This window comes from Peromyscus leucopus, chromosome 7 (assembly GCF_004664715.2).
Source record: "Peromyscus leucopus breed LL Stock chromosome 7, UCI_PerLeu_2.1, whole genome shotgun sequence".
NCBI classification, from domain to species: domain Eukaryota; kingdom Metazoa; phylum Chordata; class Mammalia; order Rodentia; family Cricetidae; genus Peromyscus; species Peromyscus leucopus.
This window is the reverse complement of record NC_051069.1, coordinates 116,973,025-117,044,325: the sequence shown is the minus strand read 5'-3', so window position 1 is coordinate 117,044,325 and position 71,301 is coordinate 116,973,025. Positions and strand designations below refer to the sequence as shown.

The 71,301-nt window shown below is 47.1% G+C and overlaps 1 protein-coding gene and 1 pseudogene across 4 annotated transcripts; one reads left to right on the top strand and one right to left on the bottom strand.

Moving 5' to 3' along the window:
• Window positions 1–9,342: 9,342 nt before the first annotated feature.
• On the bottom strand, window positions 9,343–9,571 carry LOC114694106 (annotated as a pseudogene).
• Window positions 9,572–42,649: 33,078 nt separating this feature from the next.
• Window positions 42,650–68,106, top strand: Ctbp1 (C-terminal binding protein 1). Of its 4 annotated transcripts, none has more exons than XM_028870742.2 (10): window positions 42,650–42,874; window positions 47,998–48,190; window positions 50,661–50,815; window positions 56,189–56,333; window positions 57,996–58,202; window positions 64,794–65,008; window positions 65,306–65,436; window positions 66,081–66,208; window positions 66,571–66,688; window positions 67,146–68,106. In XM_028870742.2, exons 2-10 carry the CDS (start codon window positions 48,184–48,186, stop codon window positions 67,327–67,329), a joined length of 1,290 nt encoding a protein of 429 aa, XP_028726575.1. In that variant the 5' UTR covers window positions 42,650–42,874; window positions 47,998–48,183; the 3' UTR covers window positions 67,330–68,106. The 4 variants fall into 4 exon arrangements, with proteins under 4 accessions (XP_028726575.1, XP_028726574.1, XP_028726573.1 ...); XM_028870741.2 differs by having other exon boundaries at window positions 67,143–68,106; XM_028870740.2 differs by lacking the exon at window positions 47,998–48,190 and having other exon boundaries at window positions 42,655–42,874.
• The last annotated feature ends 3,195 nt before the right edge of the window (window positions 68,107–71,301 follow it).

Below are 71,301 nucleotides of genomic sequence, written 5' to 3'. Positions count from 1 at the left end.
AAAACAAACAAAATCCAAAGTCTTTTTTAGAATTGTCTCTCAACTGTGGACTCCTGTAAAATAAAAAATAAGCTACATACTTTATTTAAAGAGGGAAAAACCAGGGCACAGTCACAGTCATGTCAAAGTAAAACCAAACTCCAACAGTATAAATCACTCAATGTCCAATATCTGGGATTCACTCATGTCTTCTGGGTTCCTCCAAAGGGCCCGAGTCACTTCTCCAGCTTCTAGCTCTGCAACACACTCAGATTATCTTCCAGGCTCAGGCTAGCTTCACTCCATGGCTGCTGCTGTTCTTGGTGGTCATCCCATGGTCCTGGCATCTCTAAAATCCTGGGGTCTCTGCTGCAACTGGGCTGCACTTTCATCAATAGCCTCTCCTGGGCTCTCTTCATAGTACCAAGCCTCAACTTCTCTCTATGAATCCTTTAATCCTGAGGCTTCAACTGCTACTGAGCCTGTACCATCTTCAATGGCCTCCTTCAGTGCCAAAACTCAGTTGCTTTTCATGACCCCTTCATGCTTTCAAAACCAGTGCCACTTGGGTGACTCTTACACATGCCCAAGTTCAGCCAACAGTGTGAGGTACAACCTCGGCCACCTTTGGAACACAGCTGGAACTGACGAGGATGGGTTTGTATCTTAGTGAGTACAGAGCCAGAATAAGCACAGTCATGATATGAAAGAGCAGGGAAGGATTTAACATCTGCAGCAGACAAGGAGAGCACAGGGTCATTTCCAAAGCAATGTTCTTCCTCAGCAAAGGAAACATGGGATTTTATTTAGGGAGTCTAGACATACTCATATGGTGGTTGGACTACTTCTAATCAATCTCAGGTTAAGAAGCTCATCCCTAAGCATGCTCAGTCAAGGAGCACGTGTCTACGGGATTCAGGAGAAGTTGGAGGAGGAGGGGAATGGGGAATGGATAAAGTGAAACACATTGTATACATACATGTATGAAATTCTCAAAGAGCACATAAAAATATATTCCAAAAAAAAATGTAAGATTGTTGGGTGGTAATGGCACACACCTTTAATCCCAGCACTCTAGAGGCAGAAGCAGGTGGATCTCTATGAATTCCAGGTCAGCCTTGTCTACAAATCTAGTTCCAGGACAGCCAGAACTGTTACACAGAGAAACCCTGTTTCAGGAAAAAAATGTAAGGGGCTGGAGAGATAGCTCAGCAGTTAAGAGCACTGGCTGCTCTTTCAGAGGACCAAGGTTCAGTTTCCAGTACCCTCATGGCAGTTTGCAACTGTTACTCCAGTCCCAGGGGATCTGATGCCTGTTGTAAAATATTTGCAAAGATGTGTTACATTTGTTTATGCTGCATTAGTTTAACTATGTAAAGATGTGTTATATTTGCATTAATTAAATAAAATTAACTTGGCTCAGAGAGGCAGAGTTAGCAACTAGTTGACAGGAAGTAGCAGGGAGGAGTGTAGCCTGAGCTTTTTAAGTTGGGGCAGTGTGAAAGAAGCTTCCAGGGACGCCAGCAAAGAGAGAAAGTTAGCCATTTGCTACTCTAACTCTCTGAGCTGGCAGGTTTTCATCCTAGCCTTTGAGTTTTATTAGAACAATAGAGATTTAGTTAGAAGTACCTCATTGTCTGGGGAAACAGAATTCCTCCGGGCTACAGCCCGAGTGGCAGAGCCACTAGTAATTTGTGGGAGGCCAGCTCCCACCTTTTCAAGGGTTCTTATGAGGAGGAGAGAGGGATAAGAAAATATTAGAGGGGGTTGGGGATTTAGCTCAGTGGTAGAGCACTTGCCTAGCAAGTGCAAGGCCCTGGGTTCGATCCTCAGCTCCCCCCTCCCAAAAAAAAAATTAAATAGAAAGAAAGCGAAGAGGAGAAAGACAGACACACAGGATAGCTTTGGGAGGACCTGGGTCAATACCCAATGGCCTTTTCCATTTATTCAAAAGGGTTTTTTTTTTTTAAACAATGCCAAAAGGGCAGGGCAAAAAGCCTCCCTCTTGCTAGACCAAAGCACAACGCACAGCCAAGTGTAGACCCTTCTAAACACCTGGTAACCACGCCTGTGGTCAAATCATCGCCTTATGCAGTCCTGCTGGGTAAAGCAAGCTCAGCTTCTCAGGCCCTGACTAAGTTCTCACTAAGAAACCTCTGTGGGTCTCCACAGTAGTTTAAAGCTCAGCCACTGTGATGAAGGTAAACAGCATTTTGGTCCTCCAGCAAGAGGCATGTCTATACCAATAGAGGGGTCACACCAGCCAGCTCTGCTGAAGTTGCCCTCTGTGCCTCTCTGCACAAGCATTCACAGCAGCTGGCTGCTGCTTGCCAGGACTCCGAAAAGTGGGCTTGAATTTGGAAAGTGTGGGAGGGGCTTGACTTTTCCACCAACACAGTGGACAGGAGAAGTTAGCAGACTTGAGATACTTGGGAAATTCTTCAGGAGAGATCTTTCCCACGTTAAGAATGGGAAACATCACAATGCAGGGTGCTAGCACCCTGTATAATGCTACTATGGATAGTTTGATGAAAAAATGTAAATGAGGGGGAAAATGACCTAGCTGGGATTGGTATAATGTCAATTGTAATTACTATCAGTTTGGTAATTAATATTTTCTCCTTTAAAAAGTGGTTTGATAATTGTGCCAAATATGGTAATTTGATAAGATAGAAGCTTTAGAGAGACTTACTACTGATAAGATAAAAGCCTTAGAATGAGCTACAAATGAAAATAAGAAAAATATTCACATACAGACAGGAATTCAGAGCAGAACCTACTGCACTATTGCATTATAAAACTGAAGAGGAGCAGCCTAAGGTTAGAAAACAAATCTTAACTTATCCAGTTACCATACAAGAATGACCACCAGATGTTAGGCACCCCCAAGGCTATTAAGAAGTTAGCTGGAATCCTATAGAAATGTTATATTTGAGAAGATTTAAGGAAGCAGTCATTTTATATGGTATGCATTCATCCTTTGTGAAGCAGATGTTACCTTTATGAGCAACTAGGAACAGAATTATTCCTCAAGACTGGAAGCATTTAGTTACAGCAATATTGGAAGCTGGTCCTCAGTTACAATGGAAAACACGGTGGAGAGAGGAAGAGAAAGAGGTCATAGAACAACAAACTAGGGCTAGAGGTAATGAAATTTCCCAAGACCAGCTTCTCGGTGAGGGCCAGTTTTCTGATTTGCAAAGATAGTCTATATTAGATGATAGCATCTTGGTTCTATGCTGTATAGCAGCTTTGGATGCTTGGGACAACATTGAAGAATCAGGAAAGAGGACTGAGTCATTTACTAAAATTATATGAGGCCCAAAGAAGACTTCATTGATTTTTTTTACAAAGATTGATTTCAGCTATTAATAGAATTCTATCAGATCCAGAAGTTAGACAAATATTAATTAAATCTTTTGCTTTTGAAATGCTAATTCAGAATGTAAAGGTGTGATTAGGCCTTTAAGGCAAGGTCAGCACCCATAGAAGAATGAATCTGAAATACAGTTGATATTGGGCCCCACACTTCTAACGATACTTGGATAGGAGCACTGCTTTCTAAAAATATCAAGAAAAATAAAAATGTTAGATGTTTTAATTGTGGTAGACAAGGTCATCTGAAAAGGGACTATAGGCAAGGTGATTCTAGAAACAATGTTTATTCTAGAAATAATCCAAACAGAAGGCCCCAACCTTCCGGAATATGCAGAAGGTGTGGAAAAGGTGGCATTGGACTAATAAATGCAGATAAACAAGCGACAGGCAAGGTAACTTTTTGCCATTAGGAAACAACCTAAGGGACCTCCTGCAGGTCCCAATATCAAATTTAGTTCAATCATTTCCCACTAGCATTGGAAAAATCCCTCCACAGAGCAATTAAAAGATTTAATGCCTGTTATTAAAAACCACACTGCTCTGGGTGCCAGAACAGCATCAGTAGATAAAACAAAACAGGAGAAACCATAAAGCAAGTATTTTGGTAAACTTCTATAAATGATCAAAGATCAAAGCTAAAAAAGTATGAATAAATGGAATAGAAATTGAGAGTTTGATAGACATAGGTACAGATGTAACAATAATTTTCACCAAAATCTTGGCATCCAGGTTGGCCTCTTCAGTAGGTAAATGTTCAACTTCTAGGGATTGGAGCTATATTTCCAAACAAAGTACAGGATTGGTCAAGTGAATATGGCCAGAAGGACAGATAGGAAAATTAAAACCATATGTAGTTAACATAGCAATGAATTTATGGGGATGTGATTTGTTGCAACAATGGAAAACACAGATTAACATCCCCCCAGTCTCAGAAACAAACTATAAAATAAGGAATGCTTCTGAAAAGGTATAATCAAGGATGGTCACAGACTGTTCAAGTTGGACATAAGCAGGGCATAACAGCTGCTGGTCTTTCAAAGGTGCCAACAGCCCTACCTTTAAAATGGTAACTGACTAACCTGTGTGGGTGGAACAATGACCTTTGGCATCAGAAAAACCACAGGCACTAGAACAGCTAGTACAGGAACAGTTAAATGCACAACATATTGAAATATCAGCTAATCCTTGGAATTCTGTATTTTTCATTAGAGTAAATCTGGAAAATGGAGAATGTTAACAGATTTAAGAGCCATAAGTAAGGTGATTTAGCCAATGGACTCCTTATAGCTTGGAATTCCCTTGATTTCTTTATTGCCTAAAGGATGGTCTATTATAGCAATTGTTTTCAAAGACTGCTTTTTTACTGCACCTTCACAAGAACAGGATAGAGAAAAATGTGCTTTCACAGTGCCTACTTATAATAATTCCCAACCTGTTAAAAGATACCATTGGAAGATTCTTCCACAAAGAATTAAACAACCCCACCTTAAGCCAATATTTTGTATGACAGCCACTAAAACTAATTCATAAACAGTTTCATCAATCTAATTTACCATTATATGAATGATATCTTATTGGCTGATTCAGGCACAGATACATTAGAAAAAATGTTTGATGAAGTAAAGGGGATTTTGCCTTGTTGGGGATTACAAATTGCTCCTGAAAAAACACAAAGAGGAGATTCTATTGATTGTTTGGGATATAAAATAGGTTTACAGAAAATTCAACTACAGAAAGTTTAAACCAGGAGAGATCAGTTACGAACTCTTAATGATTTTCAAAACTTGCTGAGAGATATTAACTGACTATAGCCTACAACTGGATTAAAAACTTAAAAACTAAGTAATATATTTCAAACCCTACAAGGTGATAAGGATTTAAATAGTTCAAGAAAATTATCAGATGAGGCTGAGAGGGAATTGGCTCTAGGAGAAAAGAAATTACAGGAAGAACATGTGGATTACTTGGATCCAAAGCTTGATTGTATTTTAGTCATTTTGCCTTCTACTTTTTTTCCCATAGGAATTCTTATACAGAACAAAAATAATATCTTAGAATGGATATATATATATATATATAACCACACAGAGTAAAAAAAAATTAAAGACCTATGTAGAAAAGCTGTCTGAATTGATTCTGAAAGGAAAATTAGGACTTTGTCAGTTAGCAAGAATAGACCCAGGAGAAATTGTGGTGTGTTTCAAGTCTTCCTCTGTCCCACCAGCTACCACCTCCCATCATGACATGGAGACTTATTATCAATTATGAAAGCTCAGCCAATAGCTTAGGTTTGTTTCTAACTAGCTCTTATAACTTAAATTAACCCATTTCTATTAATTTACTTTCTGTCTCAAGGCTTTAGTACCTCATCTCCATATTGCCCATCCTGATTGCTCTGTGTCTTTTGGCATCTCCCCCTTCTCCCCAGAATCTTCTCTGCCCCCCAAATCCTGCCTAGCTATTGGCTATTCAGCTTTTTATTAAGCTAATCCAAGTAACACATCTTCACAGTGTACAAAAATGTTATTCCACAACAGTGGTAACTTTTGCTAATGATGAAATTGCCTCATTATGGGCAGAACATGAAAACTGGCAAAGTGCTTACAGCTATTTTCTGGGAGAGATTTTAGTAACTAATGTCCTAAAAGCAAGAGACTTCAGTTTATAAAAAGAAATGTAATTTCTTTTTATATTCTCTTTCATATAATAAAAGGTACTCCAATTTCTGGAGCCCCTACATTCTATACTGATGCAAATAAACTAGAAAAGGCAGGTTATTATTATTATTATTATTATTATTATTATTATTATTATTTTGGTTTTTCGAGACAGGGTTTCTCTGTGTAGCTTTGCGCCTTTCCTGGAAATTACTTGGTAGCCCAGGCTGGCCTCGAACTCACAGAGATCTACCTGGCTCTGCCTCCTGAGTGCTGGGATTAAAGGCATGCGCCACCACTGCCTGGAGAAAAGGCAGGTTATAAACCCGGAAAAATAAGTAATGTGGCTCAAAGCCTTTATGATTCAGTTCATAAATCAGAATTATATTCTATCTCATGGTATTATTAGAATTTTCAAAACCTCTTAATACAGTTTCTCTCAATATGCAGAAAGAGTTGTTTTACATATTGAAACTGCTAAATTTATTCCAGATGATTCAGAATTAACTTTGTTATCTATTCAACTACAACAAATAATCAAATAGAAATCTTCCCTTGTATACAACGCATACCAGATCTCATATGAGTCTACCAGGCTCTCTAGTACAAGGTAATGATGAAGTTGATCAGATATTGGTAAGAAATGTGCTAGAAGCCTCAGAATTTCATAAGAAACACCACATTAATAGCAAACATCTGAAAAAAGATTTTTCTATCACTTGGCAACAAGCCAAAGTAATTATCCTACTTGTTCTTTGTATAATCAAATCCCACCACCTGCAGGAACTAACCCAAAAGGTACTCAAAGAAATGAAATTTGGCAAATGGATGTGTTTCATTTTGCAGAGTTTGGAAAATTAAATTATGTGCACTATACCATAAATACATATTCAGGATTTCAATGGGCCACTGCTTTAAGTTCTGAAAAGGCTGATTCTGTAATTACACATTTATTAGAAGTCATGGCTGTTATGGTGATACCTGTATAAATTAAGACTAATAATGCTCTAACATATGTCTCCGGTAAAATGAAACATACTTTTTTTGCATATTACAACATAAAGCATATTATGGGTATACCACACAATCCTATAGGACAAGCAATTATAGAAAGATCTAATCACACTTTAAAAGATATGCTTAATAAACACAAAGGGGCAATAAAGACCCCCAGATATAGATTGTATAATGCCTTATTAACTTTAAATTTTCTAAATGCTAATGAGACAGAAACAGTGGCTGCAGAGAGATGTTGAATAATAGAAAAAAAAAAACCTCCTGAATTAAATCAGCCTATATATTTTGAAGATGTGTTGACCTCAGAATGGAAACTAGCATATGAATTATGTTGGGGAAGAAGTTTTGCTTTTGTTTCCAAAAGAGAAGAGAAGGTATGTATACCATCAAGATTGATAAAGATTAGATTCAAACATGAGAGACCTCTTGACTAGGAGAGGCAATAGTTCATCAAATGGCTTGGTCATTCAATATAAACTAACTTATAAGACTAACAAATGCCTTCCATTTAATATGCCAAAATTTTTTATTAGTAAAAGATAATGCTTTTTCTGTTGTCACAAAAGATTTTGTCTTAACAAAGATATAATCTGACAGAAAAGGAATTCCCCAAAGCTAGGGTGGGGGCAGGGTTTTCTTTTTGTTTACCAGGAAAATGAAAGCATTCAATTAAGGAATCTGAAGACCACTGGACAAATGAGACATCTGAAGAGGATGAATTATCCTGACAAAACTGTCTCAAGAAAAAGAGTAAAATTGGCCTAATGATATATTACATTTCCAACAGAATAAAATTTCATAAGTCTTCCCAAATTGTTATTTCTGTTGCTCTTTACAAATATAAAAGGCAAATGGTCTTTTTGTGGTCCCAATTCAATTAAAAATCAAAGTTGACTTTAGAGTTGGAGTGTACTTGTTCAAAGAAAATCCAAAATCTCTGTCTCATGTCAGAAGAGCCACCTGGTATGGGACAGAAGAAACCCAAAATTAGGGACTATTCTATTGCCACTAATCTCTAAGTTATAAATTTTAGCTTTAAAATTGTAAGAACATGTATATTTAAACTTCCTATTGTGATATTAGTGGTCATACTAACTAATTCTAGGAATAGGCTTCACCTAGCTTCTTGTACATTATTTTGGACTTGAGCTTGAAGCAGGTAATTAGGAATTAAATTTGTGCACCTTGGATATGCTTAATAGATTGTGATCTTTTAACCTCTATGAGATCTGCTACATGTGACATATTACAATGTTTGAGTTTCCTGCAGTGAATGGTAACCATTTCTAACAGTGACTTTTGAAGTCTCTAAAGGATGATAGGGCCCCTCAACGACCACTCTACCTGGATTGTAGTAATACCATTAAACTGACAAACACCACCCAAAGCCCAGTTTTGGACTACAAACTGCTCAGGACAACTTTAAAGATGCTAGCTGAGAGAGTCCAGCCTTACAAACCAATCTAGCTAGGAACTTCAGATAAGCTTTGCATTTTCCCATTATGTAGAGACTGGACAATAAATGTTACGGCTAGTTTTCCCAGGACTTGACCATTATTCCAATTTTCTCAGGTTTCCCCTAAAGATACCATTACCCCCAGACAACAGAAAAGAATTTTAAGAACATGATGTTCACATTCCCAAGAGGTGGGGTGGGTGGTTTGTCATTTGGTGGGTTATGGACGTTTGCTATCATTTAGGGGTGTTGGTTGCAAATTGTAATTGACCATGGTAAGGGGAGAAACTAAGCAAGGGAGGTTAGATTTGAGGATCTTTTTCTGAAAAAAAAAAAAAATAGGGGGATATAGGAATGATAGAATAAAAGGGTAGATTAATGAATCTACTTTAAAAAGCTACTGTTAATCTCAAATATTTTACATTGGTATGGATTTTTGTATATTGATGCAAATTTAAGGTTATTATTTGGTTATAAAATACTATATGTGTGTTTATACTCTTGTTTAAGGAATTTTTGTATATTGATACAAATTTAATGTTATTTTTGTTATACCATACTGTATATATGTCTCCACTCTTGTTTAGGGATTTTCATATATTCATACAAATTTAAGTTTATTTTTGTTATAACATATTGTATATATGTCTCTATCCTTGTTTGTTTAAGGGATTTTTGTATATTCATACAAATTTAAGATTATTTTTGTTACAACATACTGTATAATGTTTCTACTCTTTTTTTTCAGCATTGAAGTTTTTATTCATGTGAATCATTAAAAATGGGCATCTATACCAGTGTCAACAAGGGTGGGAGAGGAAGGCAGGGTAGACGAGGAGAAGGAATTCCCGTCTATTAGTAATAAAGCTCCAGGTTCATCCCATCATGGATTTTATAATCTGCCAGAGACATGTGGTCCTTAAAAATTGTGGACCACTTTTTAAGAACAATCTTATTCCAACAGGTGCCAGTTTGGACCTCTACCAGTTTCTTCAAGTCCCTGATGGTGTCAAATGGTGTCATCGGTGTTGCACTTGACATGGACTTTCTTTCCTAGACGGTCGTTGCAAATCACTTCAATCATTGTGGCTGGAGCTCTAATCCCCTTGAACTTATTGATGACACAATTCTCATGTTTCTACTCCTGTTTAAGGTATTGTGCCTATGCAGTTCACTTGAAAATGTAAGGTAAAGTTCTAGTCCTTGAAAACTATTATTATAAACCTTTTAAGATAATTAATAAATGCAGGTTAGTAGTTAGTCATCTCTAACAATCAAACTTGTAGTTATGTCAGGTATGTTTTCAAGATCATATAGAAATATATTTTAGATAGATAGGTAGATGGTCCTTAAACACTTCAAAGACCTACAGAATATGGCATTTAAAATGTTGTGTTAACATAGGGCTTTTCATGACAGACTTCTTCAAAATTCCTGCTTCATAGAAAAATCTGTCAGATACTCTAGGCCTGTAGGCTAAAGATGGATGTGCCATTGTTGCAGAGGAACCTTAGATAACTGTTCAGACAGCAGATGTCTCTGCCATTTCTATAGTTTTGGAAGTTGATTGCTCTGCACTTCCTGTTTACTCAGGTAATATTATATACTTTGGGGGTCTTTGATGGAGTTGAACACTAGTTAGTTATAGTTACAGTTCTTTCTTAGTTATGAGAGAAGGTAAATTAAGTACAGAGCTTTGGACTCATCAAGATCAGATAGGTAATAGAGTAATTTCTCTGAATTTGCCAAATGCAATGAACTAGATATTGTAAATAGTTACTTGATAACTGTTCTTATTTTATATAGTTTTACTACGTTAAAGTTAAAACCTTTCTTTTTATTTACACTAAAAGGGGGAATGTGAAGTATTTTTTTTTTAAGAGGCAAAGATGTGTTACATTTGTTCATGCTGCATTTGTTTAACTACGTAAAGATGTGTTTCATTTCATACAAATGTGTTTTATTCATTCAAATTTAAGTTTAGCCGGGCGGTGGTGGCACACGCCTTTAATCCCAGCACTTGGGAGGCAGAGGCAAGCAGATCTTTGTGAGTTCAAGGCCAGCCTGGTCTACAGAGCGAGATCCAGGAAAGGCGCAAAACTACACAGAAAACTCTGTCTCGAAAAACCAAAAAAAAAAAAAATTAAGTTTATTTTTGCTATAACATACTGTATATATGTCTCTACTCTTGTTTGTTTAAGGGATTTTTGTATTTTAAGGGATTTTGTATATTCATACAGATTTAAGGTTATTTTTGTTACTAGTTGGCAGGAAGTAGCGGGGAGGAGCTTAACATGGGCTTTTTTAGTTGGGGTGGTGTAGAAGGGAGGCTTCCGGGAATGCCAGCAAAGAGAGAAAGTCAGCCATTTGCTACTCCAACTCTGTGAGCTCACAGGTTTTCACTCTAGCCTTTGAATCTCGAGTTTTATTAGAACAATAGAGATTTAGTTAAAACTACCTTTAGCTGCAGCAGCAGAGCCATTGTCTGGGGGAACAGAATTCCCCCCAGGCTACAGCCCGAGAGGCAGAGCCACTGGAAGTTTAAAGCTCAGCTGCTATGACAAAGGTAACACAGCAGACACCTTCTTCTGTAATAGGGTCCTTTGGTGCCAGTCCCTAAGGCCCCTTTCAGGGTTCAGAAAAGACGCTACAACAAGCAAGGGAAATCTAAGAATTTGAAGCCGAAAAAATCAGTCCACACAGTTCTTTGCATGTCTTTTTATTGTTTTGTCTTAGTTCTAATTCTCTTATCTTAATTGTCTATAATTTCTTAGCCCTAATTCTCTGTTCCTATTATAATCCTAACCCCTAATTGCATCTTCATCTAACCTAAAAATTCTTTTTCTTTAGGAGGCTTGAAGCAATGGAAAAAATTACAAGAGTTACCTTTCATTGGTCAAAAGCACGTTCCTAGGGTAAATGATAAAGGCAGAGCCATTTACCATGGTAAAACAAAGTTCCAAGGCCTCAGGACCAGAGGGAGGGGGTGCAGTGCCCAGTGCGACAAACTCTGAGTCATAGGTCTTATCAGCAGACTTGGCAAGCAAAGAACTGGTATGCTTTTCTTAGGGTGCTTTGTGTAGATAACCTTGGTTGGACACCTGCAACTCTGACCTTGTGCATAATTGTAAAATTTTAAATTTATGATCCATTCACAAAGACCTTTTGTCTAGTTTGAATTTGCTCTGAGGTAAAAATGAGCTAACTGTGTATAGTTAGTCCGAACAAAAGAAGACTTTTAAGGGTCTACAGTCTTTGTGGAACAATAGATCTAGTTATGAAGCATATCCTAGTATATTTTCTATATATCAAAATTGTACAGCTTAAAGAGAGGTCATCTTCCTGACCATCCACAGACATATGTGTGCCCATAAGATTGAGATGCAATCATGAGATTACATATACACATTTCATGAAAATGTATGGTAATGGGGAGATATCATAGCTATTATTGCACAAGAAATTACAGATGGAAGCAACAGTATTCAGTCAGTGGCCTGCAAGCCTTGTTTGACAGGATATCCCATCTGAGAATCATTCCTCTGGTGGGTTGACATCTGAATTATCAATTGCTGCAAGCTGTATTTGTGTCCTGGTCCACAATAACTTGTGATAATGGCTCCTGACAATTCTGTTTCAAAACAAAATAAAATAAAACAAAGAAGCAAAACAAACCAAAACAAAAAACAAAACAAAAACCCACCCAAGAGATTTATAAAACAGAATGCCTCTAACTTGTAAGCCCTACTTTCCCAAAGACAGATAACTTCCCCAAATTCTGGGAGCTGTTCTTGTAATTGCCTAGTTTTTTAAAATTTTAATGAAACTGTTCATGTGATAACAAACTGTGAGTGTTAGCTTTTGCATGTTTTTTTGTTTGGTTTTCGTTTTGTTTATCAAGACAGGGTTTCTCTGTGTAGCTTTGCGCCTTTCATGGAACTCGCTTTGGAGACCAGGCTGGCCTTGAACTCACAGAGATCCACCTGCCTCTGCCTCCCTAGTGGTGGGATTAAAGGCGTGTGCCACCACTGCCTGGCTATGTGTTAGCTTCTGTAAACAAGCTTTCTTACCCCTAATTGCATGTAGACAGAAAGTGTGCTTGATTACATGTAAGCAAAAAGTGCATCAGAATGTATGCTTGCTCCTGATTGTACGAAGGCAGGAAATATCTAGCCTTGTGAATTTTGCCTTAATAAGCCCCTAACTAATGTAGTTCAGTGATACACCCTGGGAATCCCAAATCTGGTGCCAGTACCTGTATATAAAGCCTCTTCTTTGTTTGAAATTTACTCATGATGAAACCCCGAATGACCTCAGACCCATAACAAGCTCAAAGCCAGCCTGGTCTATATAGTTAATTCCTGGCCAGCCACAGATACATAGTGAAACCCTGTCTCAAAAAATATTTTTGGGGGGACAAGAATGTCTCTGGGCATGCTAAGTTCCCACTATACTGTTTTAGCTCAAAATAAAGGCATTATGAAGGGGCATTGATAGAACAGTCAGCCTTGTTTAGCAGCTAACAGGATTTTTTCTTTTGTTATTATGTGGGGAGTGTATGATGTGTGCATTGAGGGGAGCATAGTATGCATGTGGAGATCAGAAGACAACTTTTTGGATTTGGTTTTCTCCTCCCACCATTATGTGGGTTCTGGGGATCGAACTCAAGTTGCCAGGCTTGTTTGGCAAATGCCTTTATCCAGTGAATCATTTTGCCAGCTTCAGAATGACTTTCTCAGTTCCAAACTGGTTGCCCTTGTGGTTATATTGAACCACACATCTTACCAGAGGTAGTGAACACCTGCTGATTCTGCTTTAAAACTAAATTCTTGAATAATATATACACTTCACCTCAAATGGTAAGACAGCAGAACTGAGTGGTTTATTGGCAAGAAAGTAACATGACTTGATTTTCCCTTGAAACTGCTTAGTAATATAACCTATAATTATTTTCTATTATTACCTTGAATCTGCCCAAACCACATAATTGTTATTTTCACATCTGCTTATAAATGTCTCCTAGGAAATGGCTCTGGTTGCCTTCAGGCTGGAGATCCAGAAGCTGTTCCTAGGACAACCATGCCCAGAGGTGGGCAAAGGGGTCTTGGTGGACTCCACCAGGGGTGGGTGCTTAGATAGATCTGAACTTGCTTGGTTGCACCTGATGTGGTGGTAGGTACCAGACCTAAAATTACAAAGCTTGGTAAGGACAAAACTTAGTGTCTTGGATTCAGAAAGGCATGTCTTATGTTCAGTGTCCCTAGCAGAGGTCAGTCCAGCTAGCTCTAGTGACCAAGAAGAGCTACAGTGAGATGCACCTCATGATGCGTTTCTGTAGTCTCGCTACATGTTAATAGAACTAGCCCAGTTTCCCTCACTCTGAGCTGTAGATGTAATTCTAAACAGTCATATTAAGGTCACTCCACATAGTTAAAAGGGAGATTTATTTAATGGCGTAACCTACAAATGAAGGGTTAGGTAGGTTGCGGGTTCTGTGAAAGATGCAGCGCAGTCCAGCAGTGTTCTCTGGAGAACTCTCCTCAGTCTACCTCTAGCGTCCACAGTCCAAGAAGGAAGGGAGCATGGCACATCCCGATCTCAGGTCTTCAGGGCCCTCCCTTTGCTCCACCTTGTAGGCATCATAGTTTCTGAAGCCTCAGTGGGGGTTGGAACTTCCAGACCAAAGCTGGAAAGGCTACCCACTACATCTCCCCCTTTTTGTCTAAATAAGAAGGTTCTAACTTAATACAAGACTATATACAAAGGAATGGTTATCAAATATTGTCCAGGAGTAATGAGGGATAATGATCTAGATAAGATGGAACTACAATCAATGTGAACAATATCAAGCAAGAAACATACTAAAATCCAGAGAAGTCTAGAGCGTAGGTAAATGGTATGTTACAAAGATCATTCCAAACAGTGTCCTATCCTAAAGAACCTGAATCTAATACTTAATATGTTCTATCTAAGATATTATATATATCTACCAAAATAATCTAAGGACTAAGGCTTCATGTAAACAAGGTAAACAGTCTATAAGCAAATGTATGGTAAAGAATGATGACTTCAAAATTGTGACAATACACAAGATATTTATAACAGAGGTAGGAATATATAGTTCAATATACAATATGACAATAATCTTAAATATATATCAATATACAGAATATCCTAAACAGAAGTAGAACATACATAAACTATGACAGATATAAACTTACATTTGTATCAATATACAAATATTTCAAATAAGAGTAGAAATATATGTACATTAGAACAAATATAGTTCTGTATTTGTATCAATATACAAATTATCTTAAACAGGAATATAAAAATAGTTTACATTTGTATCAACATATAAGAATCCATAACAGTGCAAGAGAGGTGGTCCTTTAACCATGCTGGCAGAATTGAAGATATTCTAAGAGAGACACTGACACTGTCCTTCCCTTTGGCGATCACACTACTGAAATGATGGTCCCCCAGAAATTGGAATTTCCCCAGGAATTTCAAGCTGGAGGAAGAAAATGGCTGAAACACACTAGCTAGAAGAGGAACTTGTTCCCAGAAAGATTATTTTACAGAGTCCAGACAATTGATCTAACTGCCATACAGGATAAGTTAATGATGGGTCAGTGGTGGGCAGGGCCACAGTGGACCAGGCCTTCTGCTTAGTTATACATAGCTTCTGTTCTCTGTTTAAACCTACACTTCATGCTAGGACACTAAAGATGGACTTAGACATCACTGAACCTCTTTAGTCATTCCTCCCAGTATGGCTATATTGAATGAATCTACTTTCTCTTCTTTTCACAGGTATCTGTCTCTTTAATTGACTTTATGAAGATGGGTGGTTAAGTCTAGATTAATTGGCTTCTGGGGTCCAGGCTTTGATCCTAAAACTGCCAGTAAAACCAGAAACACCAAGTCCTCCCCAGGGCCATGGGGGAGGCAGGCATTGATGGCTGCTGCTAGAAGCAAAGAATGGCACTTTTCTGGGTCTCAAGGAAAGCTTTAGCTTTTAAGACCTGCATTAGTTACAAAGAGAGAAATAAAAATGCAGAGTGTATGCTACTAAGAAATGTGGGCTAGACTGTGGTAAAGTGGTAGAGCATTTGCACAGCACAGGCAAGGTCCCAGGTTCAATCCTCAGCATCATTTTTTTTTTTTTTTAAAAAGTAGAGACTGGAGCAATGTCTCAGTGGCTAAAAATACTTGCTGCTCTTCTCGGTGACTCAAGATCAGATTGTAACACCCACATCAGGTGGCTTGCAACTCCCCATAACTTCAGCTCCAGGGGATCTGACACCCTCTTCTGACTTCTGTGGGCATCAGGACACACACACACACACACACACACACACACACACACATACACACACATACACACGTAAAAATAAAAAAAAAAACTTTTAAAAAAGCAAGCAGTAATAAAAGAGCAAAGACAAAATTAGAAATAATGAGGTTAGACATTTTAAAGATGATACAACAAGCCGATGGTAATGGCACACGCCTTTAATCCCAGAACTTGGGAGGCAGAGGCAGGTAGATCTCTGAGTTTGAAGACAGCCTGGTCTATAGAGTGAGTTCCAGGACAGCCAGGGTGACACAGAGAAACCCTATCTCAAAAAAAAAAAAAAAAAAAAAAAAAAAAGATGGTAGAACCATATAGAAAATGTGGAATATGATTGTCCTACTCTCTGACCTGATTAAAAACAAGATGTCATGAATATGGAAAGTCAGAAACAGCAAAGGGAACCTGCCACAAGCATAAAAGGAATGAAAAGAATCAAGATCTCTCTGTTCCTGTTCAAGCCTGAAGAAAGCTCCTGGGATCCATGCTCTGCATGGCTGCCAGCTAGAGTGACTGAAATGGGCAGTGGGTTCTGCAGGCGGCAACTCACGACCAGGCTTTTCTGGAATGTAGATGGAGGGTAGTGAAGACTGATCCGTGGCTGGCCAGAGTGGCAGCACCATTTGCTTCCTTCCCCTACTTAAAGCACGACATTTAGCTGTCCACAGTGGTGTATGCACCTGTGCCCCTAGCACTGCCCATGCAGAGGCAGGAGGATCGCTTGAGTCTAGGAGGATGAACTCCAGCTTGTACCAGTGGGCTGAGGAGGGGGTAGGAACTAGAGGTCCAAAGGAGACCCACAGTGTTGTGAGATAAGCCCACCAGAGTGCACACACACACACACACACACACACACACACACACACACACACACATACGCTCTTAAAGCCGAATAAAAAGTGTGTATTGCAGTGCTTGCCCAAATCATGCAGCCCTGAGCCTCATCATTTCTTGGCTTTCGTGCACAAAAACCACATCCTGGTTGACACATTCAGTTAGAACAGTTAGTGAGAAGCAAAAGTACAGAAAGCCGAAAGCAAAGTTAGCACATTAGGGGCTTTCCCAGATCCTGAAACTGTGGACCAGGTCTTGGTTCCCGTTTGGCAGGTGTTGGGGCCTGTGTTCTATGGTGTCGGTTGTGCTAAGACCTCAGGGCCTGTCCCAACAGGAGAGTCTTGGAGTTGGCTCCTGGAGGCTGTAGTTTGCAAGTCAATTCTCTTGCACTTGGTGGGACTGGTTCATATCAGCTTTCAGCAAGTTCGGGGATCGATTGTTCCACAGGAGCACCTGGTGCTATCGTGATGAGCCATTTTGGAGCAGTTGTGGGGTCACAGGTGATTCCTGGATGGTGTCTGCTAGCTGGGTGGATATCTGCTGAGACAGATATAGATTAGTAACAGATGATAAAGTTGTGCAACTTAAGGGGATCTTTACTGGCTACTTCCAGGTCTGTCTCTTTGCCTAAGAAGACTGGAAGACAAAGAGAACACTTACCCAACAGGAGGGGGGAAAAGGGGTCAATTTGACCTGGGACAGATGGATCCAAATCACTGTAGAGGGCTACTGAACTAAATTCCTAGAGTAAACTGGTCTCTGAATCAGCCATAAATTTCTATACAATGTGTCCCTGACCTAAAGGTTATGAGAACCACCTGATCACTTAACTGCTCTCTCTCTGCTTCTGTAAATAATTGCTTGCTGCAGATGTCCAGCACTGCCCTTCTGAATGCATCACAACTACAGTTTTTTTTTTTTTTTTTTTTTTACTCTAAAACTCAAACAAATTGGACATAGTGAGCCGGGTGGTAGTGGCGCACACCATTAATCCCAGCACTTGGGAGGCAGAGGCAGGCGAATCTCTGTGAGTTCAAGGCCAGCCTGGGCTACAGAGTGAGTTCCAGGACAGGCTCCAAAGCTACACAGAGAAACTCTGTCTCAAAAAAACAAAACAAAAACAAACAAACAAACAAAAAACCCCACAACAACAACAAAAAAAATTGGACGTAGTAGGCTGCTTCCCACAACTCTGCCTGAGACAGCCCCTCTGGTGATAAACAAAGCCTCCATATGACTTAATTAGTCATCTCAGGAGTTTTTCTCTTCAGGAACCCCATAACAGTCTTGACTCCTTACATGATCCTTTAAAATTGACAAAAGAGATAAAAGTTTTAGATATATTAGCATGACCACTGTCTGTAATCTGAAATGAAATCCTCACTGCAGTAAAAAAGCAGTTAATAAGTGTCTGTAAATAGCTAGAGCAGATTCATGCCTTTGATCCATAGCAAAACAAAGCCAGAAAAGTTAACATAAGAGGAGCATGAATATTCATTTGTAACAGGACAGAAATTTCTTGGCAGGAAAGAGAATAAAGGGTAAGAAGAGCTTAAGGAACTCAAAAAGATAGCTCTGTGATAAAAGTGAACACTTTCCCCTCTGTCCAGAGGGCTGAATATATATGTGTATACACACACACACACACACACACACACACACACATATATGACAGAGAAGTTTTCAGTACAATAAGATGTGCCTTTAAGTCTATATTTAGAATATAATCAAAAGCAATTTAAAATTTGAACCCATGACTATGATAATATAACTATTACCAAGACTAGATTAATAACTTATCAGAATTCTATTGAACTTTGAAGTCAACATCCTATGTATCATCTTTAAGTCTCATTTTTCACACACCTTAAATTACTTCCTCAGACCTTATATAAACTTTAAACTTTTTTTGGAAACATTTAGTCATACACCATGAGACATAGGTGTCTGGTTCCTGAGAGCAGTCATTAAAAAGCAAGTTCTTTTAAATAAAGGAATAGTAAAAAGTAATTTTTTAGTCAATAACAATAGCATGGTAGCTTGAGTTTGATTTTACATTAAAATCTGTCTGAGTCTGTCTTTCTCAGTGGGAACCTAGTAACTCTAGGAAAAGCAAGGCCATATTTTCATATATGTAACTAATTCAGGCTGGCAGATAATTGTGCCTTAGCCTCAAAGCCTTTTTATTTAAGATGATTAGGTAATTTAAACTCTTTAGAAAGGTTTTTAAATTTGTATCACCAGCAAGTATCAGTTTCATCTTTTGTGCCAAAGTTACCTTGTACCTAAAGCTACTGTGAAGCCAAGATGCTTTAAGGTGAACTCTTGTACCTAAAGTTACTGTAAAGCCCAAAAGCTTTATGTTGAAAGCGACCTCTCTAGCTGTGAATGGACCGACCTGGCACCCGCAGCCTAGTAGGAGGAACTGGCTGATTTGGCTTGCAGCTGCTAAATTGTCTGAGAAAGTCAGGGCCCACCATCAATGCCATCACAGGGGACTGAGAAGAATAAATCTGAGCAGTCAGTATAACCCAAGTGGCCTTTGTATCAATTAAAAATGACAGAGACTGTAACAGCCTTAGCACAGCTGGCCATGTTAGGGGTAGCATTCTGACCTTAGAATCCTAACATACTAACTTTGTTTGTTTGTTTGTTTTGTTTAATCCTCACTAACTGTTCCTTCTAGCTGAAGTGTGTCAACTAGATGTGATTTTCATGCATAGACGGCAGAGAATGGTGAGACTCAGGGCTGCATGATTTGGACAAGCTCCCCATGCATCATGTATCCACTGGCCCCAGTTGGGGGCCCCTCAGCAGATATCCATATGGACTCTTGCCATGGGGAGGTGGGGAGGCAGTCTCTTCTACTTCTGGCCTCCTCTTCCCTCCACCCACAAGGAGTGGCTCTGGTTATGGGATCTCTCGGAGGAATTTCCCTGGAGAGAGGTAGCCCCCATCCTCCCCTTAAAGGAGGTGCCTCCAGCAGGCACATGATCCAAATGTTCCCTCCTCCCCTTTCATGGTTTATGTATCCTTTTCAACCAATGATCTGATAACTGGAAAACTCAGAACCCACAATTTCACCGCAAACTCCCAGGCTTTCGTTAGTCTCCTTGAGACTGTCTTCTACACCCACAAGCCAACAGGGATGACGGGCCAACAGCTCCTGGCCACCCTCTTCATGGCTAAGGAACAGGACATAATCTGGTTTAGGAATAGGAAAACCACCCTGGGGCCAGGTGGGAGGGGGTTGCTGTTGGACAGTGCAGCCCAGATAAAGTGGATTCCCCACTTCCTGACCTGACTGAGACCCCAATACTACTAACCAAGGTAAGGAGGTTCTAGATAATTTTTGCCAGGCCCTTTTAGCAAGACTGACAGAGCTGCTAGAAAGTCTACCAATCTGTCTAATACAAGAGGCCCCTTCAAATTTCCCACTAGATTCCTGGAGCGCCTTTGCAAGGCTTACTGGGTATTTACCTCTATAGACCCAGATGCACCAGGAAACCAGTGAGCAACCTATGTTGCTTTTGTTATGCAGTTAGCCCTAGATACTAGAAAGAAACTTCAGAGCCAGGCAGTGGTGGTGAGCACCTTTAATCCCAACACTTGGTAGACAGAGGTGGGTGGATCTCTGAGTTTGAGGCCAGCCTGGTCTACAGAGCTAGTTCCAGGGCATCCAGGGTTACATAGTGAAACCCTGTCTCCAAAACAAACAAAACAAAGTAACAAAACAAAACAAAAACAAAGAAACTTCAGAAGTTAGAAGTATTTGAGAGTACAAAGGGTCGCAATTATTGCACAATTAGAGATTGCTCTAAAGGTTTACAGTAACTGTAACTCTTTAGGAGAAAAGCAGAAACAGATTGATCTGAGTAATAGTGGCAATTCTCAGGGAGACTGATAAAGGGGATCCCAGAGGGGGAAGTCAGATACACAGGGAGAGGAAGAGGTTAGAGAAGGACCAGTGTACTTACTGTAAACAAAAATGACACTGGAAGAATGAATGCCTAATCAAAAGAGGGAAGAAGAATGCTCAGTTCTTCATTTGAGTGAGGACCAACAGGGCTGAGACTCCATTCCACCTAGCCCCTAGGAGCCCCGGGGTAACATTGAAGGTAGGTGGGAAAACTGCTAAATTCTTAGTCGATGCCAGGCTGCCCCATCCTTTAATTGGTAGATCCCAGACACTGGGCCCTGTGTAAGAGGCCAATGTCCCACCGATCCAAAAGACTTGATCCTGTTTCTGCCGGTTGGGCAGCTTGTTTGTGAGCGGTTGCCACTACAGCTGTGAGAGTAAAAGAAGCTGACAAGCTGACCTTGGGCCAAGAATTAACCGTTCCTAATCATCCTGCACTCTGTAGAGGGCCCCCTGAGGGAGACCCCAGAGAGGTGGATATCCAAAGTCCAAAGAAAGCATTACCAAGCACTTTTCCTGGACCACCCTGTATCCAATTCTGTAAAACTTCAGCCATCAACCCAGCCAGCCTGCTGCCAGATGATAACCCAGCTGAGTCTCTCCATGATTGCCTGGAGGTGACTGATGTGGTCCAGTCCACCAGAGTGGAGCGAACAGATGTCCTGCTACAGGAAGTGGAAGAGGTGGTGTACACTGATGGGAGAAGTTTTGTTCAAGATGGAATCAGGTGTGCTGGGGCTGCCACTGTCACCTTGGACAGTGTGGGCCTGGTCCCTCAGCTGAGGGACTTCCGCACAAAGGGCTGAGCTCCTAGCATTAACTCAGGTGCTTCACTGGGGGAAGGGCAAAGACATCATTATGTACACAGATAGTTGGTATGCATTTGTCATGTCCCCTGTCCATGGGCCTTCTGGAGAGAGAGAGAGAGAGAGAGAGAGAGAGAGAGAGAGAGAGAGAGAGAGAGAGAGAGAGAGATCCTTATCTTAGCCAAAAAGAAAAACAGGAACATAAAAGAAATCCTGGCCCTGCTAGGGGCAATATTGCTGCCAAAAGAGGTAGCCATTGTCCACTGCAAAGGGCATCAAAAAGGAGATTCCCCAGAGGCCAAGGAAACAGGGCAGCAGACTTGGCCACTGTCTTAGAGTTACTATTGCTGTGATGAAACACCATGACCAAAAGCAACTTGGGGAGAAAAGGGTTTATTTTGCCTGTAGCTGGAAGTTTTCTTGTGTCCTGGCCTGCCAGCAGTTGGGACAAATTTCTCCCACTCGTGTCCCCCAAGTAAACACACAGAGGCTTATATTAATTACAAACTGTATGGCCATTACATTAGCTCAGGCTTATTACTGACTAGCTCTTACACTTAAATTAACCCATAATTCTTATCTATGTTTAACCACGTGGCTTGGTACCTTTTCTCAGTTCTGCCTTGACAGAACTTGCTTCCTCTGTGTCTGGCTGGTGACTCCTGACTCTGTCCTTCCTCTTCCCAGAATTCTCCTCGTCTACTTACCCTGCCTATACTTCCTGCCTGGCTACTGGCCAATCAGCATTTTATTTATCAACCTATCAGAGCAACACACATTCACAGCATACAGAACGACATCACCCATCATTTGCCTTACATTTCTACATTGTAGTCCATCATTGAAGGGAGCCAGGACAGAAACTCAAACAGGGCATAAACCTGGAGGTAGGAACTGATGCAGAGGCCATGGAAAGGTGCTGCTTACTGGCTTGCTTCTCATGGCTTGCTCAACTTGCTTTCTTGTAGAACCCAGGATCACCTGCCCAGGGATGGCACTACTCACGATGGTCTGGGCTCTCCTCCATCAATCACTAATTAAGAAAATGCCCTACAAGCTTGCCTTATCTTATGGAGGCATTTTCTCAACTGAGGTTTTCTCCTCTCAGATGACTCTAGTATGTGTCAAGTTGGCATAAAACTATCCAGTACAGCCACCCAGAACTGGGAACCAGTGGGGCCTCTCCAGGCTTTGGTTACCCTGCCCAAACTCCAATTGCAACAGTACCCAAACCACACACAGGAAGAAATCAAGTGGGAAACATACACACACACACACACACACACACACACACACACACACACACACACACACACGAAGACACCAAGTGGCTAAACAGGAGACAAATGTATGGTAGCTCTTGCTGGAAAGGAGACCCGTACTCCTTGCTGCTAAACAATCTTGTCAAAGATATTTCTTTTCAAGGTGTACCACTTGTACAGAAGTGAAACCCAGGGCTGGAGAGATGGCTCAGAGGTTAAACACTGACTGTTTTTCCAGAGGTCCTGAGTTCAATTCCCAGCAACCACATGGTGGCTCACAACCACCTGTAATGAGATCTGGCACTTTCTTCTGTATACATAATAAATAAATAAATCTTAAAAAAAAGAGAAGTGAACCCCAAAGGAGGAAGAAAAGCCCCAGAAGGAATTTGTGTTCAAGGGAGCACCCCCAGGGAATATTGGCAAGTGGACTTTACAGAAGTAAAACCCACAGTTCTTGGCTATAAGTATTTGTTAATTCTCATAAATACCTTCTCTGGATGGATAGAAGCCTCTCCAACCTGTCTTAGTTACTGTTCTATTATTATGAGTAAACACCATGGCCAAAGAAACTCTTATAAAGGAAAGCATTTAATTAAAGACTTGCTTACAGGTTTTGAGACTTAGGCTGTTATCATCATGGCAGGAAGCATGGTGGCATGGAACACACAGCACTGGAGCAGTAGCTGAAAGCTACATCTTGATCTGTAGGCAGAGAGAGAAACTAGGCCTAGTGTTGGCTTTTGAAAATCAAAGCCTGCTCCCTTCAACAGTGACAAACTCCCTCTAACAAGGCCACATCTACTCCAACAAGGCCACACCTCTTAATCCTTCTCAAATAGTGCCACTCCCTGATGAAACTCAAACATATGAGCCTATGGGGGTCATTCTCATTCAAAGCACCACACCACCAGAATGGAGACAGCCTCAGTGGTCACCAAGAAACTCCTCTAAGAGTTAATTCCTAGATTTGGATTGCCTTTCTCCTTGGGGTCCAACAATGGCCTGGCCTTCATAGCCAATGTTTCCCCCAATCTGGCAAAGGTCCTAAATATTGATTGGAAATCACATTGTGTCAATAGGCCTGACAGCTCAGGGCAGATAGAAAAGATGACTAGGACCTTAAAGGAAGTTTTAACTAAATATGTCCTTGAGATTGGCAAAAATTGGGTCAACTTCCTTTTTTTCCTCCTAAAAGCTAGATGTACCCCATATCAAGAAGATTTCACCCCATTTGAAATCACTTCCCCCACTCCTACCTAAGGTAAGAGATGTTCATAAAGCAGAAATTATTAACCATTCCTGTGGTGGTATTCTAATTGTACTGAAATGTGATTTTGACTGTATGTTAATAAATAAAGTTGCCCGGGGGTCAGAGCTATTAGAGCCATAGAAAGAGTGTGGCAGTGGTGGCACACGCCTTTAATCCCATAGATCTCTGTGTGTTCAGGGATACAGCCAGCACTGGAAACATATGCCTTTAAGACCTGGGGGCCTGTACATACAGACAGTGACGAGGCAGTCACGTGTTTGGGTTTACAACCAATGAGAAGGCAGAACAAAAGACTATGAAATGACTTACACACAGGGAAATAGCTCTCTTTTGGGAAGCTAGAACCACCGCAGGAGGAAGGGTGAGATTTTATCTCTGAGCTCTAACCTCTCGGATTTCTCTTTTACATTGGTTCTGTGTTTCTTATTTAATAAGACGGTTGGTTACATCTACACATTCCCTCCTCAGTTCCTTACAGGCCCTTCAACAAACCCACAGGACTGACTATTCATCAGATGGCTTGAGAGGATGCGCTCTTGCTTCTATCTGAGATTACCCACAAGTTCCAGCCAGTCAACCTTGTATGGTGTGGTGGTTTAAATGAAAATGGATAGGTCATAGGGAGTGGCACTGTTAGGAAGTATGGCTTTGTTGGAATAGATGTGGCTTTGTTGGAGGAGGTATATCACTAGGGGGCAGGCTTTGAGGTCTCAGATGCTCAAGCCAGAGGCCTAGTGTGGCATTCTCTTCCTGCTACCTGTGGATCTAGGTGTAGAACTCTCAGCTCCTTCTTCAGCACCATGTCTTCCTGCCATGATGATAATTGACTAAACCCCTGAAACTATAAGCAAGCCCCAATTAAATGCTTCCTTTATAAGAGTTGCTGTGGTCCTGGTGTCTCTTCACAGCAATAAAACCCTAACTAAGACATATGAGTAATGATGATCACAACCCAGAGGCTGAAACCAATGTGGAAAGTTCCATACCCCATGACCCTCATTATCTCCACAGCAGTGGAAATTGCCAGTGTCATCCCATGGAGTCACACCCAGCTGAAGGGGGCTACAAAAGATGACAGATGAGTCATCACCAGGTCCTTCAAACCAATAAAGATAGGAGTAAGATGGACTCTTTGGTTATGATTGTCTTACTTTTGTCTACTTTGTCTCTCTGTGGGAAAGGCCCACTCTGGGTATGGAAATTTAAAAAGACTGCTGGTTATGGCGGACCTCAAATCCCCATATTATGTTAACATAGAAGTTAATCAAACAATAAGCTCCACTTCCAATCCTAACAACAACTATAAATGGGACCAACTCAAGCTCAACCTGGGGGACCTCCAAGGAAAGGGTCTCTCTTAATATCACTAAACTATCCCCTAGAAACTTCCCTCATGCAGATTCCTGTAGCCATACACAACAGGTTAACGCCAGGAATGGCAGTTGAGTATATTTCCAGGCCACAGAGACTACCTGACTTGCTTGCACTAATGGCCTAACCAAGTGTGCATCTTCTGAATTGTTTGCACTGGAGGAGACCCCATTCCTTTGCACCCTCATGTATATCACAGCACAGGTGTTTATCTATAATGGAGAAGAGGGCCCACCTAAATCTGGATTCTGAGATCCCTCATGCACGGCAAGCTGTCGTCATTCTCATTCCCTGGTTGGTGGGAAAGGTGTGGCAGGCTCCATTGCAGTTGGAACCTCAACCCTTGTTGTGGGAGATAGAAACTTTAAAGAACTCAGTGCTCAAGGAGACCTAGGCCTAGGCCATTTAGAAAATTCTATTTCCATCTTTCCGGAAGCCTGGGTAGACTTCCTAGTGGAGATTGTTCTTCAGAACCACAGAAGACCGGACCTCCTCTTCATTAAATAGGGGAGGTCTCTGCATGGCACTAGGAGAAACCTGTTGGTTCTAAGCCAGTAAGTCAGGGGTAATTAAAGAAAGATTAGCCATGTCTTAGGGTTTCTATTGCTCTGAGAGATGCCATGACCACAATAACTCTTATAAAGAAAAACATTTAACGGGGTGGCTTACAGTTTCAGAGGTTTAGTCCATTATCATCATGGTGGCGTTCAGGCAGACATGGTGCTGGAGCTGAGAGCCCTAAGCTTTGATTGCAGGCAAGAGGAAGTGAACTGCAATACTGGGCATAGTTTGAGCATATGTGAGACCTCAAAGCCCACCTCCACAGTGACACACTTCCTCCAAGAAGGGCATACCTACTCCAACTGTCACACCTCCCAATAGTGCCATTCCCTATGAGCTTGTGGTGGCCAATTACATTCAAACTACCACATTCTACTCCCCGGCTTCCATAAGCCTGTAACAATATCATAGTGCAAGATGCTTTTAGTCCAGCTTCAAAGGTCCCCATAGTCCATGATATTCTCAACAATGTTTAAAAGTCCAAAGTTCAAAGTCTCTTCTGAGATTTAGTTTCTTAACTGTAATTCCTTATAAATTAAAAAAAAAAAAAATAAAAAAACAGATCACACACTTCCAACATATAATGGCACAGGCTATCCATTACAGTTCCAAAATGTAGGGAAGGGAGCATAGTGAGGAAATACTGGACCAAAGCAAGACTGAAAACCAGCTGGGCAAACTCCAGACTTTGCATGTCTGATGTCAAAGCACTCCAGATCTCCAACTCCTTTTAGCTTTGTTGACTGCAACATACTTCTTTCTCTTGGGCTGGTTCCACTCCCTGTTAGCAGCTTTCTTCAGCAGGTATCCCATGGCTCTGGCATCTCTAACATCTTGGGTTCTCCAATGCAATCTAGGCTTCAACTTCACAGCTTCACGCAATGATCTTTCTACTAGGCCTCCATTCAGGGACACCCTGGCACATGCCTGGCCTCAGCAGCTTTCTTTAGGGGCAGAGACAGATTCCATAAATCCTTTTTTCTATCCTTAACTCTAAAGCCAGAACCATGTGGCCGAAGCTGCCAAGTTCTGCTGCTTGCTGGGGCTGGAACATGACCCCCTTATCCAACTACATCTTCACTAGCTTTCTGTTTTCCTTCATCAACTAAGTTTGACTATCCTGGAACTTGTTCTGTAGACCAGGCTGGCCTCAGACTCAGAGATCTGCTTGCCTCTGCTTCCTGAGTGCTGGGATTAAAGGCATGTGCCACCACCACAGTGGCTCGAAAGTTTTCTTTAATTCCTTTTCACAAATTGGAAACTTAGCTGGGTAGGATCTTGCCCTGAGGTCACCACTCCCCATTCCATTTCTTTTTTGTTTGTTTGCTTTATTTTTTTGAGACAGGGCTTTACTGTGTAGCCCTAGCTGTCCTGGAACTCACTCTATAGACCAGGCTGGCATTGAACTCATAGAGATCCACCTGCTTTTGCCTCCCAAGTGCTGGGATTAAAGGCATGTGCCCCCATTACCCTGCTTTATTCCATTTCTTAATCTGTTTATCTCCTTGAACACAGGGCTTAGCTTATTCTACTTCCTGGTGCTCCTTTTCTCCTCAAATTTTACATTTTGTATTTTTATTTGTTCCTTTTCATTATAAATCATTAGTTAACACTAATAACTACACAACAGAATCTATACTAGGAAAATACAATCGAATTATTTAAACAAAACAAAATAAAACAGCAATGTTGAGATTAAGATGTATGTAGGAAGAGATGACCCAAACAAGCGCATGAAGGTCTTGGGAGGAATGATGCCTCCCTTTAAGGGCAGTTTTCTGGGTGGAGGTATTAAGGTTTTGGTGAAGGGAAAGCAGATTTATGCTCTCTGATTAATCCAGGCCTCAACAGGGGGCAGGGACATAGGCAGCCAGTTTCCCTGGGTGGGGGATGGGCTGTCTGGCCCAGACCATGACCAGGCTGTGTCCTCTCAGACCATGACCACAAGCAGCATGGAAAGGCTAAGGAAGACCCTGTGCTCCAGAGGCTGAGGCTTCCTGTGCCGGCATGCAGACTTCCCAAAGATGTCTTCAGTTCATGCTGCCCTGGATCCTGGCACAACCTCCTTCCCTGGACCAAATGCTTAAAGAGGTAAACACAGCAGGAACCAACAGCTGTTTGCAGAGGAACTGAGACAGTGTCTCTCAGACAATGCCCAAGTCGTGAGCATCCAGGTTGGGGAGGGGCAGGGAGGTGAAGAAATGGCTTTCCCCTCCTCTGAGGGCCAGTGGGAGATGGAGGAGCAGATGATTGACAGTACCGCAGAGAATAGCTAGTACTCAAATTCTTACAAAAGCTGGAAGGACTGCACATTCTGAGCCAGCTCTGTTGGCAAATAACTACCAACATGAGCGCCAGCCGTGATAGGCTGGAGGAAAATAGCTTCAGTAGCACAGAGGATGCAGAAGGTGGTTAGCCCTGTGATCTTGACTTCAGGAAGTCAAAGTAGGAATTTAATCTCTAGTGTAATAATTCCGCTTGATAGGGACAGCAGTGAAAATGATGTAGCTTTAACGTTAAGCACGGAGGTGTTAGTGAGAATGATTTCTTGCGGAAGACTGCGTTAGACAAGTCGTTATTCTGGGCAGCGCCCCGGATCCCAGCAGCCGCTGTGTCGTCGTCGTCATGCTGTGTCGTCAGCTGCTTTGCAAAGCATGTTTATAGACACTGTCCACTGCCCTCGCCGGCTGCTGGAGAAAGGCAGATTTCGAGGTGTATCACAAAATGCCAGATTTTCTCAGCATGTAATTTAGTCTCTTGCTTGGAGGCCTCCATATTACGTGGTTATCACAAAATTATCCTTTCATAAGAATGCATGATTTGTGGTCCCTATTTTATTAATTTGGCATGTCATTTCATCTGTCACCATAGATGCCAGGGATTCCATTTGTCACAGTTACTGGCTGGTTAGCAGCGCGTGCACATGCTGCGTCATACCTCCCCACTCCCAGGCTTCGTGGAAATGCGTGTCTTGATCTACAAAGGACAGTGCTGGAACAGCGGCTGTTAGCGATCCTGCCACTGCGGCAGTTTCATTGTCAAATCATCAGAATGGGTTTTCTTTTTGTTTTCTTACAGAAACATTTTCTGTCCTGGAAAGAGGATGCCTAGTACAGTTATATCATATCATGTCATGTCATGTCATGTCATGTCATGTCATGTCATGTCATGCTATGTCATATCTATCTATCTATCTATCATCATCATCATCTATCTATCATCTATCTATGATATATACTTGTTGAAGGTACAACAGCAAGTCCTATGAGCAAAGAACCACCTCCCAGTGGGAGCCCAGGCCCCTCTGGTGACACCAGAACTTCCAGGAGGGCAAGCTGGAGACTGGAGGAGCCGCCGCTGGCAGCTTGCAGAGCTGCCCTAATTGCTGTCAGTCAAAACAGAAGGTGGATTTGACAGTGCAACTCTGTGCTAGCATTTCTCACTTTATCTACTTAAATGTGATAAATGAGAGAGCCATGATTTATTGCATCAGCAAGGTGATTCTTTTATTATTCATTTGGTGATGCTGGAGACCTAATATCTGGGCCTCCCAGATATAGATGAGCGTTCCTCCACTGAGCTGCATGCAGCCTACCCAATGGCACGATTCTCAGCTAGCCACATGCATTGGAGTGTCTGCCTCTCCCATCTTCCCTGAAACAAGGTTCCCCTCCTTCAGATTATGGAGGACCTAAGTTCCAGATCCCAGTATCCTGGGAAGTCTATGATGAGTGGGCTTATGGTGAGAGGATGTGGTGGTTGGAAAGAAAATGGCCCCCAAAGGGAGTAGCACTATTAGGAGGTGTGGTCTTGTTGGAGGAAGTGTGTTACTGTGGAGGCAGGCTTGAGGTCTCATATATGCTCAAGATACTGCCCAAAGTCTTAGACCACTTCCTGTTGCCTGCGCAAGATGTAGAACTCTCAGCTACTTCTCCAGCATCATGTCTGCCTGCACACTGCCGTGTCCCATGATAATGAACTAAACCTCTGAAACTGTAAGCCTTTTCCTTTTTAAGAGTCGCCATGGTCATGGTGTCTCTTTACAGCAATGGAAACCCTCACTAAGACAGAGGCAGAGCTGGGGTCTTGGGGATGGGGAGCATAGGGTCTCTATGCCCTCATCTCCTTCCAGAAGCAGGGCCAGGCCAGAGCACTGCCCCTCCCTTCCCTACACCCCTTCAGATGGAGTGTGGGGCTCAGGACACAGAATGGCACCCAAAAGGTGGTAGGCAGTGAGAAGGGGCGGAACTGCGGCCCTCACTGTGCCTCTCAAATGGACCTGCTGCGCCCATGTGGGAGTCTCACGACTGTCTTCCACCAACCCCAAAGTGAATCTCTGCAACATCAGGCAAGACGGCAAAACAGAAAACAAAGCCTTTATTAGAGAGATTAAGTGAGACCCAAATAAGGGGAGACCGAGGCCTGGTCAGGTGCTTGCGTTTGGATTTTAGTGTCTCTTGTGTCTCTTCTGACACAGGTCAGTAGGACCCTCCATGCCGATTTTGAGGTATGGCTCTAGAGATTCATGATTTGCTCATATGCTGCATCCATAAAATGAGACCGTCATCAGTGTGGTTTTACTTGACGTCCTTCCTCCTTGGTGCGCCTGTGTTCTGGTGGTTTTGCTTCTGTCGTACTATAACCCCAACAGAGTGCCGATGCTTTTGCAGTCAACAGTTTAGAGAAAGAATCTCTTTCCAAATAGATGGTAAACAGACCCTCTCCGTTTGCTTTTTCCCTTCCTAACATGTATGTGCATCATAAGTGTGTGAAGTGTTGCTCATTCACTTACATATCTAGTCTCTTGCTTCTCTCATCTCTTCATGCAAATTCAGTTTCTAACAACGCCATTCATTCACCCTCCAGAGCTCTGCTTGTACCTACTGTGCAGGCCTTCCAGAAATGAGCCTTCTCAGCTTTGTTCACCTTTAGTCTTGTTCTGTGAAGATTAGGTCACACCCTGCCCAAAGACACTCCACATTGTTTGGAACAGTGGCTTTCAGGCTGTGCCTTACCCGAGGTGACTCCATTTTATTCATAGCACTCAGCTCTGTTTTGAGAGTAAATGCAGAGGCAGGATGATTCTGCACCTTGTTCCTGGATGTAGAAGACACCACATGCCCTGCACTAACCATGAGGCATGGACTGATTATACAAGTGAAAAGCTACCACCTAGAAACTTATCAAAGTAGATCAGAAAAATAGGAGCGCATGGAGATATTAAAGCCATATCAGAGGGGCTGGAAAGATGGCCCAGCAGTAAAGAGTGCTTGCTGCTCTTACAGAGGACCCACGTTCAGTTCTCAGCATCCACATTAGGTGGCTCACAACAGGCTATAACCCCAGTTCCAGGGGATCTGATGCCTCTGGCTTCTGCGGGTATCTGCATACACCTGTTCCTATTTATACAGAGACACACTCACATGTAGACAAATAACTAAGTAAAATAAACCTTAAAAAACACATCAGATGAACCAGGCCCAGGAGCGTATGGAGCATATTATAACAAGGAAAGATGCAATGCTGTCACCTGGAACCCATAAGTAGGAGGGCATGTTCCACTTGATGACTGTGACAGCACCCTGACCTGTCATCCAGACACCTTGTGTGTGGGTAAAGGGACCAACAGGCAGAGAATTCCTGACTCTCCCAGGACTTCAACTCAGTTGATCCCCAGGGCTTTACATGGTCCAGTTGAATTTTAAATTGTCCACTCATTACCCATCTACCCACCCACCCACCTATCTTTTTAGACAGGTCCTACACCTTACCTTGGTGGCCCTGTGCTTCTGTGGCTCCACCAAACCCTGCAGTTTAGTTTTCCTCCAGCAGCTGATGCCAACCTTGGTTCCTTTTAGTGTCTTGTCTACCTACCTGTGTTGGACCCCAAATCTGGGGGTCTTGAGTGGGCGCCCCAAGAACCCAGACTCCTGTTCAGTTGATGCAATAGCAAGAGGTTTTTATTGAAGCTTCTATATAGAAGGGCAAACTCTGCTCCTAAGAGCAAGAGCCACATCTTACTGCAGCCCCATGAGTGCTTTTTAAAGGGAAAACTCACAAAAGCCATAAGGCTACAGTTCCCATACAATTTCCTTTCACAAGATCATGGTCTGGTTACAGAGTGATCACAGAGGGGGTACAGTTACATCAACAGGTACATTCTTCCTGAAACCTCAAGGGGGGTATCAGGGCAGGAGTGGAGTTTACATACAGGTCACAGTGGTCCTTCCTGGAACACCTGCAACTATCCCAGTCACAGTTGAGCACATCTCTTAACAGAAATCTTTTTACATTGTTATATGGTTGCAGGGGAGATTGAACAATGGCTAAGTCAGGTTGCCCTTGGAACTAGATTTTTAGTTTCTCATTTCCTGGTGCTTGAAGTTTCTCTTTTCCTGAGGCTTGAGGTTGTAAGTCTGAAGGGCTAGGGTCTTTCACCTGCAGTTCTTCTTCTTCTTCTTCTTGGTTTTTTTGAGGCAGGGTTTCTCTGTGTAGCTTTGGAGCCTGTCCTGGAACTCACTCTGTAGCCCAGGCTGTCCTCGAACTCACAGAGAACTGCTTGCCTCTGCCTCCCGAGTGCTGGGATTAAAGGTGTGTGCCACCTCCGCCCGGCTTCTTTTGGCTTCTTTAATCCTTTGGCAGCTATTCTGTACTCTTCTCTCTCTCTCTCCTCTCTCTCTCTCTCTCTCTCTCTCTCTCTCTCTCTCTCCCCTCTCTCTCTCTCTCTCTCTCTCTCTCTCTCTCTCTCTGTGTAAATGTGCGAAAATCAGGGTATAACTTATGGGAGTCTGTATTTTCCCCTTCCATGTGGATTCTAGGAACTGAACTCTGGTTGTTAAAATTGGTGACAAGCCCCTTAACCAGATGACCTGATTAGCTTTCTCACTGCCTTCTTTTGTTTTTGTTCTGTTTTGTTTTGATATTGTTTTCCTTTAAGGCTTCAAGTTTCTGTTTTTAACATTTGTTTGTGTGTATTGGTGGGTGGGTGAATGTGAGCCATGGCATGCTTCAGGTCTCCCTTTCCACCTTTATATAGGTTCCAGGGCCTGGGTGTGAGGTAAGTATTTTATACCTTCAGAGCCATCTTATCATCCTTTTTCCAGGATGTTTTGGGAAACCGTCTCTTACTGTGTAGCCCAGGTTGCCCTCAAACACATGGTCTTCCTGCCTCCTCAGTATAACATCATACATAGATCAGATATCTTTTATAAAACTATTTTTTCCATCTGTGTTTGAGTTTGGGTATTACATATTTTCTTTTTTTTTAATGTATTTTTATTCACCGTGTGTGTATACATGTGTGTACATGAATGCCAAAGCACATGTGTGGAAGTCAGAGGACAATATGTTGGAGTAGGTTCTCTCCTACCATATGAGTTCTGGGGCTCCAACTCAGTCACCAGGCTTGGTAGCAAACATCTTTACCTGATGAGCTGTCTTGTAGGCCCTAATTAACATATTCTTATTCTCGAGTTCACAGATCCTTTCCTCTGATTAATTCATTTCCAATGCCATACTGTTATTTTTAGAATTTCCTTTTGGTGTTTTTTATGACTCCTATCTCCTGAAATTTCCTGTTTGTTTATGCATGCTGTCCACCCTTTCTGATTTCTACTTATGGTTAAAGTCCCTTCTGACCACAGAATCAATTCCACTTCTTCAAGTTACTTTCTTCCTCATGTGTCTGGTAATTTTTAACTTTATGCTGTTCATTGTGGATAAAGACTTGTTGAGACACACATAAATAGTATCTGTCTAGGAAAGGCAGACTTCCTCCTTGGTCAGAACACTCATGGGACAGGGTGAACCTATTTATTTGAAGTTGAGTCCGGGTTGTGCTGTGACTTTAATGAGGTTTTAGTCACTGTAAATAGACTGCAAGTGAGATCAGAACTAACCTGCAGCAGAACTTCCCTGCAGGGTCTGCGTGTGGATGACAGAGAAGCTCGGCTCTCTCAAGGCTTTACAACTTGGTTTTCTGGGACTCTGGGCATCTTTCTTAGCCCCCTACCCTGTCCTCAGACTTCAGAAAGCTGTGGTGTGTACTCAGAAGAAGCCTTACATCTAAGAGGGACTCTGTGGTGGTGTGAAAGAAAATGGCCCCCAAAGGGAGTGACACTATCAGGAGGTGTGGCCTTGTTGGAGGAAGTGTCACTGTGGGGCGTGGGCTTTGAGGTCTCTTTGGCTCGAGCTTTTCTCAGTGTGACTGTCAGTCGACTTCCTGTTGCTTCTGAGTCAAGATGTAATGACTCTCAGCTCCAGCACCATGTCTGCCTGTATGTTGCCATGTTCCCCTCCATGATGACAATGGACTGAAACTGAAACTGCAAGGGAGCCACCCACCCCAATTAAATGTTTTCTTTCTAAGAGCTGCCATGGTCAAGGTGTCTTTTTGCAGAATAAAAACCCAAACTAAGACAGACTCCTTCAAGGACTCTTGCCTGCAGTTACACACATGAGGCCCATATGCTCTGTGAGACCTACAGGAAGGCTGGAAACAGAACGCAGGCCCTACCCTGGCCTGGGAGGGTTCGTCCTTGTCACTCACTCACTGTACATTCCTTGACCTTGCTTCCTCTCTTTTCTCCACAGACATGAAAGCAGCCACAGTCCAGTGCCCAGGGAGGGCTGCAGACTTTCTGGAATTTGGCTCCTTCAGGCTTCTTGGAATCTGTAGGCATTTGATGAAATTAGGAAAAGAAGCAATGCTGCCATGGCTTGTCCAGCTGTCCCCCATGCTTCAGCGGGCAGGGCCATTTTCTTGGGCAGACTGTGTTCTGTCAGCCTCCACAGCCTGTGGGGAGGCAGAAGTCCTGCAAGGCTGATTTTAGCAAGCTGGGAGAGACTGGAGAAGAGTGCTTCAGGGCTGGAATTTCCATCTGTCCTCAGTCACGATACCCTCAGCAGTAACGATACTCAGCTCAACTCCCAGAATGTTTGGTGTGAATGAATTTTCACTACAATAAAAATAGATCTGCTATTCTTTAAAACCGAGTGTCCCCCCGCTTTCCAAGGGTAATTACTCATTCTAAAATCCCAACATCTTATAATGTTGCTCCCTGAATTTTAGTCATTTTTTTATGCCAAGTCACCAATGCACTCAGCTTTTCTGTTTATTTTATTCACTTGAGTTATAGACACAATCTTAATTAGAAAAATTTGAACCAGATATGGTGGTGCATGCCTGTAATTCAAGCACTCCAGAGGCTGGGGTAGGAGGATTGAGTTACACAGCAGGGCACTAATAACAACTTTAAATTCCTTTATTAATATAATGAAACAGAGAAAAATGAATGCAGTGACTTCTTGGAACTCTCTTCTGTGGAGGTGTAAGCACTCCAGTGATTAGGGCTCAATGTTTTAATATGTAAAGCCCACATCAGATGAGTTCTTTCTGCTGTGGGAGAGTTGAGGCTACGTGACACTATTTGCAAGTGGCTTGCACTTGTCATGCAGTTCTCTGAGCACTCGGATGCAGGCCGTGCCCAGAGTTCACGGTTTGACATGCCATGGACTCCATAGAACGGAGCATGCTCTTGAAGCCCCAGCATTCCCTGTGGCCATAGCCTGGGAGAGCTGCTTTCTTGATGGCAGCATTCATAGGAAGATGCCTTCCTGTGAGTATGCATGGGTTCCAGAGGTAGCTGTGAGCCAGGTACCCGTGAGGCTGTGGACATGTTTGGGCATGTGTGTTCAGATCATGTATGTGAGCATCCCCAAGAACAGGAAGGAATGGAGGGGCTGGAGAGACAGCGCAGCAGTTAAGAGTGTCGCTGCTCTTGAAGAGGAACCGTTTGGTTCCTAGCACTCACTGTTTTTAACTCTAGCTCCAGGGGATCTGATGCCTTCTTTTGGCCTCTGCAGACACCTGCATGCATGTGGCACACACACACTCATGCAGATATACAAACACATACACATAAATAAAACAAATAAAAAGCTGGGTATGACACACGCCTTTAATCCCAGGGCCCAGGAGATAGAGGCAGGCAGATCTCTGTGAGTTCGAGGCCAAATTTGTCTACATGGCAAGAATGAATTCCAGACCAGGCAGGGCTATCACAGTGAGTTTCAGTTTTAAGAATAAATAACCAGGTGTAGTGGTACACGCCTTTAATCCCTGCACTCTGGAGGCAGAGACAAATGGATCTCTGAGTTCCAGGTCAGCATGGTCTACAGAGTAAGTTCCAGGACAGTCAAGGGTATACAGAGAAAACTTATCTGGAAAAAAACAAAATCAATCAACCAACCAACCAACCAATCAATCAATCAATCAATCACTCAATAAATCAATCTTTAAAAGGGATATTGATGGGGATTTAGCTCAGTTTGGCCCTCAGCTTCAGTTTACAAAGGAGCTGAGGGTGCAGAGGTGAGAAGTGGGACTGACCAGTGGCAGGCCTCCTTTTCTGCCACCATGGCCTAGCCTACAGTTCCCAGGAGGTCTAGAACACTCCATCTGACCTTGCTTGTGCAACCACTTGGAGGGCATCTATCAAGTGGGAAGTATAGGACCAGTTCAGTGCCATCAGCTTGACTACACTGTTCACTAGGCCCCTGGTGTGGGCCTCCATGTCCTGACTGAGCTCTGTATGGCAGACCAGCCTGGCGCAAGAACCCGTGCTCCCCATGACTGTTTCAACACCACCAGCAGAGGACAAGTTGTCGTCCCCAACCAAAACCTTAGAAAACTTCTCATGTGGCCAGGCGGTGGTGGCGCATGCCTTTAATCCCAGCACTTGAGTTCGAGGCCAGCCTGGTCTACAGAGTGAGTTCCAGAAAGGGCACAGAGCTACACAGAGAAACCCTGTCTCAAAAAACAAAAACAAAAACAAACAAACAAACAAAAAGAAAAGTTCTTATGTGTCCAGTGGTTTTGTGTCTGGCAGTTAGTGCATAGTCAGCAGCAGATAGCAAATGATTTTATGTGATTCCTTCCAACCATACAGAACGCTGTAGCTCAGGTAAACAGTATTGCTCACCCTCAAATTATCTTGCTTTAGTTCAGCAGAGAACTTGTTAATAATCATTTTAGAGGGGGCCATCTTTAGCTTGGACATGTGAACATGGTAGGGAAAGAGCCTGTGCCTAGTGGGAGATCCAGCTCAGTCCTCAGCAGGAGGGGCTGTAATCCTGCCTTCCCTCAGGAGGTATCATCATCTCCATTTCAAAACAGAGATGGCAGTCCCCCTCCAGGGAACATGTCGGGCAGTGGTATGCCAGTGGGAAAACCGAAGAGGAAGTGAAAGAAATGATCTCTTGGACGGAAACCTGAGTGCAGCCTCAGCTGGGTCTTTAAAGGATTCCGTGCAGCATACTCAAGCCACGAGAGACATTTTGACAACGGAAATCGGCACAGGATGACTGTGAGCCCAGGACAGCAGCACTCAATGCCTTGGGTCTACCAGAAGGTGTCTGTTAGCAAGGTGCCACCTTTGGAGAGGAAGGGACATGAGTCAGGGAGAGTGCTGAGTATGCGGGTCCCTGTCCTAGAGGGGCTCTGAGGTCTGGATTCCGTAACACCTACACTTCTTCTACACACACACACACACACACACACACACACACAGAGAGAGAGAGAGAGAGAGAGAGAGAGAGAGAGAGAGAGAGAGAGAGAGAGAGAGAGGAGGCAGAAAGGGAACCAGCAAAGCTGGGTTTCTCTAGGATTTTGCTATTCAACAAAGAACTGCAGGGGCAGCAAGGAGTGCCTGGGCCACTCCACCCACCCCAATGTAGGTTATAGCCTGTCATGCCTGGGCTGTGAGGTTGGCTTGCTGTGGGGTCCCAGCTCTGCCATTAGCTGTGCATGGGGCACTAGGCAGACTGCTTCTGTCTGACTCAGCTTCCTCATCTGTGAAATGGGGTTAACAGCAGTGCTTAGCTTATGGCTATAGAGCTCACTAAAGTTCATCATGAAATGACACAACTCTCTGAAGAGAGACAGACACGAGCCTTCTGGTATATATCACCTTCACCTCAAAGTCCCTGTTTTGATTTCACCATTGATACTCAACATTTTACTACAAGTCCTACGCCAAGTATAGAGGAGAAAGGGAAAGACCAAGAAGACACATTTAAATTAGAAAGGAAGCAATCCCATACACAGCAACCTCTAAAAGAGCTCAGCACCTGAGAGTGAACCCACCAAAGAGAGGAGAGCCCCATATGCTAAAAATCTATGAAGGACAGTTACCAAAGAATAAATTCACGGAAAGGCATCCCATATTCATGGACAGGAAGACTTGCCATGAGGCTACTGCCACCCAAAGGGAGGTACAGATTCAACACAAGGCAGCTTAGAGAAGCCAAAACTCAAGCTCCACTCACATGAGAATGCAAGGGGCCTCCAGAAGCTGGAACAGCAAGAACTTGCAACATTTAACAACAGAAATATTTGTCCTCCAGACATCTGGAGATGGAACATTCCAGGGATGCTTTGGCATTTGTCTGACCTCATAACATGAGCCTCAGGGAACAAAGAGGGAGCTGACCATCTCTTCCTATCCTCTTTATTGTTAAACTGTATCTTGTCAGCATTACCAGATGTGACCAAAAGACAACTCAGCTTTCAGGGCTGCCCCAGAAGCTGCTCCTTCACCCAGAAGGATACAAATTTTGATCCCAGGGCAATGTCTGGTGCCACAAGAGTTAGAGCATGGCTAACGGGGAGCCTGCGGTGTGAGGCACAGATCTGCCGGTCACTCCTTCCACCTCACCCACAAAATTTATTTACTTATTTTCATTTTCCTTCCCTTCAGTGGGGCTCCAGCCTATGGTGATGGCTCCACCCACATTCTGGGAGAGTCTTCCTTCTTAGTCCTCCTGGAAATATCTTCACAGACAAGCCCAAGGTGTGTAGAAAAACCTCCTTGGTCTTAATTTAATCAAGCTGTCAATCAAGATTAACCACGTTGTGTTGTGAATATTTTGTAACAATGTTTTAAATTTTTATTACATATTGACAAATTATAGCTGTGGATACGGGAAATCTTGAGGCCAGGAGATACATTAACCTTGGCACTAATGGTGCATGGCTTTTCACAAAACACTGAGAATCTGGGTGGAAAGGGAGGCCTCAGCTCCAGGGTCCATGGGTGCTTGTGGCCCCTGTGGTGCAGATCTGCTGTGAGGCTCAAATTCTGCAGTCTCATGGTGTGGGTCCCTTACAGATTTCCACTATATTCCCACTGGAGCCCTACGGGGAAGCGATGGGCCGCCATGCTCAGTGGAGTTCAGCTGAATGCAGTAGCATCTTTGCGCAGGCTTGGTCTTGTATTTTCTGGCCACATCAAACCACTCTCCTGGCAGTGTCTATCTCCCTTCTAGTCTGATGCCGGTAGCTTTGGAGCTTGGGAGGATCCTCGTTGCTGACTCAAGAATGGGAACTGTCAAAGAAAGAAATTCAGCAGGTAGGATGTGTCAGGGAGCTTTGAGAAACACAGGGCCATATGCACAGACAGCTGTTCATCACTCATGAGCGTAAATGTCTTGACTCTGGTCATTGCCCTGAATAGCAGGTAAGAGCTCTATGGGTGGCCATAATCCCAGCTAGAGAAGACAGCACCAGGAATAAGGCAAGACTCAGCAGAGGGGATGCAGAGGGGATGCAGCTGTCAGTCTGAAACATCTCTCGTATGTTTGGATACTTGGTTCCCGGATAATGGCAGTGTTTTGAGGGGTTGTGAAATTTTTGGGACTTGTGGACTGGTTAGCAGAAGTAGGCTGTGTGTGTGTGTGTGTGTGTGTGTGTGTGTGTGTGTGTGTGTGTACGTGTGCATGGGAGTGTGGGGGAAGTTGGAGGTGGCGTCTGCTCTGTGCTTCCTGATCTACTAAGATGTGAGGAGCTCTGCCGCATGCTCCCACCGCCATGGACTGGTCCACTCTCACTGCTGTGATGGACTACCACTCTTGAACTGTAGCTAAAACAAACTCCCACCCTTTAAGCTGTTTCTGTCAGGTTTCCTGTCACGGTGACAGGAAAAGTAACTGATACAAAGAGGAGCCAGGGCACAGCACTGACCAGGTCTGCAGAGGGACAGTGACACCAAGCAGGTGCAGCTCGGTGACTCACTTTTATTGTTGTCTCAGTCACTGCTCTATTGCTGTGGAGAGACACGGTGACCAGGGCAACTTCTGAAAGAACCACCACATTTGCCCGATCCTAAGATGTGCCCCAGATATTGGGGAGAAAGAGTTGGTTCCAGCTACATTTCAAAATAAAATGGGTCCGAGAAGGAAACTGTTTCTGAGCTGAGAGTGCCTGCTTCCCAGGAGCCCTACCTACTGGGCTCCATCATGTATGAAGTTTGTTGCACACGTGGCCTTCTGCAAGCCCTGTCGTTCAAAGTCCAAGACACAGGCCTAGATTTGTCCACAGTCTTGTTTACCCGCTCCTTGGTGTGTCTCAGCCTGATTCCAAACGGAGAGGATGGGGTAACTAGAACCCCTGGCCTATCACCTTTTTTGCTCAGTGGCTAGACTTTGGCCTCTGCCTACTGTCCCTGATACTGACCTCTCTGGATGTCACTAGACATCTTTTGGGGTCACCCATCCACATCAAGCAGACAAGCCCAGTGGGGCCTCAGCCATTTGTATCCCAACAACCATGACATCCCTTCCCCAAAGTCCCTGGGCCTGCAAACCCAGCTCTTCTTGGCCTCCAGCCACAGCCTTCTGTTTCCTGTGTTATATCTGGGCTTTGAGTTTTCTGCTCATTTTCTTGAAGTGTTCTTTTCTTGGGTCTCTGCAGGGCCTGCTCCCTGCTCTTCCAGCGCTCCACATGTTCTGGACCATCAGCCCTCACTGACTGGGACACCACCCCTAAACCTTTCAGACGCTTCCTAGGTGCTCAACAGATATGTGGGTGTCTATGTCTTGGTGACCAGAAGAGGAAGTGAGCACTACACTGGCGACCTCCTTAGAGCCTAGAATATGCCTTAGAGTGGATATGCTTAAAGCCCCATCCAGTTTCCACACTATTATCTGTAAATTATGTAATCATCTGAACAACAGTTGAGAACAGCAGAGTTAAGAGTCTCCAATTGTTTACAAGAAGGGCTGGTGCACAGGGCAGTGCTTTGGGAACAGTCTGTCTCTCCATAGGTCTCTTCGGTTGGGTACAGAGTGTCCTCTAGCCTCAGCAGACAGATGTGATTTCATTAAGCTGAAGAAAAGCCGTGTTACCAGGCCCATTCCTTGGATGCAAACCTAGTGTTTTCCAATAAGGGAAGAGCTGGGGGTTCCTCTCATCCTCCCAGGAAGAAGACTGCTGTGCCAGAGGGTGGACAGCTGAGTGAGGCAGGCAGGATGGGTCCATTTACCAGGTACCCAGTCTACTCTGTGGCCTGGGGTGGAGACAGTCAGGGCGAGGGGGAACATCACACTCTCTCCCTGGCTGGCTGGCTGGCACCAGGATCATGACTCAGGGCTTCAGGATTTGAGCAATGCTGAGCAGAGTGGAGGGCAGGGTGAGTGTGGCCCGACAGACACCAACCAGCTCCTCTCTCAGAAGCAGGTGGTGCAGGTGCCTCTGGGCAATCATAAAGTCGGAAGGCCTCTCTTAGGATGGGAATGTTCAGAAGCCCCTGTCCATTTCCACATCTCTCCACTTCAAATACTCAGGAGCAGACCCCTGCCGGCAGAGGCTGTCCCTGCCTAGGCATGAAGAGTATTCCTACAGCAGGCGCACGGGTCCACGTCAGTGTGATGGTGACAAGAAGCCTGGGTTTCCTCTAGCGCAATGGGAGGCCCCACGGGGTTTAAACAAGCCCTGATACAATCCCTCACAGTGATGGAGTTATGTGGTGGCCCTGGTCGCACTGTGCAAGAAGAAACGAGAATTTGGGCCGGCTGAGAAGAAATGGGAGGTGTTAGCTGCCATGGAGTTGCCATGCTAGGATGGAAGAACTGGGAGGAGCCCTTTGGACGATCTCTAGGGAGTTACCTGCTGCCTGAGAAAACTGGAGCGGATTGGGAGAAGCAGTCCGGGCTGGGGGTGGGGACTAAGGGGAGGTGTATGTTTGCTGGCCTTCCCCCAGCCCTTAGTCTGTTTAGGAAGCACCGTAGCAGGCTCGAAAGTCCACCTGTTAGATCCTTTTCTCCATCTATGTCTGCTAAGGGATCGAATTGGAAGGTATTTTCAAAGCATTTGTTCTGTAAATAGACGCCCAGACCGTTGTCGTCTGTCACTGGATCTGCCCACCTTTCTCAAAGATTTGATTTTCAAAAGACGTAGGTAACAAGATGGCCTTCAGCACCCTATAGTTTGGGCTGTTTTCGTGATTTTTTTTTTTTTTTTTGAACAGTTAAGTGGTATCACTTGCCACGCCTGCCTGACAGTCCCAGCAACAGCCAGCCTCCCACTCAGATCACCTTCCCCGGCTAGGGCGCTGTCCAGCTCCTGGTCCTGGGTCTGCAGCCCCAGCTCCAGCCGTACTCAGGCCGGGTGCGCCCCTCTCGCTGTCCGCTTGAGGCCGCGGCAACCAGCCCGGTAGCGCCCCACGCGGATGGGCTGCTCCACCAAGCGGGCTCCGGCCCGGGTCACCGCGCCAAGGAGTGGCAGAGGCGCAGTCCCGGGTACGCGCAGGGGAGGGGAGGGGAGGCCCGGGGCGGGAACAGCTGGGGGCGTGTCCAGGAAGGGGATCCAGCCTGGGAGGGGCGCGAGTGGTGGGGGCCGAGCGCGGGGCCGGCGGGCAGCGCGGCCCCTGAGCCGCCCGCGTACGTCCAGCGCGCCGCCTTGCCGGCAAACAGCAGACCAACCGAGGCCCCGCCCGCGCGCGCGCGCCGCGTGTCCCCGCCCGCTCGTCGGTCGGAGCGCGGCTGGCGGCGCGGTGGCGGCTCGGCACGGCGGCGGCCGGGCGCAGGCGGCCGGGCGGAGCAGCAGACTGCGCCGAAGCCGCCCCAGGCGCAGGGCTCGCGGCGGCGGAGAGCGCCGGACTCATCGGGGCCGCGGCCACCCGCGCCTTTCAATGGGCAGCTCGCACTTGCTCAACAAGGGCCTGCCGCTCGGTAAGGCCGCGCGCGCGCGCGCATTTCCGGCTGCGGGCGGGGGGCGGGGGCGGGGCGGCCGGGCGCGCGCGGCGCTGGCTTTGTGTGCGAGTGCGCGTGCGCGCTCGGTGAGCGCGCCGGCGGGAGGGGGGGGCGTGCGGTGTGGCCACGGGGCGGTGCGCATGCGCGAACTGCTGCACATGAGTGCGCGTCCCTATTTTCCCCTGCCCGCTCGCGATCCGTGCAGGTGACAAAGGGGCCTGTGGCGCTACGACCCAGGCTGTGACCGAGCTGGGCTTGTATTCCTGGTCCGTGACCCCGCGAGGCTCCTTCCCGTGGACATCCGGGCGGGACCTAGGTGTTCCCGGAGTGACGAGCTTGCAGATCCCGCCTGGGCCTGGGGTTGGCAGATCCGAGAGCGGGCAGTTCTCAAAAGGTGGCACTGAGGGGACATGGGTGGCATACACGCCCATCACGCCTCCAGGCGACTTAGTGATGCTCCGCTTGGCCCCTGGCCTTGGACCACTTAAGTTTGTTATTCATTTGTGAAAGTCCTCCAACCACAGGGGTCCCGCCGTGGAGGGCAGTCCTTCCTTGGCGGCGTTCTCGGGCCGCGCAGCCTGGCGCACGCGCAGTGGGGCCGACCCCACCTTCGGGCGGGGCGGCCTAGAGGTTGCGGAGCCCTAAGGAGCTTTTGCCCATCGCCCGAGAGCCCCACGGTGTCCCCCCTCTCTGGCTCATCTACCTTACTAATGAAAGGGCCTGGACCCATCTCCGCCCTCACAAGGACACTGCCTTCTTCCTCATAGCCTGAAAGATGGCAGAGGAAGAATCCTTGCAGCGTGTGCTGCAGCAGGAAATAGGGAACTGTGGGCAGGAGGGAAGGAGGGAGGCGCCCTGTGATGGCCTGCTGCACCTCTTATCAGACAAGGCCATTTCGCAGATCCTGTCAGCCTGTTTCAGGGTGTGGCAGGGTAAGGGCTTCCAGGCCTGCCCTCTATCCTGGGCTGGTGGTGGGTACCCCTCCTCCAAGACTGCACCATTTTGGAGTTGTAACTCCCTGAAGGCCTATGTGTATATATGGGGGTGTGTGTTTGTGTGGAAAGCTGCTCTGCACCCAGACCATCAGGGTTGTAGGCCAGAATTTCCCGTGGGGTGTGTGAAGGGCGGGCCCAGCCCATTGCCTTCCAGAAATTAAGAGGACAGCCTTCATCCTGGCCTTGCCTGTCAAACCTTTGCAGTCCTGATGAATTTGTGATTGGTTAGGACAAATTTGCCTTCTAGGAAGGAAAAGGGAAGTTTAGTTGTCCAGTATTCGGGAAGGTAAACCCTGAGAGCCAGGGTGTCAGCAAGATGACACCACGTGGTTTTTTCCCCCAGGTAGTGTATGTGTCCTCATGATTCTGCTTTGTCATTTCCAGAATCAGAGAGCTTGTGTCCATCATAAACAGGAGTGTACAGGATGCCTACCTCAGTGTAGCTAGCGCACAGGACATCAGGTCCACTGCTATAGAGTGGGCCAACATCTTTGAGTCCTCAGGCAGTATGGTCTTTGGAAGAATGATAGCCGTGGACATGAATATGAGCCTGGGCTCGTGTGGGATCTCTCTGTTTCATCTACAACATGGGGTACCAGCTGTGGGATGTGCCAAGTTCAGGGACAGCATGGGGTGATACTATTCTCCGGAACTGTGTGTGTTTCCTTGTCTTGTTACTATTTAGGCTGGCAGCTGTGGTTTGACGCTGCCCTTGCTCCACTCTGGAGCTCGGTCAGGCATGGCCCTGCTGTGGGTGTCAGCCCGCTTCCGCAGATGTTTGCGGGCACCGTGCCATGCTAGTTGTGCATAATATGAACTGAAGCCTGTAGATTCTTGGTGGGGCCTCAGTCATACACTGTTCTTGCTCTAGCCTCTTATCTCTCGTCTGTCACCTGTGGGCCTGTAGTTGGGTTTCAGCTGTGTGTTTACCCTCTCTCCAGATGGGCCTCAGGCTCAGAGAGGTTCAGCGTTCCCTTCAGGGTCCCAGGTAGGATCAGGTCCCTGGCCCCCGGCCTTCCACAACCCACTGTTTCCTGCCTGCCTTTTGAACTAGAGTGATGCTTGCCCTGCAGTGTAACCTGGCAACAGGCTTCTGTGAACATTCATCCTCAGACCTAGGTACTGCTGAGGACCCCTTTGGGGTAGAACCCTGCCCATGTTACCTCGTGGCCCTGTGGCTCCTTGGCATGGTGTGTGAAGCAGAAATGTCCTGGGGTCCTTGCTGCATGGCAGTACCTGTACACTAGCTTTTATCCTGCTGGTAGCAGGAGAGGACTTGGCCTGCATGGTGCTGGGCAGGATGGCCTGCCTCCAAGCCCTGGGATGTAAGCTGCTACATAAGAGAAGTAGCAGTTTATGTTGAGTTGGTTTTGTAGTTCAGCCATGTCACTTGAAAGTCTGCATTCTGTATCTTCACAGTCACTGTCAACGGTGACTTTATGAGTTCTGTGTGGTAGACATGCTCAGCCTCCTGAATCTTTCTGCATTCCTGCAGCAGCCGCAGTGCCCTTTTCCCTTAGGTGCTGAAGGCCGTGACCATAAATCTTTCCCAGAGCCTAGGCTGTGGACTGTGGGGTGGTATCTTTAGGAGACATGCTCATTTCTATAAAGTTGAAGCTCTTAGTGTGGCCTCTTGTCAGTCTTACCCGACTTTGCTGCTGTGAGGTCCTAGGTCTTTGCATGTCCTCTAGTTAGTGTCAGACCTGTGTTATAGGCAGTGTAGAAGCTTGAAGACTGAGGGACATGGCTGCATTGGCCTGGGCGGCTCAAGGGAAAATCTGCCAGACTCGGGGTGATGTTGTATGGGCTGGGGGTGCGGGTTTTGTAGCTCACAGGGAGGCATAGATAGTGGGGACCCAGAAAGATCTCTCCCTAGGCATTGCTGTCCCTGCTGTTAGTTCTGTGTGGCTGTGATGTTCTGCCTGCCACTGTCTCCAGTGGAGATACACACAGGGCTGCTTTGTCTGGAGACAAGTCTCCAGTGAAGCTTTCTGTAAGTTGCATGACCTCTGTGTCCTCTACCAGGCCCGGCCACCCTACAGCATTGGGAAGATGTCCTACTAAGAAGGGCAGGGAGGGGGGCTGCCCCTAATAAGCTGGAATATCACATATGACCTATGTTCTTCTAGTGAGGATAGTGTTCCCAACTGGCACTGAAATGGCCAGGTGTTCTCAGGTATCAAGACCTGCGGTCTCTGTTGTAACACACGCAGGCAGACAGACACACAGAGTTGACCAGCATTACTGAAAATGAGTCTTGGTGGCAAATCCATGCCTTTTATCATGGTTTCTATTCTGTGCCTCCCTGGTGTGTGTGATATAGGTCACATCTGGCTGTGACACTCTTATTTCTCCTGGACACCGCCCCTCCGTACCATCCCATCGTCCTGCTGTGCTTTACCCATGCCTTTGGCAGTGCCTGGCCTGGAGCTTCATGGAGCGCTGTTTGGCCTACCTTACTCCGTGTTGCCCTTACTTTTCAGCTCCATTCTTGCCAGGCGGCAGGCACTTCCATATTCTGCCTCCACCTGATCTGAGTGGCCAGATTCTGTCCTCTGGCCTCTGGAAGTGGGTAGGGACCAGCTCATAGGACAGCTTTGTCACCAGAGAGGGCTGCTTGGGAGTAGAGCTGGCCTTGTACCCCAGAGGGATCTGTGCCTAGAGTTGGAGGAGATTCCCTCTGTTGCTTCAGAATCCCTTCCCAGGTTACCTTTAAAGAGGATGGGGGATGGCTGAAGGGTAGGAGGGATCTGGTCCCAGCTGAGAAGTGCTGGCCATTCCCAGGATTTTTATTGGTTGGTAGTTTGAGACAGGGTCCCTGAGTCCCCACGGCCAAGATAGCTGCTGCTTTTGCTATTGCAGATCACACAGTGATCCATGCAAGGAACAAACACTCCTTGCCACAGGTCTGTCAGAGCTTCCAGCATCCTGACTTCAGGTCCTTTCCTTCTGCAGTGGCACCTTGGCGCCCTCTGCTGGGAAAGTCTATCATGGCACCTACTAAGGGGAGAGTCGGGCCTGTGGCAGGTGCCTGGCACGGGAAGGACTGTGACTCAAGGGCATTGTTGCTGCTTTACTGACTGGTTCTGCATTGTCCGTGGTGTTCCTCAAGGCTGGGCATGTCCTTCCTGGAAGCCATCACTGAGCACGTGTGCTGGGAACTCACAGAGAGAACTTGTGAAAACGTATGTGAGCCTTCTGAAAGGAGCTGTCCCCCAAATACACTGGGTGCAGGGTCCTGAGGCCCCCACCTGCCTTGGATTGGTGGTCACGTGTGGCCTTTCTGGATGAGCTTCCAGAGCCTGAGCTGACAAGTGGTCTTGTCTCTTGGTGGTGTTGAAGGGTGTCAAGGCCAGGCTCTATCCTAGCCAGCCTGATGTCTAGCTAAACTGAGAGGTTGGCCCTGTGTAGGGTTCACATGCTAAGAACAGGGACCAGGGCTTTGGTTGCTCAGTGACACGCTTCAGAGGTTGGCTTGGTGCTCACCTGTGGTATCCTAGGTTGCTGGGCTACAGGGCCTGCCAAAATGTGTTTGGATATCAGGGCCTGCATTTTCAACACAGCTGGACAGCACTTTCAGGTGAACCAAGGGACTGACTGTTAGCTGGTGCAGGGATGCTTTGAGCAGGGCCTGGGAAGGAAGTTGGGTAGAATGCTGGGAAGCCAGTACCTGACAAGCTTTCCTGATAGCCTTGTTCAAAGATCCATGTTGGGACATGGTTGGGACTGCCTTAGATGTCAGGAAATGTAAATATAAAGGAGAGAGTCCCAGGGAAGCTGGTAGGCCCTTTCTGTGGTTGTGTGGCCAAGTACCCACTGCTGGCTGCTTTTACTTCCCAGTTTGATAACACTGTGGAATCTGGGCTGAGCCAGAAGTCTGGTGGGGTAGCCAACCATAGAGCTGTTTCTAGATGACTTGGGGGCTTGCCCCAACCTGGAATCACAAACTCTGAGTGAGTGTCTTGCTGTCCAGTTGGTCTTGTGGCAGCTGCAACCGGACAGGGTTAAGGATGTAGCACAAGCTTCCCTCTCAGGAAGCTTCCTCGAGTCTGAGTTTTAGCTGGCCTTTGATGGCATTTTAACTTGTCTCTTGTGTTTGATTTTTAGTAAGACTTTGAACCCGACGCAGGCTTCAGTGGCTGCTGTGGAGCAGAAGCCTGAGAGCTTTGGTTGGAGACAATAAGACGTGGGATGAGGCTCCGTGACAGGACGCGGTTCGGCCTGGGGATTCTGAAGACAAAAAGCTTTGGACAGGCGAATTCATGGTCGTGGAAACCCCGCCCCAATTAAGCAATGTCAGGTTGGTAGGGGGTGCCAGGTGAAGCCATCTGCAGAGGACCTGCAGGAGGGACGTGGGCTGCACTGCCATAGGCTAGGCAGGCTGACCTCCGGCTGAGGACTGGGACGCCTGAGGAATGTGCTTGGTGTTTACAGGCTGCCTTGGCCAGCAGCCATTCAGCTACTGTGCTAGGGGTTGGTTTCTGTCAGAAAAGTATCTCGAGGGTGTGGAGGTGGGTGTGAGGCCAGGCTTTACCTGAAGAAGCGTGAGCATCAGTTCTGAGGCTGTGCGTGCCCCAATGCAGACCTGAGGTCCTGAGCTAGGCTGAGCAGGGATTTCTGGTCTTTTCTGTCTTCCACCTGGGAAAGGCTCTTAAGTAAGCTCAGCCCTGGACTAGTGTTCCTATTTAGCATGGATCCAGTTACTAGATCTGTCTGCCTCCTGGATGGGTCTCTTTGGGAGGACCCTCACCCTGGAGCAGCTCTGTGCATGGAGAGGAGGCGCCACGAGCCCGCTGGTTTTAGAGGGCTTGGTCTTTGTTCTCCCACATGAATCTGGGGGTCATACCCATCTTTTAGATGAAGATCCAGGCTCAGACCCCAGCCTAGCAAGACCCACATCCATAGGTGCTCCCTGAGGAGTTGTTTATAGGGCGAGAGAGTGGGTTTTCCATCAGGCTGGGCAGGTCCTCCATGAGGTGTAGGCCATTTCCTAGGCAGTAGGTTCAGGCTGTGCACTGAGGACTTGCTTTGTAGTCTTAGAGGAGTTGTGGACATGGACATCGCTCGTCACATTCAAACAGAATGTGCTGTTCAAGCTGGGGAATGAGAAAAGTAGATGTGTATCAACCCTTTTAAAATAGTAATAAGTCCATTACCTGCTACAAGAAGGAATTCTTTTATGTGAGAAAAGCCACTTGGTAAGTCCAAGTTGGAGCACAAGTGGATTGTTGCTGTTTGTCCACCTCTGCTGTCTGGTGACAAGGGTAGTTAGGGATGTGGTCCACAGGGGTCAAGGAGGGAATATGCAAGTGCCAGACCGGGGACCTTGCAGACCCCACCTGGGTCCACTGAGTCTTGGCACCTTTACTTTTATTGTTTATGAAGGCATGGAAGGGTATAGCTGTGTCTTCTCATAGGCACATTGACACTGGGGACAGGCTCTGTGTAGCAACACCTCTCTGTTCCACAGCTGGACCTTGGGCTTAGTGTTGTTTAGAAGGCAGCTCCATTATCTCTGGGTGGTCAGTGAGACCGATGTCACAACCCAGGTATCCAGTTCTAGGCCTGGAAGCACTCAGGAGTGATTGTCCACCAGCCCTGCTGTACATGGGTGTGATAGCCCCTAGAGCACTGCCTTTCTGTGACATGGATTCTCTGAGGCACTTCCTTGGCACTGGCAGCTTGGGGCAGCCTCTGCACCTAGAGGCGAGAAAGGTGACTGGGAATTTCACAGGCTGCTGTTCACTAGTCAGCAGCTGTTGCAGGGCTGGCTACCTCTGGCCTGTTCAGTGGGGACTGTGTGGAAACTTGTTTCTTGTCCTCCACCCGCCTACCCCCCCCCCCCCCCCACTGTGCCTTCTCTATGGTCCATTCTCTTGGCTGACTCTTTTGGAGGCTCTAGGGCTGGACAAGGCCCTGCCTGGTGCCGCCTGCTACTGTGGAGCTACCTTTGGTCTCCATAAGGTGTCTGCTGCCCTACCCAAGGTGGCCAGACAGTACCTGGGACTGCTGTGTTGGCTGTGTACCTGTGAAGCCCTTGGTACTGTACCTAGCCCCAAGTGGGGTCTAGTCTAGGGTGTCATGTTGGGAACAAGCTGATTTTGTAACCATAGAGGCTTTGGTGGAGCTAGGAAACAGACCCAGGGCCTCACATCCACTGGGCAAGTGCTCCACTGAGTTGCACTCCAGGCCTAAGGTTCTTTCTCACCTTGATCTGGGAGGTAGGTTCTCAGAGTGTGGTAGCCCTTTTTTACTCTCACAGGTTTTTGGCCTTTGAAATCTACCACTAGGAATGATACCAGATCAGGTCACCTGCTGTGGTCTCTGTGGGGTTCTGGGCAGTCACACAGTGGCTTTAGGCAGCAAAGAGTGACCAGGCACTTTCCTGAATCCCATCCTTTTGTGATCTGTACATTCTGTGTTGACAAGATAGCCTATGGCTATAGGAAGTCAGGGCTGAGGTGTCTCCTACTTCCTCTGTGTCTACTTCCTCTGTTCTCCTGTCTCCCTGCCCCGCTAGGGTCTCCAGGGATTTCAGGTCCTGTGCCCTCGAGAGCTTGATGGTCTGAGTCCACTCAGTCATCAGTGAGCTGTCGCAAACTCCATTTCTTTCTTCAGTTTCAATTCGCTTTTTACAAAGCCCTGTGTAAACAGATGCCGAGTAAAACAAATTCTCAGGGCTGATCTCTCCAGCTCTAGTGGGTAGCACAGTCCTTAGGTCACAGACTAGAGCTGCTGAGGGCATTAAGTGCTCTGCTCCTTTCTTGCAGGCGTCCGACCTCCCATCATGAACGGGCCCATGCACCCCCGGCCCCTGGTGGCGCTGCTGGATGGCCGGGACTGCACAGTGGAGATGCCTATCCTGAAGGATGTGGCCACAGTAGCCTTCTGTGATGCACAGTCCACACAGGAGATCCATGAGAAGGTAGTGTCATAAGTTGGCCAAGTTTCTTGGGGGAGTAGGGGGGCTCCAGAGCATGGGCCATGCAACCTCAGGCTGCAATCCGAGTCAGCACACAACACTAGTCATGCTCCTAGGCCTCTGGCCACCGTAGGTCTAAATACCATGTGGTCTTGTGTGGCCTATCACTGTACCTGGCCTTGTCAGGAGGTAGAGATGAGCTTACTCTGTATTTCCTTGGTTTCTTACATCACAGCCAGTTCATTAGAAGGAGTGGAACTGTGGGCATCTGCCAGTGACCATGCTGGATGCTACCTGGAATACACGATACCTTCACCCACAGTACCTGCCTAGAGCTTGTTGTCGGGTGGCTAACAGCTCTGAGCAGCTTCTGGGATTGATGTTTGCTTACATCTCTTGGGTTCCTCTGTAACCTGGAGTGTGCTCATCTGGTTTCTGCTTGTGTCATAGCTAGTTCAGACTTTGCACTAGAGACAGCTTGAAAACATTCTTTACAACAAACCTAAAAAGACTTCAGGGATTGCAACCATGAGGGACCTGGCGTCTGCTCTTGTGGATGCTCTGGTTGGCTAGCCTAGAGATTTGCTCCTCTGGGAGGAGTGGTGGGCTCTGTTCTTGGTGGCACCATGGCCTCAAAGGGTGGGCCTATTGGCCCACTGCAGATGGTGCCTCAGACCCAGAGGGCAGTGAAACTCATATCTGAATGTACCTTTCCCTGGCCGATTACCCAGCCTTCTCAGTCTGCCAGGTGTGAGATTTAGGATAGAGTGGACCTACAGCCCTGCTCCCCAGTGGCTGCAAAGTCATCTGGGACAGTCATTGCAGCCTGGCCTCTGTGTGTCTGTAGTCTTTGGACACTTGTCACTGCCATGTAGATACGCAGTTACAAGGAGGCAAGGCTCTGTGAGGAAAACAGAGCTGCTCACCTATGGGAGCCCTAGGCTGACTGTGGGTTGGACTGCTTTCAGCCACGAGAGAGACAGTGCCTTGGTGAAGGTCATGTAGTAGGTATGGGGGAGCAATAGAAGACAGAGAGCTGCAAGACACCAAAGCTAAAAGGGAGAATTACCACTTAGGGCATAGTAGTAGGCAGGAAGGGATCAGAAGTCCTGAATCTTAGGCCTGGTGGAGAAATTGGGGAATGGGAGGAGAGTGGGAGCAAAGAGTAGGCAAGTTAATAGAACCCAGAACTCAGAGGGAAGGAGCTAGATGCAAAAGCTGGGGACACAGTGCTGGAAGATTTCCCCAAACATAGGGAACAATGTGTTAGTGAAGGGCCTGGAGCCTGAGGCATGGCATGTTCTATATTGTTATACAACCTTTAAGCATTCTAGCAGCCATACTTGGGGGCCTTTGTCCTAGCACATGACATGCATTCTCATGGTCAACTGTACTTGAAGGTATGGCAGCTTGATTCACAGAGGCCCAAACTGGGCAGCCCCCCAGTGCCCTTTGGTGATATGGCTGTGCAGATTGTATCCTGCCACAGATCCTGCCTGTCTTAGGAAAGGGACGACCCACAGGTGCCCATCACCTTGGGTGGATGTCACTGAGGGAAATCACCTTCCCTCTTTCTGTTGGCTGGAAATCAGATATGGTGGCTGAAGCCTTGGGTATGTACCTTGTACCATAAGAGGGAAGCCATATACTGGGAATGGCACAGCCACAAGACCGGAGTCTGGTACCCTAATGACTATGAAGATGTAACCGAACATGTGGGACACCTGTCTCTATGTGTGGAAAGGAAGTAACTGTCTTATATATCCTTGTTACGTGGGGATTTCCACCTTTTAGAGCAGGAAGTCCTCACAACTGGCTGAGTGTCACTGTCTGCATTGCAGATGAGAATGTTACACTGTCAGTGAAGAACACGATGAAGAAAACTTCCCAGAGACCTTAGCTCTTCTGCCATGGACCCAGAAGGACTATGAGAGGGGCTAGGAGATGCCCACTGGTGTGGGAAAGTCACTTGTGACAGGAATCTCAGAACACCCCTGGGCTGGGTACTGTACAACTTCTCAGCCAAATGACCTTCAGCTCAGGACTACACGGGCCCAGGAGGAAAAAGAAGTAACAGGGACACCACTCCCAGCATGTGCTGAGTGAGGGCTTAGGGCAGCGGGCAGTCCCCACTGGAGATGACCCATGGGTGCAGAACATCCCAGGCCAGAGGAAGTCCCTTGCAACTAAGATGTACGAGAAATGAATGGGCAGAAGTGTCTCATGCCACCAGCAGACTGCCAAGGCACTGACCTTGGGCTCATGTTGCAGATACATCTGGAACCAGGACAAAGGTTGAGAGAAGAGGGTTTCACTGTGCAGGAGTCCATTGCCATTGGCCAGCAGCTCCCCCTTTCAGAGTGTACTGAGACTCTGAGACTCATTGTTAGTGCCCTGATGGGACAGAGCAGGGGACCCAGGAATGTGTGTGGCCTTCAGGTATACGGACAAAATGCTGGTGAACTAAGTTACGGGCTGGGATGGTGTTCTGATTGGATGGTGGCAATTGGAAGAGCAGGAGAAGGGTGCTTTTCTGACATATCTGCACAGAGAAGACATGCAGGTCTAGAAGGGAATCTGTAGGCGTGCTCAAATGACACAGGAAAGTAAACTGGTAAAATTCAGTGAGGTCAAGTGGGCACTGCCCTTTGTGCTCTGGCCCAAGGGTCACAGGTAAGACGTTCGGGCCCTCCCAAGTGAGCAGGAAAAGGAACTCTTTGCAGAAAGCTGGCCAGAGAAGCACTGCTTCTGTCAACCACTTCAGCAAGCCCCTCTGTGGTCCCTTGAAAACTCACAGTTCACCTCCAGGTGGTCAGGTAGTCCCTGATACAGTTGAAAGCCTGGATGCCACTTTCCTCCGTGGAGAAGAATAGCTGCAAAACCCCCTGGTGTCTGTGAAGTTGGAGAGTCTGCAGAGGATTCAGCAGCCAGTGTCTGTTCTGCCTAGATATGACTGTGTCAGCAGAAAAATATCAGGCTTGATGGTGAGATGGGAGGAGCTGCAGTTTCACATGGTAGCTGTTCCTATGCATATCAGGTGATAAAACCATCCAGTGTGGGTTGGAGCTTCAGTGATCTGTCAAAGGGAGGTTGGCACAGTGAACCCAGTGTTGCCCTGACCATGAAACCTCAGTGTGGTTTGGGGTGTGAGCTCCATTCAGAACTTGCTGCTACTGGGTACACTCATGGCCCATTTCCATCCAAGGATGGTTGGAATGCATTAGTCACTGTATGCTATGCCTGCTGTGAACATCTGGGACCCTTGGTATGGAGGACACCAAGTACACCAGGGTCAAGTCACTGGGATCACATAGCTGGTGGATAGGGACATGTGGGCGGTTGCTTGCAGAGGGTATTCTTGGAGGCCTAGTGTAAGGGGACGGGCCTACAGCACCCACCTTCAGCAGGCTTCCTTGGAAACACTAAAGAGAGTATACGAGAGGTACATGGGGAGTAGACCTGGGCTGTGGTATTCTGCCTGGCTCGCCCATTACCTAGCAAGCCCAAACCTAGTATGTTTTTGTCCTGCAGCCGGATGATTTTGTACTAGGTATTAAAAATAACACTATGAGAAAATTCACAGAGAAACAGACAGGCAGATTTCACCCAGGAAGGCAAATTCAAGCACCAGTAGTGGATGAACAGTAGGTTGTGTTTTTAGTTGTAGAAAGCTCAGTGGTAGCATGAAGAAGTTAATTGTCAGTTGGACAACAGGTTCTAGAGCCTCAGAGGACCCTCCATTTCTAGGAAATTAACTCAAGGAAATAAACACACTGGCTTTTATCATGGAGGGGTCAGCACTGGCAATAGTCAGTGCCATGAACGGTCCAGATGATTTGATTTCACCCTTCCCTGTTGGCACATTTGTAGGACATCGGAAACATGCTTTTAAAAGACATTACTCTCCTGGGTAAGTGCTAAGGATAAGAAGCAAGCTGGCTGTCCATACACACATGTTGATATGCAACAAATGTCATACCTTCAGGGTGTGGATCTGTCCTGCCCACAGCCAACCCTTTCCCAACATAGTGAGGGACCCATGTCAGGTGCTAAATCTGTCCCTAACTACAAACCCATTCCAATGCTACCTTGAGATCTGTCTATTTTTAGTCTGCACTACTGTACATGCCATGGGCCTCAGCAATAATCATTTGTGTGGGATTGGTCCCCATGTCCCTCAGCCTCTCCTGTTCTGTGGAACTGTCCAGGTCCTTCCTGTGCTGTGATTGCCCATCTGAAGTCCATACAGCATGAAGCTGTCAAGGACTTAACTAAATCTTCCCTTACTTGTGGGCTCTGGGAGCCCACACTTACCCCCTGTGCTGCCTCAGCTGCCCATTCCCCACTCACTCTTTCTCACATGGGCTCTCCATGCCTCTCCACTGTCAAATGGGTACCCACTTTCCCACACAGGTCTAAGTAGTATATGTGGCCCTGATTCCCTTGAAGCCAAGGGCAGCCATCAGTCCTGCCCTGAGCTTATAGACTTCAGGGCTATTCACCCCACCATTCCAGAGGCCCTTGATTCAGCCTCTTACGATCTTCCCTCAGCACCTGGCTGTTTCTTCCTCATGTAGTAATCTAGGTGCTCCTGGGCCCAACATGAGTGGAAAGGCTACTATGTCCGCCCTTGTGGTTCTTTGCGACAGATGAGGCCATTCTGCCTCAGTGACAGTTGTCCTGCACCTGGCTATTGAGGTCGTGTAGATGTAGCAAAGAGAGGCTGCACTAGCCTTTCCACATGGAGCAGCCTCTGCCCCAGAAAAATACCTTAGCTCCACAGCCAACCAGATCAGCAGGAAGTACCAGTATAGAAGAGGACGGGTAGAGTTGGCTTGTGCGGGACGTGGTATGTCAGTGTGGAAGAGGACAGGTGGAGTTGGCTTGTGCAGGACGTGGTGTGCCAGTGTGGAAGAGGATGGGTAGAGTTGGCTTGTGCAGGATGTGGTGTGCCAGTGTGGAAGAGGACAGGTGGAGTTGGCTTGTGCAGGACGTGGTGCTCTTTTAAAAGCTGGCCCTGCCCACTCCCAGGTGACAAGTACCTTTGGATATATTTGTTAACTTGGGTCCTCTTGGTACTTCTCTACAGAGACTGGTGTGGACTGGGCCCCGTAGTTTTGGGCATAGAGTCTGGTTGATTGCAGGTGCTGCTGCTAGTCTTTGCCCTTGGACACTCTGCTGAGACTCTGCTGGTAACATGCTGCTCTGTCTGAGACAGTTGAGAGAACACAGCTGCCCCTTCATTGTGTTTCCGGTGTCTTCCCTTGTGTTCCCTCTTTCTCCCTTGCCTCTCTTGGAGGCTGGCCACTCAGCATTTTTGGGTACCTTTGGTGGGTCCTGGGAGTTTTGTAAGCAGCCTGTTTTCCCTTAATGCAGGTACTGAATGAGGCTGTGGGCGCCCTGATGTACCACACCATCACACTGACCAGAGAAGATCTGGAGAAGTTCAAAGCCCTCAGAATCATCGTCCGAATTGGCAGTGGGTTTGACAACATTGACATCAAGTCAGCTGGGGATCTAGGTAGGAGCTCTGAAGTCCCTGTTCCCATGGCCAAGAGGTCTCACTTAACCTTCCAGCTCTACTGGACAATCAGTAGAGCTGGGACTGCCCCTTGAATTGAAGGCGGTTTGGGGCTCTGGGTAGGGCAGGTTGTGGTGCACAGCACAGGATGGGGGTGTGACTTCACTCACTCTGTTGTCACCAACCTACCAGGCCCTAGGCTTTGGGTTGAGACGAGGGGCCAGTTAGAGAGGTCATTGCCCTCTTCCTAAGACAGCAGAAAACGGAATGTGTGCTAAAGCCATGCATGTATACACATGAAGCAACATGTGCTCAAATTGTACACACGTGCACAAATCTGTACCTGTGCGTGGATTTCTATTGAAACAGCATAGCCATACTTTGCCATTCTAGAGCAGCCTGTTTTCTGTGCTGGTGGCCCACTGACAAAGCAGGACTGCACTCTCCAGTGTGCTGTTGACATCACTCTGCTCCTCGGCTCCTTAAGGCTGCGGAGGGAGGCTAGAGCTGACCTGTCTGGGAACCACGGGACAGCTGAGAACTTCAGTAGTGTGGTGGGAAAGTCAGTCTTGTTCTGTTAGTTCATGCAGCCCTGGCAAGCCACAGGGGCCAAAACCTTGATGGCTGACCTGCCCCTCCCTGGACAGGGCCCCACCATTTGTCTCTGTAGTCCCTAGAATTCACAGGCTCCACTTTGCAGCTGGGGATGGCCCAGTGCTAGTCCAAGTTTGGTTCCTTTAGACTCAGCTGTGGAGAGTCGGGTGGGTCTTACCATCTGTCTTTGGGGTGGGGGCACAGTTTGTTTCTGAGTGCAGCTAATAAGCAAACAGGACAGAGGATAGGCAAATGCCCTGATCATTCCTCGTCTGAGTTATCTGGGTGGGCAGGTGGCTACTAATGAAGCCACTAATGCCCAATTCTTTCCCCATCTGGATCATAGGACACTTAACCTTCCTGAGCAGCCATGGCCATACTAGCAAAGGGCCAAAGCCAAGGCACAACTTGGGGCTGACTGCCCCGACTTGCTGACACTACACGTATCACACCTTCTAGTTCCCCACGGCTTCCCAGGCCAAGCATGGCCCGGCTCCAGGGCTCCACAACCCCCACTGTCCTGCGAGCAAGTCAGATGGAGCTTTCTCTTCCCTAACCATGGTGCCCCAATTTTCCCAAGGGCCCATGCTGCCTTGGGTTGCCCCTGGCCCTTGTCCCCAGAGGAGGACCCCATCATCCCAGCCATGAGCCCGTCCTCCAAATGGCCTTGGCTCCAACTCTACTTCCCATATCCCAGCGGGATGCTTCTGCCTGTGCTTCCTACGAAGGTGTGAGGACGGGACATTTTTGGAAACTATCTTAAAAATGAAAGGTACCTGACACAAGGAGGAACCAAGACAGGACCCACACACCCTCCAGAAATGACTCACTTGAAATAGAACAAGGGGACAGAGAGTAGTCCCTGCAGTTCACATCTGTGTTCTGCAAGGCTACAGGTACGGGCCTGAGTATGCCCAGTGACATGGAGTCTCCTAGGTGGCTGGGGGACGTGTCTTCTGAATGCTCCTGCTGAAGCACCACCCTAGGGTATGCTCTGGCAGCAGCAGCTCTGACTGTGGATGACAGGAGTCTGTGGGCCTAGTACATGTGTCTCCACATATCTTGTAGGCATCGCAGTGTGCAATGTGCCCGCAGCATCTGTGGAAGAGACGGCAGACTCCACCCTGTGCCACATCCTGAACCTGTACCGACGAACCACGTGGCTGCATCAGGCACTCCGGGAAGGCACTCGGGTCCAGAGTGTGGAGCAGATCCGAGAGGTGGCTTCCGGAGCTGCCAGGATCCGTGGAGAGACCCTGGGCATCATTGGACTAGGTGCGTTAGCCACTGTGATTCAGCACAAATAACCTGTGCCCATCTGCCACCCTTCACTTCATAAAGCTGAGGCCCTGGACTTGCTGGTTGTGTTGCTGTCCTCAGCCCAGGATAGGACATCAGATAAGTAGTCCCTGTGCAGGGCCAGAGACACCCTGCTATGTCTTTTATAGGTGTCATCCACAGAGGTCACGTAAGAGCACAAGTAAGCATCACACATTGATGGTAACCTGTGTCACATGTGGATTAAACAGACATAGTGTACACATGGAGACAGCTATGTTCACCTTCTGTACAGACACGGTTGCATACACACTCATTCCCCACAGCTCTGGAGTAGTTGAGTGGGCATGGCCTCGGCCTGTCTCTGCCCTGCTAAGGTGGTCGTTGGTTCCCATGCTCCCTGACTTGTTCTCACAGCCGTCACCTTTTTGTGAGTGCCCGTCTGTGTGTGTACCATAGAGATGGCGCAGTAAGTTGTGCTAGAGTTTTACTTTTGAGGGCTCCCTTGTCACCAGGCAGCCTACCCTTGGCTGACCCTGGCTGTGCTGTCCTCCTGCCTCAGCGCTGCTGCCAGGAGCAAGAGATGGGAAGTGTGTGTAGGTCACCTCAGTTACAGGAGGAGGTGGCTGGGATGTGGTTGTTGCTGTCTTCGTGGACATGCATGGCAGGGCTTGTGCTCCATAGCACTGAATGTGCCCTCCCTGTCCAGTAGATAGGGTAAGATAGCACCTCCTACCTCAGGCCTAGCACCAAGATGTGTGGAAGGATTTAAGAAAGATAAGCCTGGCTGGAGTGAGGGGTCAGGGCTGTCACTGGCAGGTCTGGGTGGTCAGGCAGCCCCACTCTCAGGGCTTGCCCTCCAGTAGTCTGTTTGGTCTTTCCTTACTAGAGTGGTTCTGCCTCTGCTTCCTTCGCTAGTGTTGGGAAGCTGTCTTGCAATGCCTGTTTGTCCAGTGGACCACGTGGCTGCCACTGACTACCTACTGGCCTACACTGCTGTCCTCTCTGCTGTGTCAAGCTGTCCACTGTAGCCACCCCAGAGCTCCCTAGGGCTCAAGATACATGGATGGTGATATGTATCCCATGTGGATGATGTAGATGACACAGATGTGGTTATACATGTGAGCATGCTTGTGTGTGAGTGTACTGTCTACACAAGCAAGGAGGGTGAATTTTGTCCCCTCGGCACAGCAAAGGCTCCTGAGTTGTTGACCCTCTACCTTGAGAACCCCCTATTCCTATGTAATGCTGTCTACCAACTACAGAATAGGTCTGGGGCTGGCTTCCACACACTGTGGCCTCCCTCTGGAAGGGACATGAGCATGTGTCCCCAGTGTCCCTGTATCTCCTGCTCTTCTCTTCTACAACCTGGTGAGGCTGTCTCCTGTGTGGAATATGGTGGTTAGTTCTTGGTTCGTCAGTGAGGGCACATAGGCAGTGTGGGCTGTAAGCTTTGCTTCTGTAATGGATGTACCAGCTACTTTCCCATGGCTGTTGGCCTCTACACCCGGAGACTTCTGCCTTTCCTCCTTCTTGCCTCTTATAACCAAAACATCCTTTGATCTTTCACAGAGTATACGGTGTATTTCCTTCTGGGACAGCCCTGTCTGTTTGCAGCAAGCCCTCCCTGCCTGCTGTCTGTGCTCCATCTGGCACAGCTTGCTAGGTTCCTAAGTCCTGCTGAAGTGGAGCCCCAGGACAGGGGCCCTGGGTCTGTGCTCCCTCAACAGACGTAAGGGTTCAGGTCTTCTCCACGGATCTGTCTTCCTCAGTAGCTGTTACTGTTGACAGGGTTCTGTTGGTCTGTTTAACCACTGGACAGATGAAGCTGCTGTGAACAAGTTTAGACATGTCTCTGTGCATGTGACACTGTTTTTCTTTGATTTAACGGAAGTGGAGTGACTTGACAGGGCAGGCAGGAGGCCACCCAGGCATTCTTTAAGCAGGTGTGTAGCTTTGGCACGTCTTAGCTGGGTAACTGCCCTAGGAGTTCGGACTTTGCTGACACTCACTAATGTCAGCATTAGTGCTGCCTCTTTTTTTTGTTTGTTTGTTTGTTTGTTTGTTTTTTTTTTTTTTTTTGTTTTTGAGACAGGATTTCTCTGTATAACAGTCCTGATTGTCCTGGAACAAACTCACTTTGTAGCCCAGGCTGGCCTCGAACTCACTGAGACCCATCTGCCTCTGCCTCCTGAGTGCTAGAACTAAAGGTGCGCCACCACCGCCAGGTACCTCTTGTGTTTTAATCTGCACATTTCCAATAGCAGAGGAAAAAGTGCCTTTCCTGCTGGAATGCCTGGCCATTAGAGAACCTTGTGCCTGGGTTGTGAAATATGGCTCCTGTTGTGTTCTCTTTCATTCGTCTTGGTGTGGATCTGCAAGATTCCATCTGTGTTCTGCCTCGGCCTTGTCAGACAAGTGTATTGACACGTGGTACCCACTTAGCATCTGTGACGAGAGCAGTTTCTGGTTCTGAAGAAATCCTGCTTACTACTTACAAGTTGTTGCCTTTTGTGTCCTAAGTAGTCTCTGCCTACCCCAGTGCTGTGAAGATCTTCTTTCTTCTAGAAGCTTCATACTCGTGATCTTACAGTCTCAGACCACCAGAGTCATACACCTTGCCTAGTGCTATGAGTGTATTATGCCAGAAACATAGGCAAACATGTTTGTGTCTTTCCATAAGAACAATAAATTCACGGGCCCAGAGGTTTTAGTGGTAGCGATTTGTTAGCAATTCTGCCTCCCCAGTAATCTGGCCAAGGTGAATGCAGGAATTTTTTTTTTTTTTTTGGTTTGTGTATTTTTTTGTTTTTCAAGGCACCATATTTCACAACCCAGGCACAAAGTTTCTCTGTGTAACAGCCCTGGCTGTCCTGGAACTTGCTTTGTAGACCAGGCTGGTCTTGAACTCATAGAAATCTGCCTGCCTATGCCTCCTGAGTGCTGGGATTAAAGGCATGCTGCCCAGCTGCCCAGCTTTTTATTCTTAAAGACTTATTTTTAACTGGACTCACTCAGACTTAGAAGTAGAAGCTCTCAGCAAGTACAGCCTGCATCTCCCGACAGTCTGTTCCTGGTGTTCTTCTTTGGCTTCCTTCATTCTCTTGGCTGAAAGTTTTGCACACTCTGCAGCCTCCTCCTCCTCATTTTTCTTAGTGCATTGTTTCTGTAGAGCTGTGTGTTGGTGTTGGTGTTGTAGGACATGGGGAGGAAGAAGATGCTGGATCTTGGGGGCTTTGGTCCCGGGCTGCTTCTTTGTTTCTTTGCTCTCTGGAAATATATTGGCAGATGTCTTAGTTACTTTTCTATTGCTGTGACAAAAGACCATGATCAAGGCAACTTATAAAATATTTAATGTGAAGGCTCATGGTTTTAGAAGGTTGTGTCCATAACCATTATGGTGGGGAGCATGGTAACAGGCAGGCAGGCATAGTGCTGGAGAAGTAGCTGAGAGCTTACGTCTGATCCACAAGCACAAGGGGGAGAGAGAGAGAAGGGGGGGGGGGCATGATGACATCCCTTCTCCAACAAGGCCGTATACCTCCTCCTAATCCTTGCCAGACAGGTCTACAAACTAGGGACCAAGCATTCAAGTATATGAGCCTATGGGAGCCACTCTAATTCAAATTACCACAGCAGACATCATCTTTAGAGAGATTGAAAAGTTTTGGATTTTGCTAACTCTTTTGGTCCCTAACTACCAAGTAGTATCTGTCAGTCCAGAAATAGCCTTCTCTCCTTTTTTTTTTTTTTAACAATAACCCGAGTTGAGAACACTCAGATTGGTATCCACAATGCATCATTGAACAAAGTTGTGTTTCCTCTCCCTAGTTCTCTTTGGTCTATAACAAGAATGTCCTTACTCAATAGCAGTCACACTTTGCTGTGGGTCAAGAGACCTTACTTCATGGGAAAACCTTGTTAGTCACTCATTCCTTTTCCTTTTGTTGGTGTGGGGGGGGGGGCGTGTTTCAAGACAGTGTTTCTCTGTGTTGTCCTGGCTGTTCAGGAACTTGCTCTATAGACCAGGTTGGCCTTGAACTCATAGAGATCTGCCTGCCTCTGCCTCCCAAATGCTGGGATGAAAGATGTATGCCACCACACCTGGCCATGTCATTCATTTTTGATAGTTCCACTTTAGAATCAGCTTATCAGTTTGTGTTTTGTTTAGCTCTTGTGGTGTTGTGAGAACACTGCTCTCTGAAAATCACACACATGTCCTCAAGACATACATGACCCTATTATTTCATGTTTTGATTTCTCTTAGCAGCATTCTGTACTGATCAATACAGAACATTGCACAGAGCTTGTTTAACTTGTTAATGGGCTTGCCCCATGCTGGTGATAGAACCTAGGTACCAGCCCTCTGGCCAGATGTTTGGTATAACTACTGTTACAGTTTGTGTGTGTTAATTTCCTGTGGTGTTTAGAACACACTTGGTCTTTGCATATTGACCCACCCTGCCGTTTCCCTGGATTCTGGTTTGTAGGTTCCCTGTGCCCTGCTGGGTCACCTGCCATGCACTGTGCTCTCTCCTCCAGCGTATTTCACTTGCTTCCGTTCTTTGTTCTTGCCCTTTTGGCATTAGCTGTGATGGCCAATGCTTTATGGGATGGAAAGCACAGTGGGGTAGAGCTCTGTTGTTTACTGTGGTCTCTTAACGGTCACCCAGCCTGTCACTCTTACCGTACAGCTTTCGCTGACTGAATGTTGGTATGGCACATCTTTTCTCCTCCTTTCCCAAACTTGATTGTCTTTTGTGCTTTAAAAGGTTGGTTTTTTGTTTTTTTTTTTTTTTTTTTAATTTAGTTTCCTTTCTGCTTTAGTTGGGGTCATTTCTGCTGGCCATTGTTCTGTCTTTGGTGTTAGACTTTCTGATGGGTTCTTTACTGCAGATACAGCTTTTCCAGCTCTGGAATGTGTGTCCAGGTCTTTTGTAGAGGACAGTTTCTCTGCTGGAGCTCACTGTCCTCTCAAATTTATCACGTGCCTATGACACGTGTTCTCAGCAGCTATCAAAAGTCCTTTCAGCTGATGCCAGCATCTGGGCCGTCCGTGGATCTGCTTGTTTTCCTTTCATCTGTTACAATGTCTGTGGTATGTAAATCTCCTCTAGAGAGGACTAGTCAAGATTAAAGGACATTTATACCTAGAGTGGCGGCTCTGTGCTGTTAGGGACGTCAGTCGGCCTGGTGCTGGCTGACAGCTTTTGGTACTTCAGGAGACAGCTCTCTGAGAGTGCCTTCTGCCCATGTTCGGGGCAGCCCCAGCCCTCACACTGGGGAGGGTTTTCTCCGTGTCCCACTGCCCACATTCTCTGTGGCAGCTGTCCTGCACTGAGAACCCTTCCCTCATTCCTTTTAGATTCTGCAGAGTCCTCCCTCCTGGCCTGTGACAGGCAGGCCCCTGGCCTCAGCATTCCTTCACAGGCTTTGGTTATGAAGGCTGGGGAGAAGCCCTCCTGACTCGCCTTCCTTGTCCTTTGAGCCCTAATCCTGCAGAGTCCCGGGGAGGGGGGTTTGAGCTTTGGTGGGCCCTGCCCTACCTGTTGGTTCTGCTGCTTCACACTTGTTCTTATCACCTTTATGTCTCCCACAAACTTGAACTTCCTGGGGAGGCTGTCCTGGCCCCCTGTGTCCTGCCAGGATGCCTGACTCCTCAGTGCTCTTTTCCTGGTGGGTATTACCTTTTCTCTTGATGGATGCTTGCAGGAGAGACTGTGTCCCAGCGTTCTCCTACCGACAACTGTGATGTCTGTGCTCCCTCTGTATCCAGCATGCACTTAATATGTGGATATGTGGAGCCATCCCCATGCCATGAGCCTGTGGCTCTCATGCCAGAGCCAGGCCTGCCTCAGAGGGCACAGGGTGTAGGTCTGTGGAGTTGGGCCAGGAAGGTGGCAGATACACTGTGTGCACTGTACCCTCTCTGCTGCTAGATTCTTGTTTTTTGTTTCTTTTTTTTCTTTCAAGATTTATTTCTGTTATTTTAATGTGTGTGTGTGGGGGGCGGGGTATGTTCATGTTAGTGCAGTGCCTACAGAGGCCAGAGGCATCAGATCCTCCTGGAGCTGGATTTAAAGGTGGTTCTGAGCTTCCTGACATGGATGTTAAGAACAGAACTTGGTTCCTCTCCAAGAGCAGCAGACATTCCTAACTGCTGAGCCACCTCTTCAGCCCTGTGCTGCTAGATTCTAATGGTATATGAATCTGGGAGAATGTTGTCCAGTATGGTCCCTACATACACTGTTAGTGGCACACACCAGAACTGAGATTCCAAGGATGTCTGATAAGTGACCCAGTGGTCAGGGAAGGGGGCCAAGCTGATTGTGTATGGCTTTGCAGACCAATGAGTATAGCTAATCAGTGGCAGGCTGTTGGAGGGGGCAGCCAGCTCCTACCCCTTGATTGTGGTGCCTCAGCACCTGGGAGCAGGTGCCTTGGCCGAATGTTGGTGACTGAGGCCTCGGGGACCTGGCAGAACTTTGGCAGACAGGCAGGGTTATATTTGAGAGCCCTTGAATCCTGGCTGTGAGGCCAGCTTCAGGCCCTCAGGATGCATGTCTCACTTCATCTTGACTCTGCCAGGTCGTGTGGGCCAGGCGGTGGCATTGCGGGCAAAGGCTTTTGGCTTCAACGTCCTCTTCTATGACCCGTACCTATCTGACGGCATCGAGCGGGCCCTTGGGCTGCAGCGTGTCAGCACCCTGCAGGACCTGCTCTTCCACAGTGACTGCGTGACCCTGCACTGTGGCCTCAACGAGCACAACCACCACCTCATCAATGACTTCACTGTCAAGCAGGTGCGCTGCAGCTCTCCTCCCCTCCCCCTCCCCTCAGGATGTGCCCCCCACCCCCACCCCAGGAGGCAGTGGACCTCTGGCCAAGACAGCAACAGCACTTAGATGCCCGGGTCTGTCTCACTGCGTTGATACACCAGGCTGGACCTGCTAGTGCCACTGCCCACCCTGGCCCAGGGCCCCTCCCAGAACTCATCTGTATTGGCCCGGGTGGGTGGGAAGTGAGATTTGCTTGTGGGTGCGCCACCACAGTGAGACGCTCCAGTGTCAGTCACTCACATGGTCATCCTGTCTTCTCAGATGAGACAAGGAGCCTTCCTGGTGAACACGGCCCGTGGTGGCCTGGTGGACGAGAAGGCGCTGGCCCAGGCCCTGAAGGAAGGGCGGATCCGTGGCGCGGCGCTGGACGTGCATGAATCAGAGCCCTTCAGGTGCCCCTGTGCCCCAAGATGCCCATCAGCCTGCTGACTATGATTTGGAGACTATCTTTCAGCTCTGGCCTTCTGTTGGCTGGGTTAGGGGAGGGTTTGCTGTCTGTTCTCAGGTGGGGACAAGAGCCTCAAGATTCTATCCAGCCTTGGCCACAGTTAGGGGCTAGGCTTAGGGCTTGGCTTGTTTCTCTATTTCTCTTGATGTCCATGATGGTCCATGGTCCCCAGCCTCAGGTAACCATGGGGCCAGGGCTAGTTTGGCTTTGCATGCAGCCTCTAGTCCTGTTTGGGCAGATTGCTGGGGCTCTGACAGCTGACAAAACCCATCTTTGGGGTCACGGACCAATGAGTGGTTAGCTACTGAAGAGCTAGCAGTGGAGTCTGTGTGTGAGAGCCCACACTCCTAAGGTTTGTTCTGCTGGGCAGGGCTGTGCGAGCACCCATCAGGGCTCCTCCCCTAAGGCTGCGAAGACCTTCCACCCATTATTGTTAAGACCTTGGCTAGGTTTGAAGGTCCTGCAGTTCCACTTTCACAGATGCCTGGGAGCAGGTCAGGGGCCATCAGATCCCAGGGCTGGCTGTCTTCTGCACCTCCCCAAACCTGAGTGCTCAGACCTCTCTGACTGGGTATGTGCTATCCTCAGCTTTAGCCAGGGACCCTTAAAGGATGCCCCCAACCTCATCTGCACCCCTCATGCTGCATGGTACAGTGAGCAGGCGTCCATTGAGATGCGAGAGGAGGCGGCCCGGGAGATCCGGCGAGCCATCACAGGTGGGTAGCTTTGCTGTCGGACTGACAGGTCTGTTTTGTGCCAGTTGAGGGGAGGTGACACTTGGTTGTGTCCTCACTGGGGGTCCCTTGGTATGAAGTTGGGTAGCACATGTATCATTTTCATACATGAAGAGCTGCCAGGCTGAGTGCTGTCAGCGGCCTGTGAGCTGAGGGCACATGTGCAGGGCTGAGGTCTCCAGGTTGGGAGCTGACTTCTCAGGTGGACAGGGCCCTGTGGTGTTCATGGGGAGTAACCCAGGGTTGAGGGGAAGGGTGGCTGCGGGCCTGCTTCTTGACTCTGCAGAGGCAGCAGTTTTAACCCACCTTGCTGTCTCTCCCCGGTGTACCTCCCACCCTCCCAGGCCGGATCCCAGATAGCTTGAAAAACTGTGTCAACAAGGACCACCTGACAGCTGCCACCCACTGGGCCAGCATGGACCCTGCTGTGGTGCACCCTGAGCTCAATGGGGCCGCCTACAGGTGAGCAGGCAGGGGCAGAGGACAGCCTCCAGGACAGTGAGGCTTGAACCGGGACCGTGGCCAATGGGTAACGCAGTAGGCCGTGATGTGGCTGGGGATTCACCCTTCTGTAGGCCCGCCCTGGGAATGGAGAGGATTGAGTGGATGGCGCAGTCCGCTTACCTGGGGCTTTGGGAAGGAGGTCACAAGACTTGGCCTCAGGAGCCTCCTAGACAGAGGGGTGCTGGGCAGAACTACTGTTGGGGCACAGAGTAGTAAAGAGTCAAGGAATGAATGGGCTTGGGGAAGACCGCAGGTGAGAAGCCAGGCAAGGATGCTGCCTAGACTGAACAGGTGCTCACTGCCCCCAACCTTTCTGGACCGCAAGGGTCACTGATGCCCCATGCAGAAAGGGCTGTGTGCAGCAGGTGGAGTTCTCTATAGATGACCTCACACGTCTGCTCTCCTCTCCCAGCAGGTACCCTCCAGGTGTGGTGAGTGTGGCCCCCACTGGCATCCCAGCTGCTGTGGAAGGTATTGTTCCCAGCGCCATGTCCCTGTCCCACGGCCTGCCCCCTGTGGCCCACCCACCCCACGCTCCTTCTCCTGGCCAGACTGTCAAGCCTGAGGCGGATAGAGACCATACGAGTGACCAGTTGTAGCCTGTGAGGAGCTCTCCAGCCTTGGCGCCTGGTGGAGGGCGCCACATGCCCTTGGACCCAAGTGTGCAGAGGTGGCATCCAGTGTGGGCCTTGGCGCTCCAGAGACTGGCCCGGGCGTGCACTAGGCGGGGCAAGAGGAAGCACGTCCCCAAGTCGATTGTAGTTGTCCCATCCTGTGGGCTGGCTCACTGTCCTGTGTCCTTTGCGTTCCTCGTTAAGCAAAAGAAGTTAGTAGCTAATTCTATCACGAATGTTCTTGTCTGTGTACAGTTTTTAGAACATTACAGAGAATTTGTTTGCTTAGCTGTCAACAAAAAGAAAACCTGAGGGAGCATTCAGCAAGTCAGTTTGAGATTATTTTTCCTTTTCTACGTTGGAACGTGCCCCGGAATGTGGCCGTCGGCACACTTCTCAGGACAATGAATCCTTCCCGTTTTTCTTTTTATGCCACACAGTGCATTGTTTTTCTACCTGCTTGTCTTATTTTTAGAATAATTTAGAAAAACAACAAAGGCTGTTTTTCCTAATTTTGGCATGAACCCCTTTGTTCCAAATGAAGACGGCATCGCGAGCAGCTCCGAGGAGTGTTTGCAGTGCCCAGTGTGCTCAGGACCAGTGGTGTCTGTCCTGGGGGAGGCAGGGGTTGGCAGACCCTTGCCTGCGTGGTGCCGTCCTGCTGATGTGGTAGGCTAGCAATATTTTGGTTAAAATCATGTTTGTGACTGTAACCATTTGTATGAATTATTTTAAAGAAATAAAAATCCCAGAAAGAGCCAGCATGCCTGGTACCGGTTTTAGTGGCTTCATCAAGTGGGAGCAGTGGTGGGTCCCTCCTGGTCCTGGCTGTCATGACCTCCAGGGCCTGACTCTGACTTGGCTTCTGTGGAACAGGCAGTCCTGGGGAGACCCAGAAGAGGGCAGCAGCAGGTAGGACTGCAGTCCTCACTGTGTCTTCAGGGGACAGAGGGCCCTGAGTTGGGGAGGCCACCCTAACATGCAGGGAGGGCAGGGTAGGGGCTACACAGCTCTGACCACCGCTTTTGCCCAGACAAGAGCCCCTGGGCCAGCAACACTTGTACTGACATTTTAGACAAACCCACAAAGGAAAAAGCAACAGAAAATTATTACTAAATAGAAGTCTTAGCACACATGCAAAGTGCCAGGCAGTATATGGTTCTGCTCACGGTGTCCTCCATTGCACTGTCTTTAGGTGCGGGCTTTGATCTCCTGAACTAATTTGACAGTGATTCCCAAAAGGGTCTGAGCCTGGCAGTGTTGGTCCAGCCTGGGAATCAGCCAAAGAGGCACTGCCTCGGTGGATGCTGAAGTAGTTGAAACTAGACACAAGCCTTGTGTGTAGACCTGTAGAGCTTCAGTGACTAGGTGACAGCATTCCCAGGGCTCAACTGTGTATTTGATATGGAATAATGAATGTCTGAGACCTGGGGTTATAAGACTAGGGCATAGTAAAAAGCAGGTGGTGGCCAGGGAGATGGCTCAGTGGGTAAGTACACTTGTGTTGCAAAAACATACACTTGTGTTTGAGTCAGCACGATGTAAAAAGCCGGGCATGGCTGCATGTGCCTATAACCCCAGCATTAGGGGACAGACAGGTGGATCTGGGGAGCTTGCTGACAAGCAAGCCTAGCCCAAACAGGAAGCTTCCAGTCCTGTGAGAGACCCTATAACATGGTAGAGAGTAATGAAAGAAGACAACTGACATTCTGCTCTGTTCTCTCCATGTGCAGGCACATGTACCCACACTTGTGAACAAGGGGAACGCATCTAATAGCTTCACCTTTCAGTGGGCCGAACTGTAGAATGACTGTCGGAGGGGGGAGTTTGTTCAGATAAGATCAAAAAGCACAAATCATGGGGCAAAAACTGGACTGATTTGTGTTTAGGCTCCTTGGTAACACCTGTTCTAGAAAAGACAATGTGGGCCAAGATACCGGAATGGTAGGGCATGCAAGGGTTCTGTGGCAGCAAGAACAGAGCTTGAGTCCCTGGAGCAAGAGTGAGAGGCTGTTCTTCAGGCCCAGGGCAGAGTTTGGGCAGGCTGGACAAGGAGCAAACCAGGACTTGAGGATAGGTAGACAAGAGGCCCAGCTTCAGGGCCTAGGCACCTACCTATCTACCTCTGCCTCCCTTGACTCCTCTGCTTGGGCAAGTAGTTGGGAGAGGGTGGCCATTCTGAGGCAGCTTGAGCAGGGGCACAGCAGTGGCCGGGCTCTTCTCCCTGTGGCTGCCCTAGTCTGGCCTCACATTGATCCCAGAATGAGCCCAAGGAGGCCAGGAAACACCCTCTGCTCCCCACTGCTCTGGGTCGGAGCCCAGAGGGACTCTGGAAATGGATTTTCCAGCAAAAAACAACTATTAAAACGGAAGAATGGAGGAAGGCCAGCTGCCCAGCCCCTCCTCTGGCTGCTGGCTCTCTCTGAGGAAAGAAAACCATCTGGTGTGCTGGGCCTGAGCCCAGGGCCCAGAGCGGGGACCTCCAGTCCCTATGAGCCTCTTCCTGCCTGGCCTGCTTCCACCTTGGCCCCAAGCCCTGGAGGCCTCTACAGATGCCCAGGCAGAGGTGGCCTGGGTCATCATAGAACTGACCAAGCTGAGGACCTCTTTCCCGTACCAACACCAAGTGAATCCATACCTGCTCCCCTGCTCCCATCCACCACAGACCTGACCCCTAACTACTTACCCAGAGGGCCATGGCTGCCTCCTGCCCCCCAGGATCCACCTCTGCCAGTGGCCAGAGTATCTTAGTATCTTCTGCTGTGATAAAACATCATGATCAGAAGTAGCTCACGGAAGGTTTTATTTTATCTTAAACTCAGCTCACACTCCATCCCTGAGGTCAGTAGGGTAGGAACTGATCCGGAGGCTGTACAGGGATGCTTCTTACTGGCTTGCTCTTCTTGGCTTATTCAGTTTGCGTCCTTAAACAACTCAGGACCACCTGCCCGGGGGTGGCACTACCTATAGTGACTTGGACCCTCTCCCATCAGTCATTAATCAAAATGCCCTTCAACCAATCTTATGGACGCATTTTCTCAGTAAGATCCCCTCTTCTCAGAAATGTCTAGGTTTGTGTCAAGCTGACAAAAACCATCCCAGACAACCTGGAAAGATTTAGAACTCTCTAATAGACTGTTCATAAATGACCTTGAGCAATATCCACGCAATACAGAAGGAAGGTCACAGGCCCTGCCAGGCCTGGCCTGGTTTATGTCTCCTCAGAAAAGTTTATAAACAAAAGACACAAAAACATCCTGGCTTGTCCCCTCCCACAGGCAGTGTGTCTTCTGTTTAACCAGTTATCGGGTAACGTCAGCATTAGATGTCTCAATGGGGTCCCACAGTGCACGGAACTGAAGCACCATTACTCACAGCTTCCATTCAGCTCTGCTGTATGGCTGGTCTTGGGTCAGCAGGCTGTCACGGGTGAGCGGATGTGTGGTTTGGATTCTCTGGGGTGGAGTTCAAAGACACAGCTGTGAGCAATCTGGGGAGAGAGTCCCATGCTACATCTTCAGTTTCTGTTCCCTACAACCCTCAGCATGCACAATGTTCAAATTCCACAACCCAGGCATGTGGAGATATGGAACCCATGGTTACCGTATTTTTCTATCTTTTCTATCTTCTATCTACTTAGAAGTGTGTGCCTTGAAATTGGCTGCCGTGTGTGTGTGTGTGTGTGTGTGTGTGTGTGTGTGTGTTGTATATATGTATATGTATGTTCCCATGTGTAGGCACATTTGTATGAGTGTGCATGTGTGTGGTGCACATGTGTGTATAGTTGTGCATGTAAATGTGTACACGTGAGTGTGGAAACCTGAGATTGATGATGAGTGTCTTCCTTGACCACTCTTCACATTGTATACTGAGGCAAGGTCTCAAGTGAACCCAGGGGCCACTGATTTGGCCAGTGTAACTAGCCAGTGTACTCCAGGGATTCCCTGTCTCTGCCTC

Bases quoted from the DNA above. Each gene is read 5' to 3' on its own strand.
- Ctbp1 (XM_028870739.2), top strand. From the start codon at position 42,835: ATGGGCAGCTCGCACTTGCTCAACAAGGGCCTGCCGCTCG. The intron at 42,875-50,660 runs GTAAGGCCGCGC...CCTTTCTTGCAG, and splicing joins CAACAAGGGCCTGCCGCTCG to GCGTCCGACCTCCCATCATG. The intron at 65,437-66,080 runs GTGCCCCTGTGC...TGCTATCCTCAG, and splicing joins CATGAATCAGAGCCCTTCAG to CTTTAGCCAGGGACCCTTAA.